Source organism: Malus sylvestris, chromosome 11 (assembly GCF_916048215.2).
Source record: "Malus sylvestris chromosome 11, drMalSylv7.2, whole genome shotgun sequence".
Lineage (NCBI taxonomy): Eukaryota > Viridiplantae > Streptophyta > Magnoliopsida > Rosales > Rosaceae > Malus > Malus sylvestris.
The window spans coordinates 12,159,701-12,231,484 of record NC_062270.1 but is presented as its reverse complement, the minus strand read 5'-3'; the positions used below and the strand labels follow the sequence as shown (position 1 = coordinate 12,231,484).

The 71,784-nt window shown below is 36.9% G+C and overlaps 4 protein-coding genes across 17 annotated transcripts; all 4 read left to right on the top strand.

Moving 5' to 3' along the window:
- The first annotated feature begins 6,716 nt into the window (after window positions 1-6,716).
- Window positions 6,717-8,676, top strand: LOC126588676 (uncharacterized). The gene is made up of 3 exons (XM_050253786.1): window positions 6,717-7,652; window positions 8,135-8,236; window positions 8,407-8,676. Exons 1-3 carry the CDS (start codon window positions 7,561-7,563, stop codon window positions 8,546-8,548), a joined length of 336 nt encoding a protein of 111 aa, XP_050109743.1. The 5' UTR covers window positions 6,717-7,560; the 3' UTR covers window positions 8,549-8,676.
- A 14,576-nt stretch (window positions 8,677-23,252) lies between these two features.
- On the top strand, window positions 23,253-31,124 carry LOC126590641 (protein ENHANCED DISEASE RESISTANCE 2-like). Of its 2 annotated transcripts, XM_050256119.1 has the most exons (21): window positions 23,253-23,700; window positions 24,831-24,905; window positions 25,010-25,063; window positions 25,139-25,204; window positions 25,290-25,351; window positions 25,548-25,693; window positions 25,816-25,862; window positions 25,937-26,034; window positions 26,602-26,697; window positions 26,797-26,861; window positions 26,978-27,049; window positions 27,506-27,652; window positions 27,762-28,069; window positions 28,656-28,719; window positions 28,813-28,985; window positions 29,426-29,527; window positions 29,677-29,727; window positions 29,833-29,976; window positions 30,218-30,313; window positions 30,481-30,582; window positions 30,747-31,124. In XM_050256119.1, exons 1-21 carry the CDS (start codon window positions 23,548-23,550, stop codon window positions 30,837-30,839), a joined length of 2,214 nt encoding a protein of 737 aa, XP_050112076.1. In that variant the 5' UTR covers window positions 23,253-23,547; the 3' UTR covers window positions 30,840-31,124. The 2 variants fall into 2 exon arrangements, with proteins under 2 accessions (XP_050112076.1, XP_050112077.1); XM_050256120.1 differs by lacking the exon at window positions 26,978-27,049.
- Window positions 31,125-34,099: 2,975 nt separating this feature from the next.
- Window positions 34,100-39,969, top strand: LOC126589285 (protein-tyrosine sulfotransferase-like). Of its 13 annotated transcripts, none has more exons than XM_050254546.1 (14): window positions 34,103-34,409; window positions 34,591-34,652; window positions 34,758-34,831; window positions 35,172-35,349; window positions 35,448-35,519; window positions 36,040-36,328; window positions 36,434-36,574; window positions 37,184-37,288; window positions 37,381-37,528; window positions 37,779-37,828; window positions 37,920-37,988; window positions 38,071-38,190; window positions 38,627-38,752; window positions 39,673-39,969. In XM_050254546.1, exons 3-14 carry the CDS (start codon window positions 34,783-34,785, stop codon window positions 39,811-39,813), a joined length of 1,488 nt encoding a protein of 495 aa, XP_050110503.1. In that variant the 5' UTR covers window positions 34,103-34,409; window positions 34,591-34,652; window positions 34,758-34,782; the 3' UTR covers window positions 39,814-39,969. The 13 variants fall into 13 exon arrangements, with proteins under 13 accessions (XP_050110512.1, XP_050110503.1, XP_050110499.1 ...); XM_050254542.1 differs by having other exon boundaries at window positions 35,136-35,349; XM_050254548.1 differs by having other exon boundaries at window positions 34,755-34,831.
- Window positions 39,970-56,440: 16,471 nt separating this feature from the next.
- On the top strand, window positions 56,441-60,351 carry LOC126589290 (GATA transcription factor 11-like). The gene is made up of 4 exons (XM_050254560.1): window positions 56,441-56,741; window positions 57,113-57,160; window positions 58,015-58,257; window positions 59,577-60,351. Exons 1-4 carry the CDS (start codon window positions 56,697-56,699, stop codon window positions 60,189-60,191), a joined length of 951 nt encoding a protein of 316 aa, XP_050110517.1. The 5' UTR covers window positions 56,441-56,696; the 3' UTR covers window positions 60,192-60,351.
- The last annotated feature ends 11,433 nt before the right edge of the window (window positions 60,352-71,784 follow it).

Here is a 71,784-nt window from a genome sequence, read left to right as displayed (position 1 = left end):
ACCATGCCGAGGACCACCCAACATGATCATCATCTCTGTTGGCTCTTCCTCAGACCACCTAAACCAACAATCTCGCGGAAGACCACCTCCTTCGTACCCAATTATTCAGGACACCCAAATGGAACTACACAGTGACTTTCATCACTGTTCATTCATCTATCTGACCATAGAGAGCTTCGAGACTCCTCAAACTTTTCTTTGTTATAGCTTGATCTAGTCATATTTAACCTTAAGTGTCGCCTTGGTGAAGCTGAGAACACAGGAACATCAGAGATCATTTTCGAGATTTTTTGGAAGGAACCAACCGTGGTCATTAAGACCACTTTCAAACCCCTTTTCCGACCGTCTACGAGCTCCATTGCCACACGCTCACCTTGGATCTAAGGCAAGTGTCAGCCTGTCGTACAGACCACATTAGGTGGTTCCAACTTGTAAGTGACTTGCGATACTTCGCACAACCTTCACGTGATAGTAGAACTTGAGCGTATCTATTTACACCCAGCCTATCGTACAGACCACATTAGGTGGTTCCAACACGTGTGCAGGAATTGGTAGATAAGCTATAGGCTTAGCCGTACAGGTCATGTTAGGTGACTTCGGTTGACATATCATTTTACATTGATTTATTCCTCATGGCTTACTTATTTCATTGCTGAGATGCTTGACATGGCATACACTTGATTTTCACTACTCTCAAGCATGATTTCTATATACGTATGTATTATTATTTTTTGGGAAACTATACGGGTTTAATGGTGAGGGTTTATTATTTTTGGAAGGAGAAATGGTTCTGAAAGCTTTGTTTTTGCCCACTCACGTTTTTTGTTTTACGACCCTCCAGGTTTTAGCTGCTGAACATTTGTATCGAAAAGGATTCTTAGCGAATCTCAGTATAGGTGGCTACCTCTGAGGGTATGATCCTTACCCACACTACTATACTTTACTTATGTAATGACGTCTCATGTGAAATGGGTTCATTCCCGCTCACTAGCGCACTCTTGTATTTAGGCATTTTTAGGTTTAAATTTATTCACTTTTTCCACATTACTACACTTCATGGCTTCGTCACCTTCCAGGTGTCAGCCAGCACAGCTCAATTCAGAGTCCTAATAGACATTCTGGGTCGGGATGTGTCAAAGCGCGTGCATGAAGGCTAGTCACTCTGTAATTGGGCTAAAAACTCAAAATAAATGAGAAGCCTTGTTAACTCAACTAGACTGCCCATGCTAGAACCTGCACAGGGGACTAATTTGTGAGTCCAAAATATAGATCCCCGTTAGTGCAAACACTTGTTATATATAGTATGCGAAGAGTTGTTACAAAATGAAACTTTACAACAAACACTAGTACAAAAACATGTTTGCGCGACGGAAACTTGCGCGACGCAGAAAATTTCGTCGCGCAAAGTATGTTTGCGCAACGCTAAACACAAAACGTCGCGCAAACATAATTTGCGCGACGACACTTTGCACGACGAAGACTTGCGTCGTGCAAAGCTGTTTTGCGCGACGAAGGTGCACCTGCGTCGCGCAAAATATCTTTGCACGACGCAAGTCTTCGTCGTGCAAAGTGTCGTCGCGCTAAGTCGACAACTTTTTTTTCTAAAATAAGCACACACAAGAGCCTTTTTTCTTCACACTCAACCTCTCTCTAACTCTTTCCCTTTCACTCTCTTTCAGACTCTCCATCTCTCTCAACCCTCACCATTTTCACCTTCTCCTTTAAAACCCACTCACTTTGTTCTGCTCACGTTATGAGTTAGCAGGTTCTTGCGTCAGGTCGTTCAAACGGGGCCTTCAAGTAATGTATTTATTTGATTAATTAATTAACTATTTATTGATTACATTTATGTTTGGTTTTTTTTTTTTTTTGGTATATTTATGTTTTTCTTTAATTATTTTCTGGGCAATCTGAACATAAGTTTTTTGGTTACATGTGAGACTAGCAAAGGAAAAATGGATGTAATATATGTAAACGACTCAAACCATAGGAAGCCTTTGTCCAATTCCATGGGAAACTCGTATGTTACTTTTATAATTGCTTAGTTACACTAATATACGTGTGTGTGTGTGTGTAAGTGGTTATGATTTGGAGACACAAATTTTGACACTCATACTATAAGGTCCATTTCATAACATATTTGTTTACTATGAATTGTAATAAATGAGTGTTTTATTTGTTTATTCCAAATATGGCAGTTTGTCTTTTAGGACACGGATAAGTACTATACCTACGTCGCGCAAAGTTTTTTTTTTCTTTTCCCCTTTTGCTTTTCTTTTGGGGTTCTTGCATTGCCTTTTTTTTGTAGTATCCACTTGTGTAAATATTTTAAATTGACGATCGAATTAGTTCATTGTATTCATATAAAGTTAAAGAGTGTAGATATAAAAAATCATCAAAATCGGAGTTAAAATAACCGTTAAATCGTGATTTTTTGTTTATAGCCGTCGAAAAGGTTTGTCCCGTTATTTGATATCTGAATGTTTGTTTTTTGTGATTTTTGGCGTATGCAATCTCGAAGCATATGCAAACAAGTTTGACGGTTGGATCGTTGAAACTAGTTTCGTACAATACGTTTCCCATCAAAATGATACATTTACTAACACTTCGAGTTTTATTTATACTTTCATTAAGTATAACATAAGATTTTGTGGTATCCACTAGTGTAAATATTTTAAATTGATGATCGAATTAGTTTATTATGGTATATATATATTTACTAAGTAGATTTTAATTTATTTATTTTGTACTTATAAGCAAAAGGGAAGAAGGAAAAGGGGCAAAAAAAAAAAAAACACTTTGCGCAACGTAGGTACACCTGCGTCGCGCAAAACAGATTTGCGCGACGAAGACCTACGTCGCGCATAATGTTTTTTTTTTTTTTTTTGCCCTTTTCCTTTTCTTTTGAGGTTCTTGCATTGCCTTTTCTTTTCTGGTATTCACTTGTGTAAATATTTTAAATTGACGATTGAATTAGTTCATTGTATTCATATAGGGTTAAAGAGTGTATCTATAAAAAATCATCAAAATCGGAGTTAAAATAACAGTTAAATCGTGATTTTTCGTTTATAGCCGTCGAAAAGGTTTGTCCCGTTACTTGATATCTGAGTGTTTGTTTTTTGCAATTTTTGGCGTATGCAATCTCGAAGCATATGCAAACAAGTTTGACGGTTTGATTGTTGAAACTAGTTTCGTACAATACGTTTCCCATTAAAACGATACATTCACTAAGACTTCGAGTTTTATTTATACTTTCATTAAGTATAACATAAGATTTTGTGGTATCCACTAGTATAAATATTTTAAATTGACGATTGAATTAGTTTATTATGGTATATATATATATATATATATATATATATATATATATATATATATATATTTACTAAGTAGATTTTAATTTATTTATTTTGTACTCATAAGCAAAAGGGAAGAAGAAGGAAAAGGGGCAAAAAAAAAAAAACACTTTGCGCAACGTAGGTACACCTGCGTCGCGCAAAACAGCTTTGCGCGACGAAGACCTACGTCACGCAAGGTTTTTTTTTTTTTGGCCCTTTTCCTTTTCTTTTGGGGTTCTTGCATTGCCTTTTCTTTTCTGGTATCCACTTGTGTAAATATTTTAAATTGACAATCGAATTAGTTCATTGAAAAGGTTTGTCCCGTTAAATCGTGATTTTTCGTTTATAGCCATCGAAAAGGTTTGTCCCGTTACTTGATATCTGAATGTTTGTTTTTTTTTTTTGGCGTATGCAATCTCGAAGAATATACAAACAAGTTTGACGGTTGGATCGTTGAAACTAGTTTCGTACAATGTGTTTCTCATCAAAACGATAGATTCACTAACACTTGGAGTTTGTTTATACTTTTATTAAGTATAACATATGATTTTGTGATATCAACTTGTGTGAACGTTTTAAATTGACGATCGAATTAGTTCATTATATTCATATAGGGTCAAGGAGTGTAGCTATTAAAAATCATCAAAATCGGAGTTAAAACTACCGTTAAATCGTGATTTTTCGTTGATAACCGTCAAAAATGTTTGTCCTGTTACTTGATATCTGAATGTTTGTTTTTTGCGATTTTTGGCGTATGTGATCTCGAAACATATACAAACAAGTTTGACGGTTGGATCGTTGAAACTAGTTTCGTACAATGCGTTTCCCATCAAAACAATAGATTCACTAATACTTGGAGTTTATTTATACTTTCATTAAGTATAACATAAGATTTTGTGGTATCAACTTGTGTGAACGTTTTAAATTGACGATCGAATTAGTTCATTATATTCATATAGGGTCAAGGAGTGTAGCTATTAAAAATCATCAAAATCGGAGTTAAAACTACCGTTAAATCGTGATTTTTCGTTGATAACCGTCAACAATGTTTGTCCTGTTACTTGATATCTGAATGTTTGTTTTTTGCGATTTTTGGCGTATGTGATCTCGAAACATATACAAACAAGTTTGACGGTTGGATCGTTGAAACTAGTTTCGTACAATGCGTTTCCCATCAAAACAATAGATTCACTAATACTTGGAGTTTATTTATACTTTCATTAAGTATAACATAAGATTTTGTGGTATCAACTTGTGTGAACGTTTTAAATTGACGATCGAATTAGTTCATTATATTCATATAGGGTCAAGGAGTGTAGCTATTAAAAATCATCAAAATCGGAGTTAAAACTACCGTTAAATCGTGATTTTTCGTTGATAACCGTCAACAATGTTTGTCCTGTTACTTGATATCTGAATGTTTGTTTTTTGCAATTTTTGGCGTATGTGATCTCGAAACATATACAAACAAGTTTGACGGTTGGATCGTTGAAACTAGTTTCGTACAATGCGTTTCCCATCAAAACAATAGATTCACTAATACTTGGAGTTTATTTATACTTTCATTAAGTATAACATAAGATTTTGTGGTATCAACTTGTGTGAACGTTTTAAATTGACGATCGAATTAGTTCATTATATTCATATAGGGTCAAGGAGTGTAGCTATTAAAAATCATCAAAATCGGAGTTAAAACTACCGTTAAATCGTGATTTTTCGTTGATAACCGTCAACAATGTTTGTCCTGTTACTTGATATCTGAATGTTTGTTTTTTGCGATTTTTGGCGTATGTGATCTCGAAACATATACAAACAAGTTTGACGGTTGGATCGTTGAAACTAGTTTCGTACAATGCGTTTCCCATCAAAACAATAGATTCACTAATACTTGGAGTTTATTTATACTTTCATTAAGTATAACATAAGATTTTGTGGTATCAACTTGTGTGAACGTTTTAAATTGACGATCGAATTAGTTCATTATATTCATATAGGGTCAAGGATTGTAGCTATTAAAAATCATCAAAATCGGAGTTAAAACTACCGTTAAATCGTGATTTTTCGTTGATAACCGTCAACAATGTTTGTTCTGTTACTTGATATCTGAATGTTTGTTTTTTGCGATTTTTGGCGTATGTGATCTCGAAACATATACAAACAAGTTTGACGGTTGGATCGTTGAAACTAGTTTCGTACAATGCGTTTCCCATCAAAACAATAGATTCACTAATACTTGGAGTTTATTTATACTTTCATTAAGTATAACATAAGATTTTGTGGTATCAACTTGTGTGAACGTTTTAAATTGACAATCGAATTAGTTCATTATATTCATATAGGGTCAATGAGTGTAGCTGTGAAAAAATCATCAAAATCGGAGTTAAAATAGTCGTTAAATCGAGATTTTTTATGTATAATCATTGAAAGGGTTTGTCCCGTTATTTTGTACGTATAACACTTAAGAAATTGAATGGTAAATATATTTGTTAAGTAGCTTTAAATTTATTATTGTAATTCGGATCGGGTTTTTGTTAGAAAAATATATTATTGTGGGCTTTATGTTAAAAAAATTGAATTTAAAAGGAATAAAGTCACATTTTCAGTATTTAAAAAAAAAATATATATAACTTGCGCGATGCCACAATTAGATCGTCGGGCAAAAACACTTTGCGCGACGTCATGATGTATACCTACGTCGCGCAATCTATCAAAATTTTGGCGGCATTATTTTCGTTAATAGGCGCTTTTTTTTTAAAATTATTCCAATTTTTCCGGTCTCTCTTCCCTCTCTTACTCGATCTCTCTCGTGCCTCTCTCTCACTCTGTCTCTCTCTTCCTTCCTCCGACTGCACCCAGCCTCCTCCTCATCCTTCCTTCCTCCCGTCTGCACCCACCCAGCCAGCATCCTCATCATCCTTCCTTCCTTCCGACTGCACCCAGCCAGTACTTATCTTTGCTTAATTCTGTATTTTGCCTGTCTCTCTTCCCTCTCTTACTCGGTCTCACTCGTCTCTCTCTCTCTCACTCCGTCTCTCTCTCTTCCTTCCTCCGACTGCACCCACCCACCCAGCCTCCTCCTCATCCTTCCTTCCTCCCGTCTGCACCCACCCAGCCAACATCCTCCTCATCCTTCCTTCCTTTCGACTGCACCGAGCCAATACCTATCTTTGCTTAATTCTGTATTTTTCTTCTTTCTAATGCCTTAATTTGAAGATTTTGGTATTATAATTAGATTCAATTAGGAAAATTAAAATAGAAATTGTGGGTTTTAGTGTTAAATCGAATTTTAGGATTAAATTGGGGGTTTTAGTGTTGAATCGAATTTGAGTTATTTTTGTATGTTTTTGTTGGAATTATTTTAGTTTAGCTCACATGTACTGCTTTCTTTCGTTCTTGCAGCTGATTAGTATTGTGTTAAAGCTTGTATAATTACTAGCTCTGGGAAATTAATGGTTATTAGGTGATGGATTTTTCTCATATGATCACAACTAACTAGTTGCATTGCATAGAACAACTTTCCATGAAATTAATGATTATTAGGTGTGGACTATACTATAGTCCACAGGCATCCTTCTGTTTCAATCCACAGTTGCTTCTGTTTGTAGCTAGGACCCTGTCCTGAAACCAAAATAGAAATTGTTCAGAATTTACATGTTCTTTAAGTTGTTTAGATGACTTTATTTGCAGATAATTTGATGCAAACAAGGTTTTTGTATTCTTTGCAGAACATATCATTCAGTGATCAGAACATATAATTCAAAATTTGAAACCCCTGATTTTGCACTTAATGGCAATGCTATCATTATCACAAGCTAACTTCATATCAGTTACATGTCATATATAATTTTGGCTACATTCTTAGGTTTTCCTTTTGTCTTCCCTTGTATTAGATTACGTGCATGCAGATTTTGATACCTATGTTCTAGGTTCTGATACGCTATTGTCTTTTCTGAACGAGTAACTGCCAAATGAAAGTATATTGAACTATTCATGAAGAACCATGTAGTTTAGTTCAATCTTTCGAGTTGATCTAGCTGATAGGGAGGGGTCTTACGCTGCTAATGTTGAATATTTGATTTTAATTACGAATTACGATTGAAGTTTGTGTTCTGAACAGCTAACCAAAGTTCTTCCAATTTTGACCTTCCCAATTTACCAGGCTGCTGCATATTACTATCATGGTTTGATCCTTGATGAGGGTAACACTGAAAAATTTCATGGGATGGCTGTAGCTGCTTTGCAAGCAGCAGATGAGTATTTCAAAGAAAGTAAGAAGGCATGCGAAGCATTTAACGCTGCTCCCCCTTTGTCAAGGTAGGTAGAGGCTGTATTTGCGTATTCATTTTGCTGATTTTATTGGCTGACATCTAGCAGATTATCTGCCTGTTTTTTCTAGGGGCAATAAAGTATATGTTGTAGCCGTAATATCTTTATCCTCTCTCCCTATCTCCAAGAACGTCAAACACAAACACGTACAAGGAACGAACATAAAATTGTCTTTAGTATGAGATTTGCAACCTTAGGCCATTAAGATGGAGTTCAGTTTCTACGAGAACTCTTCCTAAGAAAACTGTCTCCTAAATTATCTACTCTAGAGTCTAGTCCAATCTCTAGATATTAGCAAAGATTATTCTACAGGCCCTTCTTGAAATTTGTGTCGTGTTGTGAAGATCTACCGTCTCGTATGTAGCATTGGATGTTTCATGATTGAAATGTCCATTAGCTGATCAGTTTTCTTCTTCTTGTCAATCTTTCTTCTTTTAATGGTTAAGTGCTTTTTTATACACATTATGCAGAAATCCACCGCTCTGGGGAACCATGAAGTATCTATCTGAGAAAATTCCAAAAGATGCTTCAAGCAAAGTGCGGATAAAACGTGATCTGTACTCACACGAAAAGTATGTCCTACCTGAGAGAACTATTACCAATAGTATTTTGTTTATGCCTAAATGCAATCTCCTTTTCACTCTTGGCACCCCTAATTGCAATCTCAATGTTCTTGGTTGATGATACATAGAACAAATCCTCGGGAATAATTAACGTGTGTTTTTGGATATTTCAACTGCAGAATCATGGAGATAGCACCAACATTGCCCAATTTCGCATTGGCCTTGAAACCAGAGAAATTCCAACGTCCTCCAGTAGACCCCTCTTGGAACATGGAGCACATGAATAAGGGCTCCAACCAGCTTAGGAATGACAAAATATAAGCAATACATGAGTGTAGTTTTCTGCATTCGATTAGGCCCCATGTTGTAGTTTTTTCTTTTTTGTTTGGACATCTTGTATGTACATTTTCATATATTTCATAATTAAATACTTTTTCTTGGTTTATTAATTATTGTTTAGAATTTAATTACAATATTTATTAAAAAAAAACAAATATTTTTACAAAAAAAAAAAAAGGGTTTGCGCGACGCATAAGTTACCTGCGTTGCGCAAACCCACTTTGCGCGACGCAGGTCTTTCGTCGTGCAAAATGGGTTTGCGCGACGCAGGTAACTTCTTCGTCGCGCAAACCCTTCTGTCACTGCCTTGGCGCGACGGTTGGTGCGCGACGAAGGTTCGTTGCGCTAATTTTTGCGCGACGTTTTTTTGACTTTGCGCGACGAAGCACCTGCGTCGCGCAAAGTGTTTTTTTTACTAGTGAAAAAAGGTACAAAATGAAAATCCCACACATGCTTGCTTAAACCCAATTTTAGTTCTCTCGTAAATCTCAAATATAATTCGCATTGTCTAAATCAGTGTTAAAGTTTCAGAGACAGTCAAATAGATCACTACTAATCCCATTCATATTGATGTGTGCTATCTAATATGTGTGAGGTTATATACAAAAACTTTCGATTCAGTTAGTAGTAGAAGCATTCAAAATGAAATATATGTTTAATTCAGTCAAGTGTTTGCTGTGATACTACATTCTTTAACAAAGAAAAAAAAGTTTAATTTATTGATGATAAAACTAATATTGAATTAAGCCCTGTAAATGCTGAACATTTTCGAATGAATAAACACGTTCAAACATTAAACTCTAGTTCCGCTACACTAATTGTTTTTTCTTTGGAGTAGTAGTCTTGACTCTTGACTAGAGTCTTTGCAAAAATTCATTATGCTTTAGATTATCTTATATTCCATAATTTGTAAACCATTAAATCTTAATCATGATGCTTTATCTTAAAAACTAACCAATAAAAACTCTACAATATGTCACTTTAAACATACAAAAAAATCCTCAATCTTGGCTTAAGTTCCAGTTTAAGCAGTTATTTTAGTTGACCTAATTTGGGAAGTCATGTCGTGCACAAAACTAAGACGTTTTAGAGTTGGCTTTCTTTGTCATATGAGTCTTGTCTTGCATGCCAGACAAGACGTGTAGCACTAAAAGGTATGCTAGACTAAACCCCGAACGCATCCGCTTACACATTTTTCAAACATTAATGTTGTTTGTCAACATGCAATATACTAGCATGCCAATTGCCAGCCAAGATAAAACACAATGGATGTATGATTATGGAGGAAGGTATGGAACATGAAGGCCAAAGAAACTCCATTAAGTTGGTTGGCAATTGCTCCGAGATGGGCTCGATAGCCTTTGAGCTTGCTAGCTAGCCAGCCTAATCATGTCAATTCGGAAGAGTCGAGAAGATTGCATGTCATTGAATTTGATGTCAAGTTGTCAACTATCAAGAAAAATCCATAATTACTTATGCAAAGTTGCCCACAAAGCTCTAAAACCTCTAACTATATACTTGCACAACAGCAACATATGTCTTAATATATAGCTGTGCACAGCTACTACAGTCTACAGCATCTACCACAGGCAAAACAAGGGAGAAATTTCAGAGTGAAACCTCGCAACATCACTTGTTATTCATTCACGTAAGAAAATAAATAGTATTATTGCATTTATAAAGAGCTAAATAATGTTCTTTTTGTTAATTAAAGTTTTGGGGGAGGGGGGGGAGCTATCCCATCTGAAGGTCAAGGCATATCACAAGTCTTTTTGAGGACTTAATTACATATGGGTTTTATCTTTTTTTTTTTTTTTTTTTTTTTTTTTTTACCGATCGCCCACCAAGAAGGATTACTGGTAACAAAACTTGAACCTAGGCCTTGATCTAGCAAAGAGAACGATCATTGCCAACTCAACCAACCTTCATTGGCATCAAATAGTGTTCTTGAAATTATTAAGAAATGGTGGTGCTATCCACACACATCTTTTTACTTTTCACACACTCCCATCAATTTTCAATGGTCGATCGAATGATTGAAGAATATCAAATGACAAATTAACAAAAGGTGTGTGAAAGGTAAAACAGAATGTTTTAATAGCATCACCCTTAAAAATTGTGTAACAAATACATTGTTTCTCATTATAGCAATATTACTTATAGCGAGTTATATTAGGTAATGCTTTTCCTTAATTTCCTCAAGTCATTTATTAGATAAAACGTCGCACTTGCAGGTCCTTCGTGTCTACTGGGTTTCAACCAAAGAGGAGCTCAACAACGGAGGAATATTTTGCATTGACGTAGATTATATTCGCAATTTCACGCAGAAATGTGAGGCTGTGAGCACAAGTAGTTTCACCTTTTATTACTTAAACGACTTTGATGAACTTGAGAGAGGTAAATGAGAGAGAGCTCATAGGTTGTGTAGCTTTAATACGTGATTTATAGTGGATGTATAAAGACGAAGTGGTCCTAGATGTATCTCTTAAAGGGGAATACGTACTTTGAATTCGAAATAATTGATGCATGCAATTTTAGTGCTTTTTTGGTCGGCTGCAGTTGTTCCTTTTGCATGTCACCTAAAGAAGTGCATGGTGGATGACGATTTTGATTGTACATGCATGCGTACACAACAATTTTATAGCTTTTCAAATGCAGATATAGAGGATGAGAAAGTAAACAACAATCTTTATTTGGTCTTTTCTTAATTTCAACCTACGTATATGTAAATAAAATCGTTAGTTAAGCTATCAACAATTATTATATATATTTTTATGTAAATACTTGGTATATGTTTCATGTAAATAATGTTAGAGAGACCAAAATTTTAAACTAAAATGATGTGTTACCAATAGGAAATAAACATGTTAATTAACATTTAGGGTAAATCTCAATTTACTACCCTCAAGTTTCATGGTTTTCAACATTTGGTACGTGAAGTTTTTTTCGTCCGAGAGTCATACCTAAAGTGTTAATTTTAGAACAGTCTCATACATCCGTTAGTCTAGCTGTTAAGTCTCGCGTTAACTAATGACGTGACGTCCATGTGAACAATAACTGGATGCCACATATCATTAAGGATCCAAGTGAAAATAAAAAATGGAGTAATTAGGTTTTCATCCTTATTTTTACTACTCTATTGATTAAAACCTTATTACTTTTCAATTTTTGATCAAGGTCCTTTGTATTAATAATATCATTAATTATTTCAATAATAAAATATTTTTTATTTCTAAATATATTCATTTAATATTAAAAATGTTACAATTAGTATATTTATATTTATGGCTAAATTTTTTATCATATATTTTTATTTTTAGTTTGTACCCATTTTTAATTTGCAACCCTTTTTTAATTTGTATCAATTTTCCTTTCAGTTTTAATTTGTACCCATATATTAATTTCTTTTTGTGCCCATATTTTTTAAAGTTTTATTTGTATTGTACCCATATTTTTTTATTTATTTGTACCCATTTTTATTTTTGCTAAATGTACCTATTTTGAAGAATGTACCCATGTTTTGATACAATAATTTTTTGGTTATTTTTTATGAATGTACCCATGTTTACACACACACACACACAATAGTATATTTATATTTTAATATTTTTAATCCCACAAATTATGATTTTTTATTTAAAATCTCATTACTATAAACAACTATAAATTTTAATTTTTAATTTAAAAAATATAGTAACGTACATAGAAATAAATTATCAATTAATTTCAAGGACTTGGATCAAAAATTGAAAACCAACAAGATTTCAGTCAAAGACTGTTCATAACTAGGGACCGCATCCAAAGTCTCCCATAGAAAATTTGATCGTCTTCTACCTCCCGACCTTCCATTCCTCCCTTATCCCTCCATTCTCCATTCTCTCCTCTACATCAACCCACCAAACCCTCCTCAAAAGCCCCAATTGTTATTAGATTGAAATTTAAGCATAATTAAAATAATTAACAAAAAATAAGCTGAAAAAAAAAAAAAAAAAGATATGGGTTCAGTTTTGGCGGCTACCCACCAAAACGCGGTGACGGAAGGGAAGTCAAGGGTGGTGGCCATGACGACGAGCACGGTGGTGGAGAAGAAAAACTAGGCGACGCGCAAGACTAGGCCGCACGGGGTGCCGAGCATGCCCGGCAGATCCTTCATTCGGACCTGGAGCGAGTTCAAGCGGGCCCCTTCTGTGGTGGGTACATCTTCAACTGGGTGAACCGACCGACCCATGGCTCACGTTCATCTCCTCTTAGTTCTTCAATTGGTCCGAACCATGGTCGTTAATCAGTCAACGATGGCGGATCGAAACTGAGAGTTGAATCAAACGAGTTCAGCGATTACGGGATCTGGGTTCCGGGGGGGTTTGGTGGGTTGGTGCATATCTGGGTTCTCAACTCCGAACTTGTTGCGGGATCTGGGACTCATTTTGAGGAGATAATTGAGGGATAAGGGAGGTAGAAGACGAAAATTTTTTTTTTTTTTGAATTTTTAATTTTCAAGCAGACCCTTAATGACACGTGGCATCCAATTATTATCCAGATAGGCTCTACATCATCAGTTAATATGAGACTTAACAGCTAGACTAACGAATATATGAGACTGTCCCAAAATTAACACTTTAGGTATGACTCTGAGAAGAAAAAAACTTCATATACCAAATGTTGAAAAACAACAAAACTTAGAGCAGTTCCAGTGTAGTGAAGGCCCCTTAAGGCTATCCACTCAGTGAATAGTAACCGCCATTAATGAACAGTAATCGCCTTTTGCATCTCCACTCCTACACTTAAATAACCCTGGCAATAGACAATAAAATAATAGTATTTTTTTATTTATAAAATAATACAAAATATTTTACTTTCTTCATTTTTCCGGAAAATATTTTACTTTCTTTCAATCCTTGCATCCCCACAAAAATCCCACTTCTGGGTTTTCTTTCCCATTCACTTAATTCCCCCACCTAGCTCTCAGAGCTTTCAATCTTCAGTTTCCCGTAAAAAAAAACCCATATCTCTTAACCCAAGCTTCATCTCTAGTCAAACCCTCTCCTTCTCGCCGTCAAGATCCCTCTCCAAGCTATATTCCCCCACCTCCTTGCCCTTCAAGCCCCTCTCCTCCCCTCCTTCTCCCTAACCGCCGTCGTCGCAACTCGCCGGGTCAAATCAGTCCCTGACTCGACAACCCAATCTCAAACCCTCTACGAGATGATGTTCAACGACCAGAACCGAGACTCCAGGCTCCTCCCAGACCTGAAAATCCATGAGAAAATCCTTGCATCTTCACCCTGACATCAGCATGCACAACCTCCACCTCGGGCTCTCGGGCTGGCAACTCCTGCCGAGCCTCTCCCTAGGGGCCGTTCGGGCTCCATTGCCAGCACACGCTGGACCTCCCGACTCGGGCTCTCTGGCCCTGTTTCGCAGCCTGTCCCTCGAGCACGAGCTGCCACTGGAGCTACTCTTAAGGGTAGTAAACTAAGATTTACCCTAACATTTAAGTAATAATTCAATCATCAATATTCATATCATTTGGTTTAGAATTTTGGTTTTCCTAGCATTACCCATAATTTCTACATATCTACATGCAATGCTTATAACACATTTAGTTTCTTAATTTAACACTTATGTATAATACTTGTGATTTATTTGACATTTCCGCGGCAACACATGAACTAAAATTTTAATATATACAGAGGTTGAAAATGAGACAGAAAATAAAAATGGTCATAATTTCTGTTGACTTTGCTTCTCTCTCTCAATCTCTCTCAAATGATGACGTGAGAGCTGGGTATTCATTTTCTTCAATCTTGGTGACATGCTTAAATCATATAAAAGCCACCCTAAAACCACCAATTAGTTTTCTTCAGAGATGAACAATGATTGATCAACCAAATAACATAGCGTGCCTTCTAATGTAAATGATTTTAACAGAATGGTAAAGCACAATTCTCATTTTTTTTTTCTTTGCAATAAAAAGATACTCTTGTTTCCTGATGGACTACAAAACTAAAGAGATTTCAAAGTACGAAACAGTAATAAAACCAACTAATTCTTAACTCAACTGTTTTTCTTTTTTCAATGCTTGAATATGTAAAGGCAGTATGAAGAAAAACATGAACTTGCAATCATCGGCAAATAAACACCATTACAAGTCATCACCAACAAACATCAATTCTTAAAATCAACAACAAAATCATATATGAACGAACAATAGTTAGCGCTCTAGATTTGAGGCTAAGCCAAAGAGCGACCACAACCACGAAGATTGTATTGACAGATGGACTAAGTTGACTACACCAAGGAGATAGATATAGTTAAAAGATATGAGACCTATGGAGGAGAAGAAAGGAAAAAGATCAGGAGGATTGCCACCAACTCCAAAGCCTATAACGGCGACGCCGTTGATGGCTAACCTAACATCTAATTTAACAAAAATTATTGTTTAAAAACTAAAAAATAAATTAAAAAAAAAGCCAAGGGCAGCATTTGGCGGGGGAGGTTTTTTTAAACTACTTTTCTTCTCTAGGGGCTACATTTATTTTATTTTATTTTTAATTATTTTCTTGTGGTTTTTCTAGTTGAACTTGGAATCGATCTAGCTACCATGTTTACTTGTTTTGCCCCATCTTTATTTATCATTGTGTCAATTTTTTTTTTCTTCCATATTTTATATTATTCTTCAAATGGGCTTCATTTGTTTTCAGTTAGTCATAAGCATGGTATAAAATATCGATGATATTCGAAATATCGGTAGTCCAAAAACATGGAAATTTCGATAAAAATATCGGGATATTATGGATATCGATAAAAATTGAATAAAAACCACGGAAATTGTAAGAAAAACTTGGAATTTTTTATTGAAACTTTGAAGAATGTTTATTTAGTCAATTAGCTATTAGTTTATAAAAAAAATTAGAAAGAAATGCATTACATGATGGATTTAACTGATTTAAGTTGATTATACAGCAAGCTGGCAAACACTGTGAGTGTAGAAAATATGTAGTAATTAATGAAAAAAAATTAAACACACCATAATCATTTATATATAATGATTTATTACAATATTTTACACTTTATACATTGCTTGGTAAGATATATGAGTGATTTAGTACCACATAAAGTTCCTATGAGGTTCAAATTTTTCACTATCTTCATCATCTCTATGTGTAGAGTAAGTTTATTGTGAAGATTATTCATCAAATGATAAATCCCCAAAATAGTTTTGCATGTAATTGTTAACATGTCACTCATATAAATATAAATATTTTAGCATACTAAAACATAAGTGATATATTGTGGTTAAGGTGTTGGAGGAGGAAAATGGGAAGGGTTCAAATCCCCTTTGTGTTTTTTTTTTCCTCCCTTTTTTCCCTTTTTTTCTTCTTTTTCCTTTTTTTTTTCCTTCCTTTACATCGATATTTTAGCGATATTACACCAATATTTTGACAAAATATTGCTGAAGTGTGAGCGAAATTATCGACATCGATATTTTCCGATATTGTCGATATTTGTACGATATGTACATGGATATGTTCCGAAATATCCGTGATTCGAAAAAACCGAAATATCCTCGATATTTCGTTTATATTATTGATATTTCAGACTATGGTCATGAGATTAAGCCAAGATTGAGCGTTCTAAGAATTTCTACCACCCCACATGGAAAATAGATCACTACCCTTAATTAACACTAATCATTACCGCTTTATTATAATTTGTTGTGAACTCGTCCTTTTTAAACGTCTTACTATTTTAAACTAAATTAAATTAAAATAACATTTTTAAGTCGAGATTCAATAGGTCGAAGGAGATCCACTCTCCAGACGACAATCCACAATACCACTTATTGTTAAGTTCGTTAAATAGTCCTGCATTCCACGAGGACAATCCATGGATATCCAAACAAGAAAAAGTAAAAGAAAAGTAATATATATAACAGTAAAAAGATATTCGTTTCTGTCTTCTTGGCCTGCAAAAAAAATTAACATGTTTTGATTGCCGACTTGGATTGTCTGCCCTCTAATTTCTATGCTCTCCTCGTGCCTTCCTGTTTTTGTGGTTACGGTTAAGCCACGTCAACATTTTATATTACTATTTCTTTTTGTTTTATTATTTTTATAAAAAATAATACAAAATATTGACGTAGTTTAACCGCGACCACACAAAACAGAAGGGCACCTAAATGGGAGCACAGACAATCCAAGTCCTTTGATTGCAGATGCTTCCAGACTCCCAACGGTACTCTTGGTGACGCAATAGCGACCTCGTTCTAATCTTACGAGGAAACAGCAAAATAAGAAACTTTTGCTTTCATCTTTTTTATTTATGAAGAAAATGAAACTTGCCTAAAATTTCACCCACCATTTCTCATTCCAACAATTCATGAAGAACACAATTATGGTAAAATTGTATTGAAATAACCAAATTGACCTAAGAGATTCGTTTCATAGGGTAACTTTATGTTTATTTATCATCAAAACTATTATTTTCTTACTTTTCAGAAGTCAATAATTTAAAAGGACAAAAGTACTGCAACATGGGTATTGGGAAAGGATTTGGATTGTCTACTCTCCTATTTCGGTGCCCTCCTGTTTGTGTGGTCACGGTTAAGCCACGTCAACATTATATTATTTTTTTATAAAAATAATAAAACAAAAAGAAATAGTAATATAAAATGTTGACGTGGCTTAACCGTGACCACACAAAACAGGAGGGCACGAGGAGGGCACCGAAATGGGAGGGTAGACAATCCAAGTCCATTGGGAAAGGAGGCAGACTGTCTGCCCTCCCTTTTGGGTGTCTTTTCTATACTCTTTTATTTTATGCAGTCACGATTAAGTCATGTCAATATTTTATATTAATTTTTTTATAGAAATAATAAGACAAAAAGTAATAAGAATATAAAATGTTGACGTGACTTAACTGTGACCGTACAAATAAGAGAAGATGATATGGGTACCCAAAAAGGAGGGCAAACAATCTACTCCATTGGGAAATATGCATATATGTACTCTTATCAATGATGGTCTGAAAAATTGGGACCTCTTCAAGTGAAAAATCGAACAGGTCATTTTAGAAATTAACTAGTGCACATCAATATCGTCTTAAGTTTGAATTCCGTTTAACCCCTGTTAATTGGTAATTTTTTTTTATCACAAATAGTTATGAACTCATATAAGTTTTCATCTTGATCTTTGAAATTTAAGATCAATCAATGTTATTCATGAAATTGACTATCACACATTACAATCATTCTTCCGTTTAAATATTGTCAAAGTTGCATAAATTGCTAGCTCTATCTCTATTGTACATCAATCAATTCATTCAATAAATTCAGGTTATCTCCAAGATGGGGGTGGAAAATCCCAAAATTTAGCCTTGTATTTTGAACTATTCATCTATACGTAGTCAACTTTTTCCTCCAACGATAAGGGACATAATTCCCACCCCCAACTTTAAGTGTTGGTAATGTTCATCATCCTACTTATTATCATTAGATGAGTTCAAATTTGAGATATGTGCCTATGTACTATACATATTTCGAAATTTAAACTCATATAACGATAATAAGTAGAGTGTGAGCATCACCATCTATTGAGGGTGGTGGGCAAAAATTCCCCAATGTAGTATTAGAGTGCTCACGCTACAAAGATAATATGTGAAAAAAAAATTCCCAACAGAAAGGGAAAATGCATCATGTATGTACAAATGTGAGAAAAATTAGGCGTCCCAAAGGGCATCATAAATTCCCTCTCACAAGTGATTATATATGACGAAATTGTTCAGGCGTCACGTATAGTTGATTTGAGAACCTGTCTATTTGTCACATTATAAAATATGCGAGGCTTATGTAGTTGTCATTTTTATTTAACTATGACGCTAAGTTTGTCATCACTTATAACATGCGATGCTTATCATTCGTGACAGAGAATAATTGTTGACATGTTTTTCTTCCCACATTTGGTTTTTGTGGGTTAAAAGACCAAACTTTTCAATGGTTTTTTTTTTTTTTGCCACGTTAACACATCGGACAGACAATTAGACGTGCTTAACGGTGGGGGTAAAGTGAAAAATGAAAACTTTTAAGGCAAATTTGCCAAAATGACTTCCTGTAGGATAAAGTGGACTTCACAAACACATAGACACGTTGGTGGAGCCAAGTACAAGGCTCGGTTGGTTACAGCATAGGGAAAGTTTTAGTTCTTTGAAACTTAAAAATATTAATTAGTTGGGTGGTTTTATGATTTTTAATTGTTACAACCCGCCTAACAAATTAAAAGTCTAAACCTTAAGGTTGCTTTTCGGGAAAATAAAAGTTAATAATGTTAAATAAACTCATCACTTTAACCAATATTAGAATTTAGTAGTAATAAATTAAAACTTCTATACCACACACACTTCCTTATTTTATTCACTTGAATATTTTGATGGCTTGAAACTTAGAAAACAGACTACAAATTTCTTACTTCAAATTATTACTTTTAGATTCACTATTATATAACTTTATGTAGGCAACAAAAAAATTGAGCATTTGATTTCATAGTAATAATTTTAGCTTATCTCACACACCAAATAATTCTTGACACCGCCATTGCATAGCCAATAACGTAAATTTAAGCCTAAAACTTTTTTTTTTTTGGATGATTTAATTAGCCTTATACTTCTTTTTATGAGGTTAGGCCTAAGAAAGATTTTAATAAGCCTAAAACCCTTGATAGTTTGTGTAACATCCCACATCGTCCAGGAGAGTGGATCATGTAAGCCCTATATGTATATTCTCATCTCTATCTAGCATGAGGCTTTTTGGAAACTCACTGGTTTCGGGTTCCATCAGAACTCCGAAGTTAAGCGAGTTCGCGCAAGAGAATTCCCAGGATGGGTGACCCACTAGGAAGTTCTCGTGTGAGTTTCTAGAAACAAAACCGTGAGGGCGTGGTCGGGGCCCAAAGCGGATAATATCGTGCTACGGTGGAGTTGAACCCGGGATGTGGTGGGGGCCCGGGCCAGGATGTGACAATTTGGTATCAGAGCCAATCCCTGGCCGGAAGTGTGCCGATGAAGACGTCGAGACCCTAAGGGGGTGGATTGTAACATCTCACATCGCACAGGATAGTGGATCCTGTAAGCCTTATATGTATATTCTCATCTCTACCTAGCACGAGGCCTTTTGGGAACTCACTGGTTTCGGGTTCCATCGGAACTCCGAAGTTAAGTTAGTTCGCGCGAGAGCATTCCCAGGATGGGTGACCTACTGGGAAGTTCTCGTGTGAGTTACCAGAAATAAAACCGTGAGGGCGTGGTCGGGGCTCAAAACGAACAATATCGTGCTACGGCGGAGTTGAGCCCTGGATGTGGTGGAGCCCGGGTCAGGATGTGACAGTTTGGATTTGTATTCATCTTGTTTTTGTTGGAAGATTTGTAATCTTTCAAACATATCTTTTCATGTAAAATTGCCAATAGCTTAGTTTCAAAACATTTTTTTGAGGGAAATAAAATTTTTTAAAATTGTAAAAATATACATACGACAGACATGTTAAACGCGTTTCTTAAGACAACTTAAGAGCTTACACATCAAAAGAACATCACAACTAGACCTGGTAATTTCTTACACGATCCGTTAACATGACATGCAAAACGACACGAAAATAACAGATAAGAACTGGTTAATAACAGGTCCTTAACAAGTTTACATGAGGGTGACATGCAAATAACACGTTTCGACACGTTAAGAAAAATGTTAATTTGATGATTTCAAATATTTAGACTACTACAAAAAACTAACTAGTAGATACAATTGTCATAGTGTATATGATACATTGAATATTAAATATGTATTATTATATTATTATTCTATATAAATTTTAAAAAATTAAGTTTTATTTATTTTTATTGTATATTATAGCAAAGAGTAAGTGTAACATCTCACATCGCCCAGGGGAGTGGATCCTCTAAACCTTATATGTATATTCTTATCTCTACCTAGCATGAGGCCTTTTGGGAGCTCACCGGCTTTAGATTCCGTCAGAACTCCGAAGTTAAGCGAGTTCGCGCAAGAGTAATCCCAAGATGGGTTCCATTAGGAAGTTCTCGTGTGAGTTTCCAGAAACAAAACCGTAAGGGCGTGGTCGGGGCCCAAAGCGGACAATATCGTGCTACGATGGAGTTGAGCCCGGGATGTGGTGGGGGCCAGGGCAAGATGTGACAATTTGGTATCAGAGCCAATCCATGGTCGAAAGTGTGCCGACGAGGACGTCGGGGCCCTAAGGGAGTGGATTGTAACATCTCACATCGCCCATGGGAGTGGATCCTCTAAGCCTTATATGTATATTCTCATCTCTACCCAGCATGAGGCTTTTTGGGAGCTCATTGGCTTCGGGTTCCGTCGAAACTCCGAAGTTAAACGAGTTTGCGCGAGAGCAATCCCATGATGGGTGACTCACTGAGAAGTTCTCGTGTGATTTCCCAGAAACAAAATCGTGAGGGCGTGGTCAATGCCCAAAGCTGACAATATCGTGTTATGACGGAGTTGAGCCCGGGATGTGGTGGGGACCCTGGCGGGATGTGTCAGTAAGATTAAAAAATTATAAAAAACATTAAAAATAAAAAATAAAAATATCAAGTAATTTAAAAATAACAAACACATTTAAAAATTATAATAATTAATTTACAAATGTGAAAAAATAGGCAAATGCTCGTGTTCGCATCTTCAACGCTTTGAGGATGGGTAATACAAACCCTCATGAATAGTATTTTTAAGGGAGTTCAAAATAAATAAAATTCATAATCATTAATATACAAGTCTGAAAAATGTGAAAACATGTATAAAAGCTCGTGATTGCATCCTCAACCTTGAAACGCAACTCCTTTCATTTTGCCTATCCTTGAACATTTGGTATTTTGTAGTAATGTACTAATGTTTTTTTCATTAGACCCTTATTTTGGGGTATGTAATACTTGAAAAACAAATGTATTTTTTATTTTCTACGGACAGTTTTATGTTTTGAAAGTAGTATTTATGTGACAATGTAATATGCATGTACTAATTTAGTATTATATTTTCCTTTTTTTTTGTCAAATTATGTTTTTCATTTTCATTATTTATTGATTTAAAATATATTTTATTTAACGGGTAACGGGTCAGGTCATATTACCTGATAATATTAACAGATCAATTTTGGGTCAGGTCATATTACCCGTTTACTTTAACTATTGTTACACGACACGACCTATTAAGATATTGGGTATGTCACGAAAACGACATGAACACGGAAAACACACACACGAATGACAGGTCTAATCACAACCCTACAATTACAATCACATCAAACAAACAATACGATTCTTGAATCATGGAGAACTATAAGTCTTAAACCCTAAATCCTAGTCACGAGGACTAAAACATTGCACTCCCGAGAAATAAGGCAGAGGCTCCACAAGGAAAAAAACCGCATCAATTTATGATGATTTTTCAATTCCTAGCAAAGACGCCCTGCTATGAGTCCTCTCCAACAAACGTCAAGTTTCCTTCCTTTGCCGAGCGCACACCACCACCTCAATCTGAACAACAATCATAGCTCTAGAATGTGAGATTGAACAAATCATGACCATGATCACAACCACAAAACCGCTACTCTACTGACTACAACTACAAACAAAGAGGGAAAAAAATAAGAGATTAAGCAGGATTGCCTTCGACCCCAACGCCAAAGGCAGGGGTTAAAGACTATGATTTTTTCTCTTATTTTTTTAGCTGCATGGAGGGTTTTTTTATTTTTTTTTATGACTGCTAAGATTAGTTTAAGAACAATTTTATTTATAACCATTTATTCTCCTTCTACACCTAACTTATCATATTTTATCTTGAAATTTCAAATGTATCCCAACAGTCTCTTTCTACCCCTAAAAAGAAAAATAATAAAACCCAGCAATAGATAACTTCGGCCACCCCATCTCTAAACCTCAACCAGTTTCTACCCCTCTCCAACCCTTGATCGCCACCTCCCCTACCACCTACAAAGTGGAAATTAGGAGAACCACCTCCGACCACCCCATCTCGACCCACTATTCATACACACCCTTATCCCCATAACATTCCACCATTAAAAAGACCCCAAAGAAAAATATGATAATATTCAAATTGTGATTATAAACAATGTATCACACACTTAATGGTCCAACGTAGTTAGATTCGATTGTCTAACAATTTCGGCGAAACTCGGGCATGCTAAAAGAACTATATGGAAGGGGCAGCTGTTGTGTGGCGAGGCAAAGGCTGGGGTTAGGTAATGATGGCTAAAATCTTTGGGTTTTTTTTTTTTTTTTTTTTTGAATGTAGGAAGAGAATTGTGAGATAAATTTGAAATTTCAATATAAAACTAAGTGTAAAAATTGTATCGATTTAAATAGTATTTTCCTTAGTCTAATGTTAATTTAGCAAATTTTATAGCTTGGTGTCAAAACCTAAATTCAAAAGAAGAAAATATATTTTGACAACTAAATTTCCACCTTTGCGCGGAAAATACACAAACAACAAAAAAAAAAAATTAAGTTCATATCTCACATTTTCTTGTATAATATATAATAATAAAGTTTTCAAAGTCCATTCAAATCCAAGGGTAAATCAGTAATTCCACGTACTAGTACTATTATTTGCCTGGCAGTGTTTGTCTTATATATGATATGTGCACTCATTCAGTTGCTTTAACAGAGAGAAAGAGGGAGAAAGAGAGAATCCCACCTACGATTCCAAAGACGAACGCCACGATTCTCTGTGTTCAATGGCTTGATTGAGTTCAGAACTTCAGAGGATCACCATTCTGCTATCTCATCCGCACTCAAATCTCTCTTTCCACTGCTATTAAACGAGCCGAACCGGGTCTGACTCCGACCCACACACAAACGGAGCCCAAGATTTTGCATGGATGTTGAGATACTGAAAAGTGATCGAATTTGAGTGGTGGGTTTATCGGGGATCGAGGTTCTGCGAAATGGGTATCTCGCAAACCGATCAAAGAATGGAGGGATGGCTTTATCTCGTTCGTTCGAATCGGATTGGGCTACAGTACTCCCGCAAACGCTACTTTGTTCTTGAAGGCCACTCTCTCAAAAGCTTCAAATCAGTTCCCGTTTCGAACAATGAGGTTCTTGCTCCTCCCTTTCTTTGCCTTTCTAGAAAAATAAATGACTAGGAAGAGTTAAAGTTAATGAAATTTATCTGCAAGTTTTCAAGTAATTGGTGACTTTTTGGGTTTTTAGTTAGCATTGTATTAACAGAGTGGTTTCCGAGTTTTGGTCGTTATTGGCTGGAATGTGTTGTTTGAAAGCCGTTGATGGAGCAATCAAAATTATGCATCGATCATACTGACTTTTATTGTAGAATGATCTGTTTTTTTCCCTTTAATTTTCATCGGATCACTATGCGGTTGATTATGTGAAAACTTCATATCTAGTTGTCATTGTTCATATATTACATTTAAAAATGTATATATGCTTGTGAATATATCTATGCGTTTAAAGTCTGTAACATATTGATAACTACTTTGGATAAGCATATGAGATACTTGAAGAGTGTTAGAATGCAACTACATCTATGGAGGGCTTCAAACAGTAAGTGTGATAGGGATTATTAGAGTTTCCATTTAGCTCCACTTCCAAAGAACATATAAATCTCCCCTTGAAAATGTTAATACATTTGGAAAAACTAGACAAGTTTTATTGTGAGTTACAAGGAAATAATCTTCCTGTGAAAACTTGACTGAAAATCAAGAAGTGAGAAGGAAAAAATTGATAGAATTTTGCAAGAGCTCATTACGTAATTTGATACTTTTGTGGGCTCAGTTACCTTTTCTTTTGTCTTTCCTTGTACACGCTTTTTCGTACACCCATGGCTTGCAGAAGTTGGTAATGCCTTTGTTGGAATTTGGCCGTTTGAATCCTACTTTTAGAAGTTTGTGCGGAGAATTATGTATTATGTTTTTCTACTGTCCTTTTCATTTAAAGAGCTTTTTGAATTTTTCAATTGGTATATATCATTTGTTGTTTTTAGGATTATGTCCATCATTAACTCAAGAAAAAATGAATTATTTGTGCTTCTGCTTATTTTTATATTAACACAAACTGAATGAGGAGCGCTTGAGTAATAATTTGGCCTACAGACAGTTTGAGTGAGAACCGTGTTTCTGTCCCTTTGTGATATAGATTTTACAACATTATTAGGTAGGCATAAGTAAAAAAAGAGCCTTGATATTTTCCCACCTGTTGTGTGTATCAGGATCCTGTAAGAAGCGCTATCATAGACTCTTGCATTCGAGTGACAGACAATGGACGTGAGAGCATTCAAAGAAAAGTACGAGTCTTACAGACTCTCCTACTTTAGCATTGTGTTCATATTTCTTGATTATTTTAGCTACAGTGATATATGCATATAACACCTGTTTGTACAACTTATAGGTATTCTTCATTTTCACACTGTATAATATGTCAAATCACAATGATCAACTTAAGGTATGGTAACTATCCTCAACCAATTGTTTCTCTTACAAATTAATGTCAAAATATTGAAAAACTTTAATTTCGTAGTTGGGAGCAAGCAGTCCAGAAGAAGCAGCAAGGTGGATTCATTCCTTTCAAGAGATCGCTTTACAGGTCTTAACTTTCAAATCCTCAGTATTTGTAATTTACTGTAGATGATTATGCTAAATATGAGTCTAATGTCTATGCACGTATGCAGGGTGGTCCAGATCTAAACGATAATATTTTGCACGGTTCCAATAGCATATGGCAGTCCTTTAGGTGTGATATTTTGTTATCTACTGCTCTTTTTTAGTTTTCTTGTTCACCTCATCATGAACATTGGTGTGAGTTTTTTCATTTGGAAGTAACTTTGTTTAACTATGCTTGGCGGCTTTGGTAAACCGGTTGTGGGCTATGGTTAATCTTTGTGGCTCTGATATGATTCTTCATTTTTTTTTTCTGGGTACTTTTAAAGTATTCATGCACGCAGACTAGGTGGATCTAGTAGTAGAAGTCGCATTAATTCTATAGACTGGAGCCTTTGTTCTTCGGCACAAACCGATGCTGTGACATCCGATGTAATTGCTCCTTCACCTTGGACAATTTTCGGGTGTCAGAATGGTAAGAGTTATTCTCCTCTGTACATTTTGAAGTAGTGAAACTGTGTGCTGAACTTTGTTTATTCTCCTCTCTGCATTTTGAAGTAGTGAATCTGCATGCTGAACTTTGTTACTGTAATACAGGTCTACGACTATTTAAAGAAGCAAAAGATAGGGATTCTCATGGGAAGGTTGGTAGGTTTAATATTCACTACTTGGTTGTATGAAAGATTCGTTCTATTGATTATGTTCCTACCATGAGCAGTGGGACGATCATCCTGCCATAATGGCTGTGGGTGTTGTTGATGGAACATCAGAAGGCATTTTCCAGACACTTATGTCCCTTGGTCCCTCAAGATCAGAGTAAGTTTGTTGAGAACTTTATGTAGACAGTGGAAACAAAAGATGGGAAAAACTAATCTAAAACTGAAACTATAATTGTTTGAAATTTTCATGCTCAAAAAAGTGTACAATGGCAATGATGCTGCACAAATCCGAAAATGGAAGCTCCAAAACAAATCCAATATGGAAGCTCAAAATACTTTAATAAAGTCAAACATTATGTTAAAACACTTTAGACCACCCACCCCCCTATACATTGTTAGAAACGCTGAGGCATAAACTACACCTTGTGCCTTTGTGTACAAATTGTCTAGGCTTACATCATGATCTCCATCATAACTCCTTAGCCTTTATATTACCAGTGGTTTCATTTGAACGTTGAAGTGGTAACCTATATGATGTAGTGAGTGGTCTGCCTTTTGTCTTTGTATTTGCTCCTCTTGACCATATCTGTATTATACATGTATCCATTAATTTCTTATCCAAATTGCCTTAATTTCTTATCCAAATTGCCTTAATTTCTTATCCAAATTGCCTTATATGAAGCATTTTTGTAATTGAAATTAACAATGATAAACGATGTTGTAGATGGGACTTCTGTTTCTACAAGGGAAATGTGGTTGAACACCTTGATGGTCATACGGATATCATTCACAAGCAGTTATACAGCGATTGGTTACCATGGTCAGGCCCCTGGCCTACAATGATTTTGAATTATGTTCTGAAGCAGTTGTGTAAGTGTTTCTTTTCATAGTTATGAAATCAACATTTCATATATTGCAGGGGAATGAAGCGAAGAGATCTATTGTTGCGGCGTTATTGGAGAAGGGAAGATGATGGGACATATGGTAGTATTGAAATGGTGGTTTTTTTTTGTTTTTTGTTTTTTTGTTTTCTCTTTTGCATTTACATTTAAAAGTATATTGATACCGAAATTAGCTTCCTTTGGTGTCTTCTTTCACAGTTATTCTCTACCATTCTGTGTTTCATAAGAGGTGTCCACCGCAGAAAGGCTACGTCCGTGCCTGCCTTAAAAGTAATGTATGCTTAGATTTTACATATTTATAAATCTCCTAGACTTTACAAGTGTTTAATATAGGATAGTTGTCCGGAGCTTGGACATTTAATAATATGAGTGAGAAGCATTGGGGTATTCATTCCTTCAACGAATTTGCATGTGTTTGTGTGCACTCGCGTACAAGAGTATGTGCATGTGTTGAACTTGATACAGCGTCAACATGGTAGTATTATAACGTTGGTGCATGTTAGTGTGGATAGGTACAACTTTTATGGTTGTGATACCTCCAGAGTTGATAAAACTATATTCTCCTTCTACTTCCTGTTTTAAGTTTAAATTTAATTTGTACAACTGCCTGTTCAAGATTTTATTGTGAGTTCTAGTGGTTATTGCTTAGTGGATCTTTTTGGCTGGAGGTGCATAATTTGAAAGTTAATAATGGAAAGATTTTGAGACATTTACCACTCTCTCCAGGTGGAGGATATGTTATAACCCCTGTGAACCAAGGGAAACAATCAGTTGTGAAGCACATGCTTGCTATTGATTGGAAATTCTGGAAATCTTATCTACAAAGCTCTTCAGCCCGATCTATGACCATCAAAATGCTAGGGAGAGTTGCTGGTATTTCTGTACTCTTGATTGATAGAGCTTTATATATATACAAACCTCTTCATTGTTTACATTATTTTGAGGTCTACTTATTGAATCGAAAGAATAAATTTATTTGTAGCCCTCCGGGAGTTTTTCAGAACACAAGGAAACTATTCTTCCTCAGAATTTTCATTGGGAGAGCTAAGGAGAAACTTTAGTTTGCAACAGAATGAAGGGGATGGTGAGGCTGATGCTCCAACAGTGACTGGGGATGGGAGGACGAAGGAAAAATTAGCTGAAGAAGTAGAAAAAGCACCTTCCGAACATGCTAGTCTTGTTAGCTTGAATGATGCTTCTGATGAATTCTTTGATGTGCCAGAACCACCATCCAGTGATCAATCAGAAACTGAATGGATTCCTGATTTTGGCTCAGAAATGCACTCACAGGTAAACGATGTGGGCATAAATTTGTGACATTTAGACAGTCATTCCACTTTTATGCTCCTTTACTTTTACGCGGTTACTGGGTGGTTCTTGTGTGTTGCCACCAATGTTCTCTCTCCCTCTCGTGTATGCAATTTTCATAAAATTTTAGCTTCGCTGGACTTATTTTGGGTCCAAAACATCATCATGTTGACCTCTGTACATAGTCTTCCATAGTTCAGTCCACTATGTCTTGTACTGCTCATAACTTGTTATAGAAATCTTGACCTGCTTAGTTACATGTATTTGTAGCTTATTCTCATGTCTTTTTACCTTCTAAAGTTCCACACTAGTGCTTGTATCTATATTGTTGGTTATTTCGTATTCTACTATGCTCTTCACATGTGGGTCTTCAACCTTTAGAGCCCAAAATGTGGAATATAAGTTATACAACTTATATTAGGAGGTTGCGGTAGCAGGGATTTTGGCTCAGGATCTTCTGCATTCGTACCTTGATAAGCTTGGTAGTTTGCTTAAGCGGTTAGGATGTGGACCAACAATTATTTCGTATTCTAGGAGTTTCTAACTTGGCTCTGATTGCACCTTGCAGAATATACATCATCCCAAGTTGTCAACTGCTGCTGGTTTTGTGAAAAGATTGCATGATCTTGCAGGTTATTATGGTGTTTAATATTTTTGTCTTAACATTTTATGCCTTTGTATATCGCCCTTCTTGATTTAGTTTTCTGTGTGATTGTGTGCTGCAGTTCAGAAGAGGGGTTATGTGGACCTACAAGAGATGGATAGGGAAGACATTACCTGCCACTATGGGTCTACTCTTCCAAAAGATTCAGCTTGTAATTTGGCTTCCAGTTGGACTTCAGCAGATCCTTCTACTTTTCTAATTCGTGGCAAAAGTTATCTGGAAGACCATAAGAAGGTTTGGACAGAAATGTCTTAGATATAGTTGTCTAGCATGATTTTTTGGAAAAAATTGCTCACGTTTTACAATATGGTCATCATACCAATTGCCAAATGGTTTGCAGTTGAGCTTTGAGGTTGTATATCCTTTGAATGCTGATTTGGGTTGCATGTTCTTGGTCTGCTGATTTATGTGTTGCTTTATGATCAATGAATTTTAGGTGTTGGTTGTGAAATTTCTTTCAATATCAGTTTCATTTAGTAAACATGGTGTTAATAAGCGTAAAGTTTTCATAATAATAGTTTCCAACTGTAGTTTATAGGAATTTCTAATCCAGGGCTCTTTAAATGTTCTTTTTCTTTCACCTCTTGAATGTTGCTGATACGTCCGTTGGCAGTTGGAGTTTTAACCCGCGTTTCTAGTCCTTATCTTATCTTTCATTGCTTTCTCTTGTTCAGGTCAAGGCTAAGGGCACGTTGATGCAAATGGTAGCTGCAGACTGGCTAAAATCTGACAAGCGTGAAGATGATCTTGGAGGTCGCCCAGGGAGCATTGTTCAGGTCATTATTTAACCGAGGATTTGTGGTTTTTTCTTTTATTGCTAAGATTTTTCCTAGCCAGTTATCACATATAGGGTTGACTGAAAACATAGAATTAAGAAATGGACGAATGTAATTTACACACTTTTTACAATCTTGTGTTTCTGCAGAAATATGCGGCACAGGGTAGGGGAGAATTCTTCTTCATTGTGAACATTCAGGTAAATTCCGTCTTATTTGATTTTATTTTATTTTCCTATTATTACTATTTGCATGTTATTGCCTGTCACCTATCAATATTTACGAAATTATCTGTTTTGACTCAGGTCCCAGGTTCAACTACATATAGCCTGGCACTATACTATATGATGAATTCTCCAGTTGAAGATACACCCTTACTAGAGAGTTTTATCAAGGGGGATGACGCATATAGAAATTCAAGGTTTAAGCTGATACCATACATATCTAAGGTTGGTACATGCAATGATTGCTGTAATCCAGTTGGCATGGCATACTCGGTCTTCTCCCATCATCTTGTTGAAGATGTACACAAAATACAAAATATGTGACACCATTTACCTGAAAAGAAAATGCATCTTTTACTGGTGTTGTTCAAGTATTTCGATCTCTAACTAAGTTTAATTCTATTTAACCTTTCTCTCTCCGTCTAACTAAGATCAATTAAATTTTAACTGTTACTTCTTTCCTCAGGGTTCATGGATTGTTAAGCAGAGTGTGGGAAAGAAAGCGTGCCTCATTGGTCAGGCACTTGAAATCAATTATTTCCACGGGAAAAACTACGTAGAGGTAAACTTGAAGAAACAATTATTGAAGTAGATTAAAAATTGTTACTTGCATTCTTGATATTATTGTTGCCTGCATGCGGCCAAATCAATTTTGTAGTAACAAAATGATGTCGTTTGTTCAAATTTGTCTAATACATGCTAGTTCTGAAATCATTGGCTATCATTCAGCTTGGTATCGACATTGGATCATCCACCGTTGCAAGGGGCGTGGTTAGTCTTGTCCTTGGGTACCTAAACAATCTGGTCATTGAGATGGCATTTTTAATACAGGTAAACATCCATGTTATCAGTTTGTTTCTTATCTAAAGAAGTAAAGATATTCATGTGCACGTTAATAATGTTGCGTAAAATGCACTCTTAACTATTTAGAAAAATCGACTTCCCTTGACAACTTATTCCATTTTCATGCTTGACTTCCAATGCTTGTTGCTCAGGCAAACACGCCAGAGGAGCTTCCGGAGTTTCTTCTTGGAACCTGCCGCCTTAATCACCTTGATGCCTCGAAGGCTGTTTTAGTTAAACAGTGATAAAACAGGGCCGGCTGTTCTCTGCAAACTTACCGGCAGAGGTCATTCTTTTATTCAATCAATTCAATTCGATGTTGGGAACACGGCGTAGCAAGCACTGTAGATATCATTAGGATTTGATATTTCACCTTTGTAAAGATGTCATTTCTCATTGGTGCTCGTTCATCGATTCATTTTTCGTTTGGTTTCATCATATTATCAAATGTTTCTTGTCTACCGTTTGAGATGATTTGCATAGAATTCACAAAGCAATTGATGTTATCATGAAACTTTTAAAATACCAAATCAGTAGGGTAAAAGAGCTTCTACGCAAAGTAGTGCTAATTATAACGGAGGTGGATTGTCTGCCCTCCCATTTCCATACTTTTCTCATCTTGTGTGGTCACGGTTAAGCCACGTCAACATTTTATATTTCTATTACTTTTTGTTTTATTATTTTTATAAAAAAAACTCAATATAAAATGTTGACGTGGCTTAACCGTAACCACATAAACAAGAGGGGATATGAAGAGTATGGAAATGGGACGGTAGACAATCCACCTCCAATTATTACACCTCGCCTTTCACAACTCCTTTTCTGCCCATAAATGAGTACATAAAGGGCATCTATGGTGGTAATATTTTTTAATTTGTGTTGTAAGAATTGTTTTGGTAAACGAAAATGACAACCACAATTTTGCATTTTAAAAGTTTGAGAATACTGTCTGGTAGTTTTTGAAAAGTGAGTTGAAAATGAAAAAAACAGGAAATATGCGTTTTGTGAGTGGGGTAGTGGTGACAACGATTGCAATGGGAGTCGGGTGTGAGTCGTGGAAAAGGTTATTCGGGTGGTGGTGGTGGCAATGATAGTGGATGGCGGCGGCGGCGGCAGTCCTGCCGGTGGCAGTGGTGGAGGAAACGAAGATGTTCAACAATGATGATATGATGACAATGTGTGGTAAATATGATGACTTTTGTAAGATGGTGATGGTCATAGCAATGATACTAGTCGGTGTGGTGGTTGTGATGATCTTGGTAAGGTTATTGACTTGTGATGATGTTACATGATTTGTTTGTTTTTCCGAAAACTCTTAACTTTGTTTTGTACATTTTTTGAAACTTAACTTTATTTTGTACATGGTGTACATGAAATTCTCATATTCTGTGTGTACATGTTCTAGTGGCTCATTCACAATATCACTAAGGTTATAAATACTTTTATTTTTCGTACACTTATCTTCAATGCCTTCAATTAAGGTTGTGATGATCTTGGTAAGGTTATTAACTTGTGATGATGTTACATGATTTGTTTGTTTTTCCAAAAACTCTTAACTTTGTTTTGTACATTTTTTGAAACTTAACTTTATTTTGTACATGGTGTACATGAAATTCTCATATTCCGCATGTACATATTCTAGTGGCTCATTCACATTATCATTACGGTGATAAATACTTTTATTTTTTGTGCACTTATCTTCAATACCTTCAATTAAGACTAACTTTGATAACTGTCATTCATAATTTTTGAACTTAGAAATGTTTTCTTACCAAATAAAAGTTAAGTTTCTAACCAAATAAAAATTTAAGTGCCAATAAATTAAGGAAACTGTTATTAGCACTCCAAAAAATCTCATTCTACACTCCTTACAAGTGTTAATTATAGAAAATTTAGAGTGCAAAATAAGATTTTATGAGTGTCAATAACAATTTTTTAAATTAATTGTCATCTATGAAATTTAAATTCAAAATTTGTTTTGACAACATGAAGATTAAATTTCAGTAGACCAAGATCATCCAATTAATTATAGGGAACTTTAACGAAAAGTTTCCGGTACTATTTCCTTTAACAAAAAATCATATTTTTACACTAAAAAGTCAATTCTAATACTATTCACTTTACCATTTATTTTGTCTTTATCGTTAAAACTCAAAATTTTCAAAAATTTTCATTAGTTTTCCTTTAATTATAACAATATAAGTGGTGGAGTAGTTGTAAAGTTGATGGGTCAGACCCATCGGATGTATCATGTATGTAGCACTAGGAAAATGCAAGAAACAATGGCACAAGGAGCATAGCATTAGCATTAGCATGTGACAAAACATTGGATAGGCAGAGGGCTCCACTCTTCTTTGGGCCCCCACCCCCATACAAACACATATAATATTTCCACACACACCAACCAGACCAAAGTACACCGAATAGAATTCTCTTTCCTCTTTTTTTTTATTTTTTTTTTTTTATTTGAATGATCATGGTTCATAAGCAGTAGGTCTTAGGTTCGAGACTTGGGAGCAGCCTCTCCATAAATGGGGGTAAGGCTAGCCGACATTCATCTCTCCCAGACCATGCGTAAAGTGGGAACCTTGTGCACTGGGTACGACCTTTTTTTTTATTTGAATGATCATGGTTAATTTACGTCAACATCTTAGATTAATTTTTTTTATAGAAAGAGAAAAATAAAATAGAAAATATAAAGAAAAAAAAAATGAAAGAAGAATGGTAGAGAATCCTAGCCGGTGTCCCCATTGTCGAACCATGAGAGGTACTCCCTGTGTCGCACTACCAACACCTCTGCCCCACTCTTCCAACTTAAAAACCATAATCTTTTTTCTTAACCTGCCTTTTGTCCTGGGGATATTATAGTCATTTTGGGCGTCAGATGTTTAATTAAGCCCACAATTTTGATCTGCCTAATTAGTTAGATGAAACGTCTTCAGTTTAAATTTCATGGATGTCAATTTGTAAATAAAACAACATAATATCCCTTAACGTCTTGAGATTAAATTTTAAATTTCATGGACGTCAGTTTGTAAATAAAACAACATAATATCCCTTAACGTCTTGAGATTAAATTTTATGAACGTTGATCTGTTACTATAACAAATATAATACTATCTCTTACTAGTCTTGAGTTTAAAAGTTTTCGTATTTATTTCTACTGTAAACAAGTTACAATATCATCAATGTTAATCAATGAATTCTTGAACAATAATGTCACGGTTACCCTGATCAATATAATGATGGTTATGTCCTATGGCTATGGCTACCGTAACTAGTGTCATAGCCATGGTGCTTATTGTTTACAAGACCAATTATAGTTGTATCTCAACGTAGCGAATCACGAATATTATGTTTGTTTCTTAAAATAATCGATCTTAATTAGATTAAAATATCGCTTTGTAATAAAAAGAACGGTGTTCTAAATTTTCATATGACGAGTTTGCCCCCGGAGAACAGATTGCGCCAGGACAAAATATTTCAATTCATTCCATAGAGCGAAACTTTCCATTTGGAGTCGCGCGCGCGCGCACAATTATGCAGACACACGCGCAGATGGATACATCATACACTGTATCTTTTGCATGACCATCCTCACACAACCGCAGAGAGTTTGAGAGAAACAAAATCCTGAGAAAATCCGGGTGTTTGGCTGCTGAGAAAATTTGAATCCGGGTGGGACGGACCGGCCTCTTCAGGATCTCTGGAAGGTTCTGAAAGGTGGGGCCCTCATCCCTCATTCATCGTCTTCCGTTTGTCTGCTACACTCCCAACACCGTTTATGAACACAAACACCCCCGGTTTCGATACAGGTATCGAATTTTGTTCCATTGCCCCTTTTTTTCGCTCTCCTTTCTTGTCGTTAGGGTTTCAATTTTTGTGGGTTCTTATATAAGTTTGCGTATTTCCATATCTCAGCTTTGTAATTCCGGAAATGTCTGGTCTTTGTTTTGAATTTTGGGGGTTTGGGTTCTAATCCTGTTTGGTTGGTAGGAAAAGAAGAGATTTTTCTGGGAAAATTTTGCACAAGCAAAGCAAATAGAATTAGTTTAAAGGTGTGCTGATAGATGCTCATTTTTCATTTGATATATATGTTTTTTGTTGAACTCTTTTGGAAGATGCCAACTTTGAATATTGTTAAATTTGTTACGTTGTAGCAGTGGTTGGAGAATAGGAATAAGGCGTATGGATCTTACTCTGAAATTCTCTATCCTGCTGTTGCTTCTCGGATTTGGTATGTATCGAACACAATTTATGTCTCTTATGCTTGCTCTTACGTTATTCTTTATCATTTCTTAGTTTTTAGTCTTCAAGTTAGCTCTTTTGGTCTTGGTAATACTGTACAATGTAGTTTTTAAATATATGTTCGGGCGGTTTAGGTGGGATTGTTTGGAGATTAACATTACGCAATGTGAACCAATTTGAGTAACCAACGAAATGGCAGACGTGTTGTTTTGAGTAAATCATTTTTTGGTTACTTTCTTTCTGTTTTCTTTTGGTTCGTTTCGTAGCATTACTTGGGTAATTATATTGGTCAGGATGCCGTTCTTTGGGTTCTCATAACTCATCCACAGCTTCTGTATCAGCGAATGCTTCGCCTTTTAGGAATGATTTTGGTCATTGTGAAAGAGTTGTCAAAAAATGGGCTTCTTCTTCGCTTGAACAAGAAGTTAGAGAAGACAAACACACACTGAGGGATTTGCTGTTTTTCCTTCATGTCCCCAGAACAGGAGGACGTACGTATTTCCACTGGTAATTCCACATAAGTCCAACTTTCTAACCTATAGATTGACACCCATAATTTTGACAACCGTATTAATGCATGGTTCTGGCTATATATACACTTGCAGTTTCTTGAGAAAGTTGTACTATAGCTCTCTGGAATGTCCTCGATCTTATGATAAGCTTCGATTTGATCCTAGGTAAGATACTGTGTTCTCTTTTCTAACTTCTGTTTTTGACATTTCCAGTTCAGTGAGTTCAAGAATTCAAATAATTTTGTTAACAAAGAACCACTAAAGTCAAGGTTTATACCATTTTTATAATTGAGCATTGAACCGTTACAAAGGTGTGATAGACTTATAGCTCAGATGTCCATATGTTAGAGCGCCTAGAATTGTGTTGAGTTAGTTTTACAGGAAGGCTGTTCTTATATGGAAAATAAACTTGGAAAGGGGAAGGGTTTATTATTTATTGTTACAGCATCATTATTTTTTTATTTTGACTGATAGGCGTAATTTTCATAGAAATTTACTTCACAAGGGTATCATATTTGCTTTCACTAGGTTTGCATTTTAAAAAGTAAAGCCAAGCCTGAAGTCAGCAACTAAGTTGGAGGCCTACAGATCTATAATAGTCTGTTGCCCTTTCATTTGCCTATTCCTTTCTTAATTTTTCATATATTTGCATTTCTAATAGGTGTTAATTATGCACCCTATGCAGAAAGCGACATTGCAGGTTGTTGGTTACTCATGATGACTATAGCATGATGTCCAAACTTCGCAGGGAGAGAACATCAGTAGTGACAATACTTCGGGATCCGGTTGACCGTGTTTTTAGTACGTACGAATTTTCGGTAGAGGTAGCTGCTAGGTTTTTGATACATCCCAACTTAACTTCTGCAACACAAATGGCAAGACATATACGTTCAAAGACTAAGGGAGTAAGCACGCTGGATATTTGGCCATGGAAATATTTGGTTCCATGGATGAGGGAAGACCTTTTTGCCCGGGTATGTTATTTTGGTTCCGCAGCTCTCATGCTTGGTATATTTCTGTTAAAGTGCTGTATTTCTCCTTTGCACATTATTTGTAATTGTATTGACTTTTCTGGACAGAGAGATGGTCAAGAGCAAAGAGGCTCAGATGATGTTCAGAGCAATGACCCGTACAACATGGAGGAAGTTGTGATGCCATTACATGAGTACATCAATGACCCTATAGCTCAAGAAATTGTTCACAACGGAGAAACATTCCAGGTTGTTTATTCTCCTATAGTTTTAGAACATCGTGGAAATTGTTAGTGCTTATTTTTAGTTTTGCTCTATGCATGAGTTGTGAAAATGCTAGAAAGCTTTGCTTAGAGTCTTAGATACTAAATAGTTGCTTATTTTTCTTAATAATGAGATTCTGCCGATAAAACCTTTTTGTTGATTTTTCTTCTACTTGGACTGATTTAATGTTTTTATATTATGATCCAATGTCAATATATTGGCTGCGGTACTGAGATATCAACCAATATTTTGACCTTGGTGGTACCAACACAGAATCTAGTGTGGAAGGGATATCCTTCCACTTTGTTGTCGAAACTTCAGCAATCTTTGGGGGTGTTAAAACTTTTTGAATCTCAAATAATTTGAAATGCTTTAGTAGTTTCCTGAAGCAACTACAAGCAGCTGCTTTTTGTAGGTTTTGTCTCACTTTTCCATAATAGGCTCCTTCTTTGGGGTAGAAACCTATCACATGTGCACCCCTCTGTGGCTAGAAAATGATGAATTTATGAGATCTCTTTATGTTGAAGCATCATTACGCACACATATGTATATAATACTTTAATTTATTTTATGGTTGACTCTCTAGTTCAAAAGGTTGCAGGATTGACAAACAACTCCTATCTATCAGAATCACATGAAGTACGCCATTGCGTACAGAGGTATAAACATCTTGGTGAACATGTACTGGAAGTTGCAAAAGTAAGTTTTCCATAGTATTTTGTATAAATGTTTTATCACATAATCCATTTTTCCCTATGGTTGTAATCTGTAGCAATTTGTAAATTTTTCAGAAGAGGTTGGATGATATGTTATATGTTGGTCTCACGGAGGAGCACAGAGAATCTGCAACCATGTTTGCAAATGTAGTTGGCGCCCAGGTGATTTCACAGCTAGGAAGATCAAATTCTAGTGAGGAGAGTGCTACTGACAGCAAACCCGGTCAGTGTGGTATCTACTTAAAATTTCTGTTATTTAACCTTGTTCAGGTGCAGTACTCTAAAAAAAATGGAGTTGTAGCACAAAGTTGAGAATATTTAGTTTGAGTTTGAACTGTATTATGCCTCAAGCTGAGTTTGGGTATTACCAAATTATATGTTGCATATTGCTTTGGGTAACATGTTGATATCTATATAGGGTTGATTTACACTATAAACCTGGCATTCATCTTATTCCTCTGCTTGTGCTACAGAACAGAGCTACTCAGTTTCAGATTCCAAGTCAGATAATAATGAACTTCGGGTAATTAGAAAAGGCCATCATCAGTATGTGGATTGCTCATATTGGAAAATGATTTAGCAATTTTCTTACTGCTGTTTTTTTAATATGACAGAACAGAACCCTAGATGGAAAGGAAAGTGAGATTGCTTCACCTGAAACTGTTGAAGCAGTGAAAGGAAATGTAAGCCATTTTTCATATTGGCACAATGATAGTTGATCTGGCTTCCACTTTGTTGACTTTAATCCTCTCTACACCTTATTAGATGACTGTGGGAGAGCTTATGGAAGCTTATGAAGACTGCATTTCCAGTTTACGAAAGACCCAAGCAAACCGGCGCACCTCTTCTTTGAAGAGAATCTCCCCCGCAAACTTTACTAAGCAGGTAGCATTAAGTTTCTAGTTTCTTCAAAGTAGATGGTACAATAGATGATGTTTTACATCATTCATTAATGTCTGTGCACAGCATCCATTCATCCTTGTACTCAATTCTCTTCTTGGTTAGACGCACCTGTAATCTATAACATATAGAACCTCTGATTTATCGGATATAAATATTGCAAACCGCATGTTGCCTTTTCAGGTGGAACTATCAAAATAAAAATTAAAAAAACCCTTTAGTTTAAAAAACTGCTAAAGTGGAGAGGAAAAAAAAGAAAACTTATATCATAAGGATAAATTAGTAAACTGAATAATTAAACACAAACCAAGGAGACTACATTGGATGGCCAATTGGCATGCCCTACGTGCCAAGAGGCAAAATACTCAATGGGCTCTCTCTTCTCCTTTTAGATGTCATTCTGACCGTTAAAAATTTACAGGCACGCCTCCAGGTTCCTGAAATGGTCCTCCAGCAGATAAGGGAACTTAACCACCTTGATGTGGAGCTTTATAAATATGCACAAAATATCTTTGCAAATCAACATAAGCGTAGTTTTGGCATCACAGTAAGTTTATTTTTTTCAAGGCTAATAATTCCCTATGTTAAATAAATACATATGCACGTGGCAAGATGTGTTAGACTATTTTATAGTGTCTGCTTTTCTCTTAATTTGATAAATTTACAGTCAACCATGACTTTTTTAGTTTTGTCAGTTGGAAGAGAAAATGTAGTTGTGGTTGAAGAAAATACTTTGCGATGTTATAGGAAATTGAAACCTTTTATAGGCGTTCATGTTTAGATGTTTTACAGGTGGTATCCAACATCAACTTTTAAACTCTTATTATAATGGGGGTTTGGAACTGAAGTAGTAATTGTTGCTGGAAATTGTTAATGGTGGTTTGGATTTAGAATATAGAAAATCTTTCCTGAGGCTGCTTGACCTCAAATATGTCTTGTGAATTGTATTCAACCAAGCATCATGGTTATTTTCATTATCCAAATCATATCCTGACTGTTTGTTTATCATGAGAGAGTAGCTTGGGTTTATCCCACAATTACATTAACCATTAGACATTCACTAGGAACCTCTGTCTAGTGTCCTTATTGGGACGTATGTGGTTATTTTCTTTTATGCATATGCGGAGTTCCAGCTTTTATATATCGCTTTGAAGTGCGGTGATGGCCTTGTTCTTGAACATGTTGCCTACTTGTTTTACATATTCTGTACATAATCATCGAACTGGTCCCGTGCTCTTGCCTTTTTACAAAAACAGGATGTCATTATGATTGGAATGCTTTGGCCACATGGAATGTTCCTGAACAAATCTGCTTCATTATTTTGTTTAGCTGTTTACAGAAAACTGAAATTTGTATTTCTCTGATGTCTGTTGAGGGGAGATGCAGGAAGAAATTTAGCCGTTTTAGCACCCCAAATAATTTGATTGAACAAACTTAGTTCCATTAACTAATGCATCTAAATTGCAGGGAATTTGGGAGAGGATGCAGAACAGCACATATGGCACGAGCATAAAGGTCCTCTCGTTAGGCGGAACTCTTGTTTTACTCCTTTTGGCCTTCTATGTATTTGTTAACGCCCGAAGAAGAACGTCAAAAGTTAAAATATGAATGTATCTTGATAGACTGGAAGGATCACACCGGTTTAAAATTATTGATAAACCTGATGGAAAGAAGGTGTCGCATTTGCTTAAGTTTTCTTCCTTTGTGTTTGTTTTATGGGGTTTTGTTAATGTAGGTTCAATATATTACGGTGGAGGGTTTTCATTCTTTGGTCATTTACCTTTCTCACCGTTGTTAATATTCGTCCATTGATATTTTTCAATTCATTTGATCCGACGGTTAAAGAAAAGATCACAAAATGTTGTACAGGGGGGATTAGAAAATGCATCATACAAACACTATAAGGCATGTGAGAGGGATTAAATTGAAAGAAGTCATTTGCAAATCCCTTTTATACATATGCCTTTGTAATGTTCTATAGTGCATTTCTTACTCCCTTACATTCGACGTTTTGTGGTCATTTTTTTAAAGGAAAACTAACAAAACGAAAGTCTAAAAAAACTTTTCTTTTAACGAAAAGTTCTTTTTAAAGGTATAGTGAATAGTGCCAGTTAAAAGCAAAATTGTGGTCTTGCGTTAAAAGTGAACAGTACCATGAATGTTTTGTTAAAACTTTTTTTTTTTTAATAATTTGGCTTTAAAGTCCACGACTTGAAAATTTCTCACTCAAACATAGCCCTATGTTAGAAAATGAGCAGTGTAGCACAAATTAAAACGCTCCACACATGCTTACCAAATGAACATTTATCTAAACTAATCGTTTAGCTTAAACATCAACCAACAATTGCATACGGGATTTACATTCTCTACAACATCAACCATAAGTTTGATTACATGGCGTTCCACTTGAGCGCGAAGCTATGTTCTTTCGAAGCTTTCATTCATGAGTCCTCCTGCTTAATGTTGCATTAACAAGCATGAAAAGGCTTCTTTAATTAACAATCCCGCGCGTAAGTTATATTATATGTGAACGTCTCTTGACAAATCCAAACAAAAATTATTAAGTCACGCGTAATATGTGTTTAGAGAGACCAGTGTTGTATATATAAGGGAGAACCGAAACTAAAACTTGGAGACTGGTTTTGATGGTTTGAAAATACAGAAATCAGACTTTTAAGGCATTCAGGTTTGTGAGTGTTGAGATGGTTGCTTGACCTCAAAGGGAGTTGGCTTGGGGATGAGGATGCTCTTCGGATCCTCTTTGTGAGGATCCTAACTGTTCATCGTACATCATGCAGTCAGTTTTCATTAAGTATTATTTGTGTTTAATTTTATATTTAAAATTCAAAATAATTTCTGACCATACAGGCTATTTTCATTCTCCAAATATTGTCCTGCCTGTTTGTCCATCACGATAGCAGTTTGGGTTCGTTGTACAGTTACTTTTTGGATGTTCATTTTGTACCAATCTTATATGTCCACATGCACTTGTGCAAACATTGTCGGAAAGTTATTTATTTTATTGTTTGTGTTTGAATCTTGTTTATCTGATTAGGGTTTTTTAGGTTTTACTCTTTATAAATATACTTTGTAGTTTAGTATGAGAATTAAGTTAGTCATAATATATTTTGGGGTGTGCTATTCACTCATCCCTTTTTACTTCTTCCACACCCCTTGTTAATTTCTGTCATTTGATCTTCTTCGATTCATCCGATTTGACTGCCGAAAATTAAAAAGATATGAGAGAAGTAAAAAGGGGTGTGTGAATATCACATCCCTATATTTTTGCGGTTTGTGTAGCTATCTTGACAAATTAGTAGGGTAAATTACATAAAACTATCTCAATTATTGGGCTAATCATAGTTTCATACCCCATCCTTAAAACATTTCAATGTCATACCAGTTTGTCTGTCAATTTTTCCATTAAATGCTGACGTAGCTTAAGGCGGGGCCCACTCTTTATTAAAAATTAAAAAAATATTAAAAACTAAATATTTAGTTAATTTTTTAATTTTTTACACCCCTTCTTCCCCATCCACCCGTGTCCCCCCAACCTTCCTTCGCCGCCAGAACCAGAACCCCACCGCCCTCTCTTCCTCCATCTCCACCTCCCTCCCATGGCGCTCCTCCCCCTTTCCCTTCCCCTCCTCCTACACACCCATCACCCTCACCAAATTAATCCATGTAACCAATTTCAAACAAAATACCCCAATTCCACCCAAATCCTAGCCCTAAATTTCAAATTCTTAGCACTAATCATCCCCATAGCCTGTTTCGGAGAAAGCTTCAGCCTTTGCTCAAGAGTTTGTGGGTTTTGGCTTAGGGGAGGAGAGGCAACTGTGCTTGGGTTCTGGGGTCGAAGGAGAGCGGGTTTGATTGGGTTTTTCTGGGTTTTGGTTTAGGGTTCGAGAGAGGAGGCGGGGAGCGATGTTGACGTGCCACGAGGGCGCTGGGGTGGGGGGTGAATCGGCAAAATCGATCACCTGCAAAAAAAAAAAAGGATTTTTTTGTTTCAAAATTTGTTTGTTTCTGGGGAGAGAAGGGAAGAGTGGGGGAGTGAGATGAGTGGCCGAGAAGGCTGGGGGGGATGTTGGTGCAGGTGGGATTTGAGTTTAGGGTTGAGGGAAGACGGGAGCAAGGAAGAAGTGTGATGAGGATAAAGGGTGGGTCCCATATTTGTTGTATAAAATATTAAAAAGATTTATTTTTAATATTTTAATCTAGTTGGAATATGAAGTGGGCCCCGTCTCAAGCCACGTCAGAGAGATTGACAGAAAACCTAACAGATGTCTGATATTGTAACAAATTCGTAAGATGAGTTATGACATTGAAATGTTTTAAAGATGAGGTATGCAACTGTGATTGGCCCAATAGTTGAGGTAGTTTTGTGTAATTTACCCTATTCTCTTTCATTTCCATTAACAATGTATTATTCGTGATTTTATATTCCGTTTATTTGTCGTCACACACTTTGATGTTCAACTGACAATTTCTTTCTAGGGTTGGTCTCGCTTGCCCCGTTGATTATTGCCCTTGTTTTGAGATATAAATACACTTATTTGTTTATACATAATTGAAAGGCCAAATCGGATAAATGATCCCTGTGGTCATAAGGTATTTGAAAGATAGCCCATGTGCTAAAAAAACTCGGATTTAAACCCCTGTGGTGTACTCCGTTAGCAAATTTAGTCAAAAAGTGATTTTTCCGTTAACTATTTGTTAATACATGGTAAAATTGTACTTTGACGTCTAAACCCTATTATTTACCCTATTAATAATTGTGTTTTGAAGTCTAAACCCTATTATTTACCCACAAACCCAGAACCTCACCCCGCGACCCACTTCTCCATCTCCTCCCTCTTCACCTCCCCCCCAGGGATCGTGAGGTTATGGCAACCGGACGAGCTGGTGAACCGGGGAAAAATGACCTGCCACTGCCTTGGTGTGGCTTCGGTATTGGCCCACCCCTCCGGCCGCATCGCCACCTCGGCTTTGCTGGATAGCTTCGTCAGGGTATTTGATGTTAATACCAACAATATCGTGGCCAGTCTCAAAGCCCCGCCGTCTGAAGTGTGGCAATTACGATTCAATCCCCAAGTACATTGTTGCAAATGTTGGAAATTTTAGATTTTTATTTTCTGAGTAAAGTTTGTATTTAATTACTTGTTTTGTATCTATGCGTTATGTTGATGCACAAAATCAGCGAGGACTTTGGTACAACAGAAAGTGTTAAGTTTGTGACCTTCGCTAGATTGCCCCGGTCACTAGTGTGGATAAGTATGTAAATGGATAGAGACAGGAAAGCAAACACAAGATGTACGTGGTTCACCCAGATTGGCTACGTCCACGGAGTAGAGGAGTTCTCATTAATTGTAAAGGGTTTACACAAGTACATAGGTTCAAACTCTCCTTTAGTGAGTATTAGTGAATGATTTAGTACAAATGACATTAGGAAATATTGTGAGAGAATGATCTCTATTTATAGAAGAGAGTTTCTAGTTTCATTCTGACATTGACACGTGTCGTGTTGTGATTGGCTTCTGATGTTGACACGTGTCGCACTATGATTAGCTTCTAATGTCGACACGTGTCGGGCTATGATTGGCCTCCTAGTTGGAGGGAAACTCTTCTGGGTCATTGACGGTATAACGTTGACCGGTGCTCAGTAGTTTCGGGATTGGTCAAGTATGGTACAAACGTATTAAATTCTATTTAGTTTATTTTTATTTAGTTTGAAAATTATGCTAAAATTAGAATTGGGGTTTAGAATATGTTGTATTCTACTTGGAGAAGTGATGAGGAAGTAGTGGGTTTGGGGAGAGAGAAGGGATGGGAGGTGAAGAGGGAGGAGATGGAGAAGTGGGTCGCGGAGAGAGGTTCTAGGTTTGTTTTGTTTGGCTGGTTTTTTTTATTTTTAAATAGGGTAAATAATAGGGTTTACATGTTAAGTACAATTTTACCCATGTATTAACAGATAGTTAACGGAAAAATCACTTTTGGACTAAATTTGCTAACGGAGTACACCACAGGGGTTTAAATCCGAGTTTTTTTTAGTACATGAGCTATCTTCCGAATACCTTGTGACCACAAGGATCATTTATCCGATTTGGCCTAATTGAAATGGAATGATGATTAAGTTATTGGCACGATTTCCTTATCATTTTCACACAAATAGTGTTTGAATATGATTGGTAAGCTATTACGATGTTACAATGAAGAAAGTGGATCGCCAAACCAATCAGTCATTTGAAATTTGAGGTTCCATCTTCCTATTAGGATGTTACATTTGAATGTAATTTTCAAAAGGACTATGACTTGTAAAAGCAAGTTCACCATTTGTGATGCAAGCCACACTTTGTACTAGTCGAAGGTTTGGATGAACCATATAAATTGAATTTGCTTCGAACAGTTTTGAATTTGCTTCGAAGGTTTGAGAATTGTAGTTGCCCTCCATTGATGAAGCTTTTGTTGGCACCATAAATTGGTTTTGCTTCACACTGTCTTGATCAAGAGTGTGTGAAGCTTTTGAGAATTGTGGTTGAACTCCTTTGATAAAGCTTTTGTTGGCACCATAAATTGGTTTTGCTTCACACTGTCTTGATCAATAGTGTGTGAAGCTTTTGAGAATTGTGGTTGCCCTCCATTGATGAAGCTCTTGTTGGCACCATAAATTGATTTTGCTTCACACTGTCTTGATCAAGAGTGTGTGAAGCTTTTAAGAATTGTGGTTGAACTCCTTTGATGAAGCTCTTGTTGGCACCATAAATTGGTTTTGCTTCACACTGTCTTGATCAAGAGTGTGTGAAGCTTTTTGAGAATTGTGGTTGCCATCCATTGATGAAGCTCTTGTTGGCATCATAAATTGGTTTTGCTTCACACTGTCTTGATCAAAAGTGTGTGAAGCTTTTGAGAATTGTGGTTGCCCTCCATTGATGAAGCTCTTGTTGGCACCATAAATTGATTTTGCTTCACACTGTCTTGATCAAGAGTGTGTGAAGCTTTTAAGAATTGTGGTTGAACTCCTTTGATGAAGCTCTTGTTGGCACCATAAATTGGTTTTGCTTCACACTGTCTTGATCAAGAGTGTGTGAAGCTTTTTGAGAATTGTGGTTGCCCTCCATTGATGAAGCTCTTGTTGGCACCATAAATTGGTTTTGCTTCACACTGTCTTGATCAAGAATGTGTGAAGCTTTTGAAAATTGTAGTGTTTGCATTGTTACGGAGGGGAAATGTTTGAAGCATATGCAAGAGGGCTGAATAGCTTGATCTTCGTATGCCATGCACTAAAGTTGTTGTTGGCTTGCAATAAGACTTTGTTGGTGACTATAACTCTTGTTGGGCATAAGTGCTCCCCTAGTTGAGTTGTCAAGCTTGAGGGTTTTTTATTATTTGTGAATGCTAGGAGTTCATATGTACAAGTTGTACCACTCTTCTTCTGGTAGGTGGAATGAATGGTGAGTTGCTTTCATCACTTGGTTGGTGGTACGAATGTGAGTTCCTTCATCACCTTTCATCACATTTCATCACCTAGTTGGTGGCACGAGGATGAGTTCCTTCTTCCTCTGGCTGGTGGCATGAATGGCAAGTTGCCAAACGATATTAGAGTACGGGTTGTACATTTCATCACTTGGTTGGTGGCATGAAGGAGAGTACAGGTTGTACATTTCATCACATGGTTGGTGGCATGAAGATGAGTTCCTTCTTCACCTGGTTGGTGGCATGAGTGGCAAGTTGCCAAATGATATTAGAGTACAGGTTGTACATTTCATCACCTGGTTGGTGGCAAGAATGGCAAGTTGCCAAATGATATTAGAGTAGAGGTTGTACATTTCATCAACTGGTTAGTGGCATGAAGAAGAGTACGTGTTGTAAATTTCATCACCTGGTTGGTGGCATGAAGATGAGTTCCTTCTTCACCTGGTTGGTGGCATGAGTGGCAAGTTACCAAATGATATTAGAGTACGGGTTGTACATTTCATCACCTAGTTGGTGGCATGAAGGAGAGTACTGGTTGTACATTTCATCACCTGGTTGGTCACATAAAGATGAGTTCCTTCTTCACCTGGTTGGTGGCATGAGTGGCAAGTTGCCAAATGATATTAGAGTACAAGTTGTACATTTTATCACCTGGTTGGTAGCATGAAGATGAGTTCCTTCTTCACATTTCATCACCTGGTTGGTAAGAATAAGGGCAAGGTGTCTAGGCACATTGTAGCAAGTGTCGAATGACACAAAGTATGTTGAACCCTTTCAAAGCACAGTTGGCTTATGTATGAATGTGTTGGAATGTGTGATTGAATGAATATACTATGAAGTTGTTTGTTTATTTGTATAGTTTTGTTGACATATACTTAGACTTTGTTTCATGTTGGAAGCATTCATGTTGAAGCTTTGAACCCGAGTGCTTCATTGTTAGGAATGTAAGAGGATTAGGACCAAGTTGTCTAAATCACCTCTTTATTGAATTCATGTCAAATAGTCTTCGTTGCATAGGATGCCGAACGGCTGAAGCTTAACTCTTGTACAATGTGAGTTTACTTGTAATAGTACTTCAAGTGATCAGCGTTCCATGGATGGCCAAGGGTCTTGCCATCGGAGCTTCTAAGCTTGTAAGAGCCAGGGCGACTGATGCCAACAACTTCAAACGGTTCATCCCAGTTTGGACTAAGTCTTCCTTCACTCGGGACTCTGTTGCAGAGTAATCTTTTCTTCAATACCCAGTCCCCCACTTTGAAAGAACGAGGTTTGACCCTTGAGTCATAGTAGTTGGAGATGTACTGCTTGTAGGCGACATTCTTCAAGTCAGCCTAGTTTCTGTGTTCCTCGACTAGATCTAAGTTGAGGGTAAGTTGTTTGTCATTTTCGCTTTGCACGTAATTCTGGACTCGAAACGTTGCTTGCTCAAGCTTAACTAGGACAACTGCCTCTGTACCAAAGGTAAGTGAGAATGAGGTTTCTCCTGTTGATGTCCGATACGAAGTGCGGTATGACCAACAACTTGGGGTACAAATTCTGGAACAACCTTTAGCCTTGTCCAAGCTGATTTTCAAAGTTCGCTTGATTATTTTGTTAATAGCTTCAACTTGTCCATTAGACTGGGGATGAGCTGGGGAGGCAAAACATAAATTGATGTTGAACTTAGATCCTGAACTTATTGTTGTTGAACTGTCGCCCGTTGTCAGTGACTATCGCATTGGGAATGCCGAATCTACAAAGGATGTTCTTCCATATGTAGTCTTCTATTTTTACCTCAGTAATGGTTGCCAAGGGTTCTACTTCGGCCCACTTTGTGAAGTAGTCAACTACAACGATTGCATAGCGAACTTTGCCCTTTCCTGCAGGCATTGGGCCTATCAAATCAAGTCCCCATTAGGCGAAGGGCCAAAGGGCTGATCATAGGAGTGAGCGGCTCGGGAGGGGAGTAAGGAATAGTTGCGTAACGTTGACACTTATCACATGAGCAGGATATTCTGATGGCATCTTGGTGGAGTGTTGGCCAGTAATATCCTTGGCGAAAAGCCTTGTGTGCTAGGGATCGAGATCCAGCATGATCTCCGCAGACTCCTTCACGTATTTCCCAAATGACAGTTTCCGCCTCTGCGGGCGTAAGGCATCTTAGGTATGGTAGGTTAAAACCCCGCTTGTAGAGTTGGTCATTAATGATCAAGTAACAGGTAACCTTGTATCGAATTTGCTTATCTTAGACTTTGTCATTTGGAAGGGTGCCATGAGTAAGGAATCTATAAATTGGGGTAATCCAACTATCCTCCTGTTGTAAGTTGCATACTTCCGCAACTATGGTGCTTGGTGTTGCCAACAATTTGACCTGAATTTTTCTCCAAATCTTGTCTTCCACCGCTGAGGCGAGGCAAGCCAAAGCATCTGCATGACTGTTTGCTACTTGAGGAATTTGGGTGATCTGGTAGTGGAAGTGCTTGAGCAACAATTGTGTTTGTGCCAGATATGCTGCCATGGAGCTATCCTTAGCGTCAAAGTTGTTGGTGACCTGGTTAACCACCAATTGGGAGTCACTGAAGATATCAATTCGTTTAACCCCAAGATGTTTGGCCAAACGTAAGCCTGCTAGGAGGGCTTCATATTCGGCCTCATTGTTCGACGCCTTGAATTTGAAACGAAGAGCATACTCCATTGCCAATTTGTCAGGGGTCGTAAGGACTAGTCCTGCTCGACAACCATGTTGGTTAGACGAGCCATCAACATATAGGCTCCATGCTGGGGCTATTGGTTCTATTTTCTGAGCTTCCGAGGGTAATGAAACCACTTTTTTAGGTAGAAACAATGTTAACAGGATATGTGAAGTCGGCGATGAAGTTTGCCACTGCTTGGCCCTTCTCAGCTGGCTTTGGTTGGTATGAGATGTCAAACTCACCCAATGCTATCGCCCATTTGATCATTCGCCCGGAAGTGTCAGGACATTGGAGTATCTGTCGAAGAGGATGATTGGTAAGCACGATGATGAAGTATGCTTGGAAGTAATGGCGAAGTTTTCGAGTAGACATGACCAATGCTAAAGCCATTTTCTCAATGTTGGAGTATCGTGTCTCCGCATCTTGTAAGGCCTTACTAGCGTAGTAGACAGACCGTTCGACATTACCATCTTTTCGAATGAGAATAGAACTTAAATGGGCTTTACTCATGTAGTCTTTGAGGTTCTTGAATGCCTCAGCACATTCATCAGTCCATGTAATGTACTTCTTACTTCCCTTAAGTGCTTTGAAAAAATGAGCACATCTATCTGTGGCCTTAGAGATGAACCTAGTTAAGGCTGTCACATTGCCAGTAAGGCTCTGGATGTCTTTTAAAGTTACGGTTCCTTCATGTTGAAGATTGCTTTGATCTTCTCGGGATTAGCCTCAATGCCTCGTTGGCTTATCATGAAGCCTAAGAATTTGCCAGAGCCTTCGCCGAAGGCACATTTGTTGGGGTTCAACCTCATTCGATACCTCTTCAGAATGGTGAAAGTTTCAGATAGGTTGGTGATGTGTTGGTCAACATGTTTGCTCTTGACTAGCATATCATCAACGTAAACTTCCATGCTCTTCCCAATATATTCGGCGAGCATTGAATTGACCAGTCTCTGATAAGTCACTCCTGCATTCTTTAGGCCGAAGGGCATGACTTTATAGCAATATAGTCCCCTGTCAGTAGTGAAGGCTGTGTGTTCTTGGTTCGGAAGGATCATGAAGATTTAGTTGTATCCTGAGTAAGCATCCATGAAGCTCAAGAGTTCACACCATGTCGTAGATTCTATAAGTCTGTCTATGAGAGGAAGAGGAAAGCTATCATTCTGGCATCCTTTGTTTAGGTCGGTGTAATCGACACACATTCTCCACAAGACCTTTTGGAGTAGGAGACTTTCCTTGGTCGGACTCTTCTTAACAAGGACAACATTTGCTACCCACGTTGGATAATTGACTTCGCGGACGAAGCATATGCCTTTGAGTTTTTCAACTTTTACCTTTATTGCCTCGTACCGTTCAGCGTCATAAGATCTTCGCTTTTGTCTCACTGGCTTGGTCTTGGGGTCAATACTTAAGCGATGACAGATGATATTGAGAGAGATGTCTGGCATGTCCTCGTATGACCAGGCGAAGACCTCAGTGTTCTCTTGCAAAAAAGAGATCAATGGTAACCGAATGTGTGGTGACAAGGTGGTGCCAATCTTCACCATGCGATCTAGATAATCTTTTGAGATAAAGACCTTCTCCAACTCTTCAGCGGGTTGTGCTTGATAGGTGAATAAGTCATCTCGAGGATCGTCGGGTTGACTGTTGCCACCTTGAAGATCTAAGTTGGCTTCGTCTGGGCTGGTCTTTATAACTTGGTCATGTATAGAAAGGGTTTCCTTAGGCACAGGCATGTGTTGTTGCTTGACCGAAGTGTTGTAACATGATCGTGCACTAAGTTGATCTCCTCTGATGTAACCATTGCCATAGGGGGTTGGAAATTTCATCAACAACATATGTATGGATACCATGGCCTTGAGATCATTGATGCATGTGCGTCCCAAGATGACATTGTATGCTGTTGGGCAATCAACCACCAGGAAGTTAGTGGTAATGGTAGCTGTGTAAGGGCCTGTACCAATGGTGAAAGGTAAGTGTATGCTCCCCAAATGTTGCACGATATCACCGGAGAAGCTTATCAAAGGGGAAATCGAGCGATCAAGCAAGTGTTCAGCTACATTAAGTGCCTTGAAAGTTTCAGCAAACATGATATCGACCGAAGCCCCCGTGTCTACCAGGATTCGTCGTACTTCAAAGTTGGCTATTTGAGCTTCCACAATCAGTGGGTCGTTGTGAGGGTAGATGATACATTTTTCTTCCTCAGGGTAGAAACATATTGGATCCCAGTTAAGCTTTTGATATTTACCTCTCCTGATGTCTTCCACGTGAAACACTTGGTGGCCAGACCTTAAAGCTTGTTCACTATTTTTCATGGCCTTATTGGAAGATTTAGATATGGGTGTGCCACCATTTATGGAATATATCACATTCACCTGGCGTTGGTTACGGTTACCCCTTAGAGGGTGAAGGAGGAATTGATCAATTTTTCCTTCACGTGCCAAAGCTTCAATATGATCACGAAGGGTGATACACTTCTCGCCGTCATGGCCGTTATGCTCGTGGTAGCAGCAAAACGTCCCCGTGTTCTTCGTAGGCTTGTAATCCAGGTGCCTCAGCTTTGGCTTCGGTATCAGGTGTGCTATACTCACACATGTGGCGTTTAAATGTGTGTATACCTCATACCTCGGGGTAGGGGCTGTCCTGACACGTGCTTAACCCACTGTGTTGATTGTCTGGGGTCGAGGATTATCATGGCGATACCCTTGGTTATTGCGGTAGTGTCCCTTACTCCTTTTACTAAAATGAGACTGGTGAGGATGGAAATCTTTCCTTTTGCCCTGAGATTGATATGTCTGTTGACTTGGCAAAGTATTAAGTAAGGCAGGGTGAGGCACCGCTGCTGTTTGGAATGTCGAGGTCCTCTCATTTGGTTGGATCTGGCTTCCACTCCCTACTTGCTGATAAGGGGTGGTTGTGGGGGGTTTCCCTTGATATGTCATTGCCTCGGCGGAGGTTATGCCATCACCTCAGAGTAAGTATTCCAAGTGTTGGCATTGATCATGTACTTAAAGAAACAATCATGTAGGCTTGCAGTGAAGGCCTTGAGGGCGGTCTTGTCATCTGCCTCAGCGCAGCGAGAATACTCATGGCTGAAACGACCGGCATACTCTCGTAGTGACTCGTCCGGCTTCTGGTGAATAGTGTACAAGTCATCTGCATAATGCAAACGATCGGTCTAGAAGATGTGTTGAGAGACAAACAGTTTCCTCAGTTCCTCAAATTAGTCTACTATCTCAGGTGGAAGACGGAAATACCAGTTTAGAGCTCCGCCAAAGAGGGTGGATGGGAAGAAAAGACATCGCTCTTCGTCGGTGTGCATCCGATATGTCATGGTGGACTCAAAATGGTTAAGGTGTTCAATTGGGTTCTCCCTTCCAGTATAGAGTTGTAAACCATGCTTTTGTTTTGTCTTTGCTTGAAGATGGGTGTCGAGGATCCTCTTTATGAGAGGGCCAGGCCTGGGTTGGTTCCAGTCAGGTATCTCGGCCTGATGTTCGGCCTTCAACTTGTTTACTTCCTCAATGAGCTATAGGACATGGGGGTTCTGAGTGGAGTCATATACCACTGTGATTTTCTTTCGTAAGTCTCCATCGCCTCTTGGAAGTAGGAAAGTTTTAGCAAAGGTGTGTGATTTTTCCTTGGACTCGCTATACTGACTTCTAGGGCGAGTATGTCGGAATACCTCAGAGTCCCTTGTACCTTCATGTTCCTCTAGGACCTGTCGTTCCTTTCCTAGATTGGCAGATGGCCTGGGTCGTAGGAGGGGACCGAGTCTTTCAGAAACCCTTGGGTCATTGATCTTCGAGCATATGTGAAAGGGATTCTCTCGACGTTGCTTTAGGAAGTCTTGGCAGTCACGATAAACGGCTTTCGATCCTTCCAACCCTTCTGCAATGAGGTGTCTTCCTCCACTTCTCCTGCTTCGGGTCGAAGTAGCTGGGTTGAGAGATGTCTTATGTTGATCAATGTTTTGATGATTAGCTCGCTCTTCATCAGGGATACCCATGTCGAAGAAGGGTGACCCTCCGTGTTGGAAGGCACCCAGATGATGGTTGATGTCCACAGAGGCAACGAGCTCGCCTTTTTTAGTATGCCTAGTTTCGTGGAGTGTCTCAAATAGCTTCTCATATTGCTCCTAGAGAACCTTATTCTTCATTGCTATCTTGTTGTTCTGAGCTTCTAACTCATCGACTTTAGCTTGAAGAGCAACCCTCTTTCCTTCCTTCTTTCGTTGCTTCGCACTAGGTGCAAGAGGGGTGTCATTCTGTGTGTTGTGGCTTCCTTCGCTCCCAATGTTGGAGAGGGATGCCTGGTCAAAAGAGAGTGTACGAATGGTGGAAACCAACTTGACAAAGCTGAAGAGAGTGGGAATAAGTGTCGTTCCCACAGACGGCGCCAAATGTTGATGCACAAAATCAGCGAGGACTTTGCTACAACAGAAAGTGTTAAGTTTGTGACCTTCGCTGGATTGCTCCGGTCACTAGTGTGGATAAGTATGTAAATGGATAGAGACAAGGAAGCAAACACAAGATGTACGTGGTTCACCCAGATTGGCTACGTCTACGAAGTAGATGAGTTCTCATTATTTGTGAAGGGTTTACACAAGTACATAGGTTCAAGCTCTCCTTTAGTGAGTACTAGTGAATGATTTAGTACAAATGACATTAGGAAATATTATGAGAGAATGATCTCTATTTATATAATAGAGTTTCTAGTTTCATTCTGACATTGACACGTGTCGTGTTGTGATTGGCTGATTGGCTGATTGGCTTCTGGTGTCGACACGTGTCGCGCTGTGATTGGCCTCCTGGTTTGAGGGAAACTCTTCTGGGTCATTGACGATATAACGTTGACCGGTGCTCAGTAGTTTTGAGATTGGTTAAGTATGGTACAAACACATTAAATTCTGTTTAGTTTATTTTTATTTACTTTGAAAATTATGCTAAAATTAGAATTGGGGTTTAGAATATGTTGTATTCTACTTGGAGAAGTGATGAGGAAGGACTGGGTTTGGGGAGAGATAAGGGATGGGAGGTAAAGAGGAAGAAGATGGAGAAGTGGGTCGCGGGGGGAGGTTCTGGGTTTGTTTTGTTTGGCTGGTTTTTTTTTTTTTTTTTAATAGGGTAAATAGTAGGGTTTACACGTTAAAGTACAATTTTACCCATGTATTAACAGATAGTTAACGGAAAAATCACTTTTGGACTAAATTTGCTAACGGAGTACACCACAGGGGTTTAAATCCGAGTTTTTTTAGTACATAGGCTATCTTCCGAATACCTTATAACCACAAGGATCATTTATCCGATTTGGCCTAATTGAAATGGAATGATGATTAAGTTCTTGGCACGATTTCCTTATCATTTTCACACAAATAGTGTTTGAATATGATTGGTAAGCTATTACAATGTTACAATGAAGAAAGTGGATCGCCAAACCAATCAGTCATTTGAAATTTGAGGTTCCATCTTCCTATTAGGATGTTACATTTGAATGTAATTTTCAAAAGGATTATGACTTGTAAAAGCAAGTTCACCATTTGGATCTAAGAAAACAGCGATGAAGAATGAGTTATTAGTACTTTTTCAATATACGATATATTTTACTGTTCATTAATTAGGGATGAATTATTTTCGTTATACAGTTCCGTTACTATATGAAGCGATATCATACTTTTAACCCTTTTGTCAAGCCGTACATCAAGGCAGGGATGATGGACCCCAAAAAATACACCCACGAGAGTTAACTTCAATTAGGATAATTTAAAGGAAAAAGGATTAGAATTTTGGTGGCCAAACATTGACCAAAATAATAAATAAAATAAGACCCCAATCGTCGGTGATGAACTATCAAGCAGTGTGAGTGGAGAACTGATGGTACCGGTAATGCTCTGTTGGTATTTAAAAATGAAGGCCCACACGTGACTTTTGCCACCACCCTCATTTGAATCCCTATCACACAATTCACAACCACCGACGCTTATCCAGGTTAAATATATATATATATATATATATATATATATATATTTTTTTTTTTTCTTTATTTATTTATTTATTTATTAAACAGATATATTTTATTAGATTAGTATAAATGGAATTCGAATTTATGCCGTCATGCAATGACTTAACATCTTTCTACAACCATTGTAGTAAAATGTCATTTGCCATGTTAAATATATTAGGGTTAATATAATCTTAACGATGACCCAAAAAAATGTCATTTTAGTTAAAAGTGAACAGTACCGGAAGTGTTTCGTTAAAACTTCAAAAAAAAAAAAAAAATCAATGAAAAATGTTTGAAAACTTTGTTTAATCAAAATGATAAAAAAAAATATTGTAAGTGAATAGTAATATGAATGACTTTTTAGAGTAAAAATATATTTTTTTGTTAAAAGTAAATATTACCATGAGTGTTTCTTTAAAACTTATTTAGTCTTAAAAATGAATTGTTCTATTTTCTAAGAATAAATGATAATCTTTTCCAATTTTTTTATTTTGAAATTAAAATGTTTTATGATTGGTATTTAGTAATTTTAATTTTTTAAGTCGCATCAAAATTTTGATAAAAAGAAAAATTTGTTGCCGAAGTCCGTAACCTGGTTACGTAGCATGAAGGTGTTATAGTCGGACAAAGCAGAGAGAAGATTCATGCCGGATCCTCTTTGTGAGGATTGCAAGGATTTTTTAATCACATTCGTTTATTGTACATCATGCGATCATTTTTTGTCATGTACTGTTTATATTCAATTTAAAATTAAAAAAAATTATAATAATTTATGATCGTACAACGTACAATAAACGGATGTGTTTGAAGGTCCCTAGAATCCGACGAGGATCCTCACTAGACAAAGCATAACAAACCTCTAGCAATAGTGTTATAAACGATAGAAACACAGAAGAAAATGATCATTTACTAGTCACGTGAGAAAATGTAGTGACAGAAATAATAATATATCTGATATGGCTGATGCATGAAAATTTACTATCACTTATGATTGAATTAAAGTCTAATTAAAGAACAAAGAAATTCTTAAAATTGAACCAAATTTGAATGCTAAGTCGCTAACCATTAAAATTTGATCCAACATCATGAGCCGATTGCTTAGGTTTGAGTTCATAAACACTAATAATTGCCTTATGAACACCAATCCTTGTCGCGGCTCCAATGTGCTTTCCCTTCTACCTACGTCATTGTCTCTTAGTTGCTGACTCATTCTTCAAATTAATCACTAAAACCTAAATATTATTTTCTAAATTAGAAAACAAAATAGAATGCAAAGTGAAGACTGTCAATTTTCTCCAGGGTGCTTTTTTTTCTTTTTAGTACATCGATATAATTTTACACTAAAAGGAGGTAGAGTCACTAAACCCTAAATATTATTTTCTAAATTAGAAAACAAAATAGAATGCAAAGTGAAGACTGTCAATTTTCTCCATGGTGCTTTTTTTTTTTAGTACATCGATATAATTTTACATTAAGAGGAGGGAGAGTTTGGCTAAGCCGCACAATGGACAACCTAATTTGATATCAAATTCGCCATCTACAAGATTTGAACCTAAGACCTCTCACTTCCAAGTGAAGAGGAATACCACCAGATCGTAGTACTGAGTGACCTCAAGGGTGTAACTTTTGCATATGCAGGGTTTAATAAAAATATTAAAAATTGATAATCTCTACTAAAGACAAATTAATCTTGTATCATACAAAAAAATGATGGGCAATAATGTAATTTCACAGGTTCAAATTTTACTGTTTTTTATTGAAGCATCACCTACAGGTAATGTTAAAATACCTTCAATATAAAAAAATAAAAATAAAAAAACCAAAAACAAAAACCTCGCACTCCCCCCACGTTCTCTCTCTCCCTCCCTCCCTCCTTCTCATTTTCTAAATAAAATGTGTTCATATATACAAAGTAGGTAGGCAAATGCTAATAATAATAATAATAACAGTCTGATAAAAATAAAAAAGATAAAGTGGAAATAGTGAGAAACAAAATGCTAAATAAAATGGTTTGAAACTGGAAAACTTAAAAGTAGGCACGTTGTGGGACGTTGACTGAGAAACAAAATCTGAATCTGGCTGGGAAGTGAGACCTCACCGTAAAAAACGCGTGGGGCAGCGCTACACGTGAACCTTCCTCCCCTTCTGAGAGAGAGAAAGAAAACCTAAATTCCAATCTCAGACAAACGCAAAGAGGCTCAGAGCCATCTCCTCCTCCTCCTCTCCTCCTTCTTCTTCTCCTCTGCAACTCTCTCTCTCTCTCCTCTCTCCTCTCTCCTCTCAAGCAACATAGACAGCCACCAGCTCTCTCTTTCTCTCTCTGTGGAAGTTTTGACAGGGACAATGACGGCGGTCTCCGCTGACGTCACCAAGCTAACGAAGCGTGAGGTGCCAACACTCGCCTCCCTCTCCATCTCTCTCTCTCTCTCTCTCTCTCTCTATCTTCTTTACCATTTCATCTTCTTCTTCGTGAATGAATGAATGTCATGCTTTCATTCGCCGCCTTTAGGTTTTTCAGATGTTTACATTTTCTCTATTTTCTGCTAGCATTTTGCTTTTTATCCTGTTTGGTTCGCCAGAAAATGGAATTCGAATAATACCCAAAATTCCCCTTTCAATTTTCTTTTTTTTTTAATTTTTTTTAAATTTAAGTATTCATGGCAAATGTTGTACTGGTGCTGCAACTGTACAATTGGCATGCAATGCGAATTAGCGTTTGGGTTTCTTAAGCATTTCTGATTTTCCCGGCATTTTCTCAGAGGCCAAACAGGGTGCTTCGGGAATTGGGAATTCGAGCGTGTGCGGTTGTAAGATTTTAATTTTAATTTTTTGTTTTTATTCTTGTTTAGCATGGTAAAAGTAAGTTACCCTTTTTTTATGTTATTGTTTCTGATTCAACATTGATGGGGAAATTAATTGTAATGAAATGAGACTATTTCAAAATGAGAATCTCGTTGCACTCTCTGTCACCTTACTGTTTAACTTCACGTGACAACATGGAGCATTTTTACTCACCGTCGTTACTATAGTGTATACTCAACACCATAATTATGGTGAGTTAATCATCTGTTATCTGTCTTTTTACTTAACTTAGGTTAATTTTCATATTAAATATTGTTTTTTCAATTTTGAACAAAATTAACTAAGATTAAGTGAAAGAACACGTGCTAGATGATTAAGTGTATGATAAACATACATCATAGTTTGCAGCGGTGAGCAAAAATGTTTTGCGTGCCAATATTATAAAACATTGTGTCAAAAGTACGAGGTGTCAATAGTCTCATGCGGAGAAATGTCCCTTGGCATTTCTCGAAATGAGAAATTCAGTCCTATTTTGGGTAACCTTCAATTAATGACGATTTTCTACCCAATTAAAAACGCTTTCCCTCTCTGAATTTATGACCAAAAACCACAACTATCCAATCCCATACATCCAATCCAATCCAATCCAATCCAATCCCCTTGAGATAACTTTTCCGTTTTGACTTCTTACTGTGATATCTCTTGTTTTTTTTGGCATATTTTTTCGATTTTTTAGCACTGTATATATAACAAGCAATGCCATGCTTCTCTTGTTTGTCTGTACATCTTAATTAATTAAAGAGTTTTCGTAGTTAAATTCTTGCTTCCTCTGCTGTTGGTCTTTTGCCACTGTCAACAGAATATTAGTGACATGGATGGTTCTTTGCCCACCGATGGGGCTTTCAACTACGAGAGCTTCCTCGGCAACGACATCCTCAGCGCTCTTGATTTTCCCATGGAAGACATTGATGACAGTGTCGAAGATAACGATTGGGATTCAAAGTTCCAAGACATAGAGCCGCCACCTAACATTGATCAGTTGCTTGGTCCAGGGATTTTCAGCTATGATGACAAAAAGAAACATACGAACCTCTCCACTCCGGTGAGTTTATTGTCTTATGTTAGGGACATAAGGGTTATTATTCTGTTTGTGTTTTTGCTGTGGAACTGTCTTTGTGTTACAGTATATATGCATGACTCTGTGAAGTTGCTTCGCTTAGCACTATTGTGTTTAATACTTTCTACGTGGCCTGGAAATTGGTTTCAAGAATTTTTCTTCCATGCATAACTATTTAGTCCGTCTCTTGTACTGTAGCAATATTTTTGAACAAGAATGTGATTTAGTGATGCGTCATGGGCAATTTTATTCTTGTTGGATGCACAAAGTAAGCATAACTAGTTACGGTCGAGTGCTTGATGAATGCACCTAACCCTTTTGTTGTATTGCGAACTTTATGGTTAAGCAAAGTGTAGTGATGATAGATGTGTACTTTGAAAGAGGATGGAGGTATGTATATTCCTCAGGGAATCAGAGCTTCCATGATATGTGATTTCCTGTTAGGTAGTTGAATTTCTATGCCTACTCTTGTTTTTCCTTAAGTGAAACTACGTCCCTGCAAATGTGACATGTTCCTGAAGGTTGTAAATCATATTTTGTTTTTGTAGCCGTAAAAATCTTGTTAAACATATATTTTCGTTTAGGTTATGAATTCTTGGACTCGCTAAGTCATGGTGAAAAAGACCAAAGATTCATGGTAACATATGTTCTAAAAAGTAGAGTCGGCATTCCAATTCTCTCAGTAGCGTTTTCTTATATAGCCTATGGATAACATTTTTGGTGCTGAAGAAAGGTTTCCATCAAACCTAGCAGCAATAGAGCATATTGTTTCTTGACAACATGATATATGAGTATTAGAGTTTAAATTGTAAAAGAATCTGAACGATATATGAAGTTGGTATGGATTTGTCAGAGAACAAATAGAATTTAACAACCAGGCTTGTTCTTGTTGACAAGATTTATAGAAGATAAACTTATTTCACTTTGGAGAAAACTGCTTATATGCATCTGCATTTTGTCTCAAATTAATTTCAGGCTTCCCTTCGAAGCGTTCATTTTGAACATCCATCTGAGTGGTGTTGAATTTTGGATTATCCTATGAATACTCTACGTCCGGATAATGGCTTTGTGGTCCTTCATATAAATTACTGACAATGTTCATGTAGTTGATGGTGAAACAGATGATAATTAACTGACTCTAGGAATTATAGGATACCTAGTTTGTACTTTGTATTTTAAAGATGTGTGTATTTTTCTTGCCACGTTTCTTGTAAAGGAATTTGCGGTTTTATGCTGTTTTAGCCAACAATTGCCAACGTAGGTCCTTCGCTCATCTCGCTCTTTTGTTTTTTATTTGCTTTCAGTATGAACAAATGTATCAACCGCAATTCCCAAGTGTTACATGTGAAACCATCCGCAGCAAAGGTAGCCTTCGCAATGATGACCATGAAAGCATTGGCTCTTGTGCTGCCCAATTTGAGCCCAAATTTGAAAAGCGCACCCGAAGCAAGCTTTCACGAAGCAGGCGTGCAAACCCTGTTACTTTCAGTACACAGTTCATCCCCAGTACCTCATCCAATTCCTCTGCCACCGAAAATTTGTACCATTGGGATGCTTGTAAATTTGACATAGAATCCTCTCGCACAGAGGATATGTTGAACACTACCAAAAGAAAACAGAAGAAGAAAACGGGAAAGCTCACCACGGATGAACCAGGTGAGAGTCGTGAGGCCAAAAGATGCACGCATTGTCAAGTGACGAAGACCCCTCAGTGGAGAGAAGGGCCACTAGGGCCGAAGACTCTCTGCAATGCGTGTGGAGTTAGGTACAGGTCTGGGCGTCTCTTCCCAGAGTACCGCCCTGCAGCAAGCCCTACATTCGTCGCAGCAGTGCATTCAAACTCGCACAAGAAGGTCATCGAGCTGAGAAGCAAGGGTTGCCAGGAGGCGGTTATGGGGATTTTATCGTCGGCCCGGTAGGAAATTCAGGTAGCAGTAGTAGTAATAGTAGTAGTTGTAGGGGTAGCAATTATTTCATTATATCTTGAAAATGAGAACAGTCTTCTTATTTGAGAGACCTTTCTTTTTGTCTCTGTTTTATTGCTTTCTGTTCTAATTTATTTGATATGTTCTTCATGTACATATGATATGATGGGATAAGAGGTCGTTAACCCTATCCTCGAAATTGCTCGTTACCTCAATGGAGGGAAAAACTTTAAGAAAATAGGAACTAAAATAGATTTCCGAGTTCAAATCTCTCTTCCTCCGACGATAAAAAAAAGTTACAAAAATAAAAAAACAAAAAAACCGGGGAAGAGTTTGTTGAGGGTTATAATCAATTTATCTTCCACAAGACATTTGACATTCATAATGAGGCTTGTTCCTCTCATTAGATAGATAAAACTTTGAAGAAAAAGGTCGTGCTATTCACACATCTCTTAATTTTCGGTTGTCAGATGAATGAATTGACGGACATAAATTAACAATAGGTATTTTGGGAGATAAAAAAAAAAAGAGTGGATAGCGCCGCTATAAAAGATTAGATGAATGTTTCCACCTGTTCGAACTCTTATAAACATTAAAAACTAGTGTGTGAAAGTTGAAGTCAATTGCATTTTAAAATTTGAAAGGAAAAGGAAAATCAAAAGTCCCGCCTATAAATAAAGATTTTATAAATTATTTTGGTGGATTGAATTTACCAAAATTATTCAAATTCAGAACCCCACCTAACTGTATTGTTTTGGGGTGAAATACTGGGGATATTGACCAAGTTTCACATGGAGTGTTGATGGATGATGATGAGCTGAGTTGCCCAAACCATCAGCTGCATGTGCGCATTATTGTGTTGAGGTGATCCACTTATCAATCTGTGTGCTCAAAATTTCTAATCCAATTTGATTCGAAGCCAATAAGATTGACAACAATAAACTAAATTACTTTCAATTTAGTAATGTTTTTCAAACGATAAACTAATTTTATTCATGATGAAATGTGAATCGAAACATTTACATCAGCGGCAAGAGATTAAATTACCAAATTGATTTAGTAAAAATTTCACAAACGCTACTTTGATTAAAGGGGTGTGCACTTACTGTTCAAATAATGACTCTTGTCAATTTACCATTCCAACTCATGTTTCAGTGTTGCCACTTAGTAGTACATTTTAATGGTAATCTTCTTCACTTATAAGCTTTGTTTTAAAAATCTCTGCCTAGTGCGGCCTAGGCCCCGCCTAGGCGCTAGGTGGTTGGCCACTGCCCCGATTAATGCCTAGGCGTTTGAAAATTAAGAAATAACGCTTAGACCTGCTGAGGCGCCCGCCTAGCCCACCCAAACCTGCCTAGGTTGCAACTCACTTAGATAGAAAATAGATAACTTTCATTTTGCATTTTATTTTTTTTCAATAAATTGTAAGAGATTTGTTGAATATTTAAATGAACAAACATTATATGCTTGTTCCCCATGTTTTCATTATGTTTCAATACTTCATAATATATATGTCATTCTATTTTGTGGTTTATAATGTAATTATATATATTTTAAGTATAAAGAGACACTTATTTACACGAAATACAATACATTTACTTAAATCCGCCTAGTTCGCCTCGGCACCCGCCTAGCCCCCAGCCCACCGCCCAACTAGTGCCTAGCGTTTTTTTTGTAAATGAGAGGTCTTAGGTCTAATTCTAGCTAAAGACGAATTTGAACCACATTATTGTTAATACATTGTGAGGCTTAGTCCACATCCCTCCCAGTAGATAATATTGTTTTGTTCAAAAAAAAAAATTATTCATGTTTCAATGTTAATCTACCACCTCCTTTAATGTATTAAGTGTTTTCCACTAAGCACTCACATATCTTCTGCTTTCTCGAAGACAAGTTATAATGGACGAAATTCTTACACCAAGTCATGAAGGAGTACATATGAAAAGTGCCCAAAGCTAATGCGCAACACATGATGTGTTTTGATGAAATATCTAATAGAGGTTGATAGAGGTGGTACACCCACACGAAAAGTAGAGTCTGGTTAGTAAATTGGCAAGACTTTTGTTTGGTGGTAGTCCATGTGGTGTTTGTGAAAAATATGCAAACATAACATAAATTGCGTTTTAAAGAGTACATATAACAAATGATTCTTGGGATCGATTTGCAAATGACTACTAGAAAAAGTTATTTACAAATTCTTTGTATCTCTTTTTTTTTTTATGGAAACTGGATTTCATAACCAGGGCTAAGAAGTCAAAGAGTACAAAGAAAGCCCACAACGAGGCAAACAACCAAAAAACAAAACAGGAAGTGCAAGGGTTAGAACCCGACACTACCAGAAAGCAACTAGTGTCACCCCTTGCACAACCAAAGAAAATTAATGTGGGCAAGGAAGTCCGTCCTTATTAAGTACATGAACAAGTGAAAATAGGGGTCGATCGACCCAAGTAAAGTCACACATCTCCACACAACTACGCGACGCCAACCGGTCCGCCGCCATATTGGCTGATCTTGGAGTCCAAGACCAGCGACAATCATGGAAGGAATTGCCAACTTGCTTGCACTTGGTTAAGATTGGAAACGCCTCCCACCTGCCATTATAAATGCTACCCTGTAAAGAGGAAATGGAGTTCGAGGAATCAGATTCAACTATCGCATAACGTAGACCCAAAGTGTGTCCCAACTCACAGCCGCGAAGAATTGCCAAAGCCTCCGCAATCGGAACACAAGGGGCCTGAAAATGGAATCTCCTGGCAGCAAGAAAATGACCCCGAGAGTCGCGCACCACCACCCCGATAAAGCCATCATGCCAGGCATCGACCCAACTAGCATCAACATTGATTTTAACATATGGAGAACATGGCATTTGCCAGCGGGCCTGCAAATGCGAGTGAGGTTGATGATGCTTGTAATACTTAGATAGGGCACTTCTTGTTCCGTTTGCGAGCATTAGGCTTCTAATGGGTTGGGCCATGGGTCAAGGGCTTGGACTACGAACAAACTTCCTAATTTTGTTTCCATTTTTAGCAAAGATGGAGACAATGAAAAGGAGTCAATTTTCTCTAGTTCGTGTTAAAAGTGCACATTTGAGTTACAAATCTGAACGAGATTCGTTAACTTAACAAGATCTAATGGCTTATTGTTTGAATGTGTAACTAAAATGTTTATTTTTAATGTGCATTAGAAAAAGCCATAGAGTGAATGATCCATAGCATCTTTGTTTATATTGTGCTCATCAGCCTTCAGCGTCCACAACAACAAAATATACATCTGAACAAGAGCCGTTAGATCATTTGACCTAACGAGATCGATGACTTTTATTCAAATGTGTAACTTAAATGTGCATTAGAGAAAGCCTAAGAAAAAGAGAGTGAACGACCCATATCATCTTCCCTTCTATTGGGCTCATCAGCCTTCAGGGTCCACAACAAATTATCTTCACAAGTAAACTCAACGTGAACTAGTATGTGTATGAAATGGCTAATAACACTTCCAAGTAACCAAAAACGCTTTTACAATGTTTCGCAAAATATGAAAATATGTGTAGATTCTAACAGAACTTGTCGGTGCTCTTTGGAAAAGTATTTGGACAAAGTGTACTTCCAAATACTTTTCGAAAAAACACTCAAATTTTCATTAAAAAATTTACTTTTAATAAATAAAAGCAGTTCTAACAAAAACGCTAATGACTATAAGCGTTTTCTACGTGAACACTCAAGAGAGTTCCAAAGGGTTAGAACCAAGTGGATGCAAACAAATGGATAAGATGGTGAATAGGAGAGCATTGAACATCAAGCACAGTGATATATTGAAATCACACACAAAGCATAATAAATTAAAAAACATAAATTGCGTGAATTATGAATAGAGAGAGTTTCGACTTTCAACCAAAGTGTGTAAAAAAAGTCCAACGCACAAGACAAAGCGTGGGCAGCGGCCACACGGCCATTTGGCTGGTCGTGTGTTGACATACTTGCATGTGTTTCTTTGTAACACACATATCACTAAAAATAAAATGGGTGAGATTGTTCATCGTTAATCATCTTAGTTGTTATGTGAAAAAATCTTTGTTGAATTAAAGAAATCACTAGTTCAATTAGAGGATTTAATTTGACAAAAAAGCTCTCAATTTAACAGAGACTTTTCAAAATGATTGACAATGAATAATATCAGGGACCACAACTAGACCAAAGTAAGGAGCTATACCAATCTCAATAACTATTTAGATTTAAAAGCCAAGTTGTATACAATTATTATCGGTTATTACGTACGTTTTACTCCAAATAAGAATCTACATATTATTCAATTGAATAATTGTAGGACTAATTGGATTTAAAAAATTATTAATAGATAAAATTGGAGTATGGGATCAAAGGTTGTTCACGTGTACTCATCAACTCTTGAGATTTTCAGTGAATCCGAAAATCAAAGCAGCACATCAAGTGTCATAAAATCAGTGTAAAAATATAAAAAATATTGAAGATCTTATTTACGTTTATATTGTATTCTGAATGCATGGAAATATCTCTGTCTGATATGCTGTAGCATATACCAATTAATCTCTGGTACAAATATTGGCCCCTCCTCCATGGTCCATCACCACTTGCTAAAATGGTCACAACCCTCAAGCAACCGCTCTGTCTGACTTGTGCGAGGGTAAAAGGCTTTTTGTCCAAGGATTTTCAAATTTTCCCCACGAAATTGAACATTAATTTCTCAGTTGGACAACTTTTTCCCTTATCTTTTTAGGACCAGTATCCGTGCCCTGCGTTTACTTTTACAGAACACTCTAGTTAGTAATTGTACACAGGTTATTAGGGTAAGTCTGTAATAGTCCGGATTACCGGGTAGTCCGATTTTATATTAATTAGATTGGTAGGTAAGTAAAAATAGTTACACAGACGGAGAATAAGCCTGAGAGCCACATGGAATTAAAGCTGTCAATTTTTTTTCCTTGACCTCAATTCAATCCTGACTTTTCTTTCTTATAAAGAAAAATCTCGACCGTTCATTTTCCGTATTACTAAGCAGTCCGAACTATTAATTTGTTACTCTTAGAGCTCGTTTGGAAGTGTGCTTTTAAAATGACTGAAAACGTTTTTGGTAGAAATATTTTTGGAACCAATCCTTAATAAAAATGCAAGTAAGTCATAAAAAAAACATTTAAAGTGCTTCATGTAAGAATCATATAACAAATGCTTTTAGTCATTTTAAATTCATTTTCAAAAAATCTTTGTTCTTTAGTTATAAGACAAGCATTATATCTGCACCTTTTGGTGAGAATGCGCTTATCTCATTTTTTATGAATAATACATATTTTATTATATAAACATGAGCATGCGACTCAAACGCAGGCGTCCACGTAAACTTATGGTAAACATGATACCTACGTATTATCTACCTATTCATTAATGTCTGTCATGTGTCATTATACTGTTGAAATTAGAAGGACATATATGGTTTAGGTATACCTTTACAATAACGTTCTGAATTAATAATACATGTCGATATTGCATATATTATTATGGTATGAACCAAAGATAATTATATATACATAAATAATATTAAGTTATTAAACTGAGACGTCGCTATGACTGTGTACTGGTCTCTTATATTAGGTGAGATGGTTACATCTCTTTGGGTTTGAGTTGGGATGGGTCATGAGTGTGAGTCCGACATTCTTACAAGGACAGAGCAGGCCCACGACACGACTCCGAAACGATGTGTCTCAGACAATTGTGGGATATTCTATTCACCTCCCGATCCTCAGCGTACGCGTGTCGCCAGATCCAGCCTTCAACCCATCTCCGACCGAGTGTTTTTGTTCAGAACCCAAACTAAACGACAGAGATTCGTGGACTGTCGCATAGGAGTGGGCCCCCCCCCCCCCCCCAAAAACAAAATACCAGAGTCCATTAAAAATTCTGCAGACGTGGCGGTGCCAGGTCATCATAAATCGCTCAGGTCAAAACTCGTACGACCTGTCGCTCTCTCTGTCACCTCATCCTCATGGGTTGTCTCTAGCTGTCCAACTCCTCACTCTGCCTTGTGATGTCCGGAAGGAGGTCCAAAGAGCTAAATGCGCACCCACGGCGCATGTTAGCAAATGCTGGTAAAGGACTGCAATAACCCCACAAATTTTATTATTTTATTTGTATTTTTTGTTCTGAACAACGGCAGTCTAACCGGCAGTCGCGTCAGTTGGGTTGTCGTTTTTAAGGGCAGAAGAGAAAGACAAAGCTGTCGTTGGGTCATTTGGTTTGGACCAATGAAAGCCAGAAATTAATTTACTTGGCATTTTATTTTATTTTGAAAAATTAAGTTACCGTTTGGCGTTTGGATGGAAAAAGAACAAAATTGGAAATCGAAAGGAGGACAACGGTCTCCTTTTTTAGAGAGTTTAAAACATGATATTTGTCTTGTATTGGTGTGATTGTTTGCTACTTTACCAGCTGAATTGATATAAATGGTTCATATCCTTGGCCTTCTGCACATGGTTGGAAAACCCTACCAACAATCCATTATGAGTACGCTATTTTACTTGTTGAAATATCTCATATCAATTGTATCTCTGAAAAAAAAAAATTAAATAACCTAACTCTGTTCCAACCAATACCTAGACCTTTGGTGATAAAACCTCACACCTAGCAGATTATGCTGGTGGTAATTACTAAGTTTGAGAAAATATCGGTGTTGTTTGAAGTTGTCATTCTACTCGTCTCTTTGAAAATTTCATATTACATGTGGCAAATTTTAAGCCTAACATATAGACAACAAACACAAATGAAGTGGCATGGAGCATGTTTGATCTTTTAGGCTTCACATGTGGAACGACTTGCTCTAATACTATGAAGAAAATTGAAGTTCTACCATAAAACCAATTGGTAATATGGGAGTGACCCAACTTACTTATAAGCTCATGTAAAGTCTCTTATCTCATTAATATGAGCTTCATTCTCAACATCGCGTACATGATTGGTAAATAAATGTGTCACGTAGGTGACTCGTAACTAAATGTGTTGAAGGCGGTTTGTTTGGAGAGTTTGTTCATTTTTATACAATTTGTACATGTTACGTTGTTATGTTATTATTAGTTAATTACATTCACAATTAAAGTAAATAGGTCGATTAAACAGACGAACGATACAAGATACCGAAACAGTTTGGTAAGAAAGCACAAACTATATCTATGTACGGCTAACAAATAATTAATCGTGTGAACATATTTAGGTTCAATTACCGTCGGCAACAAAGTTGTTGGTTTTCCTCAATTCAAAACGAAAAGGGTCAATTTGGAGGACCGCAGAGGGTAATGAGCTGAAAGAGAAGCAAACAAATCCAGAGGGATGATGAGGACCCCACACTCGTACTATTAGGGGTTGGAACTTGGTTTAGCCTCCTGGCTATGGGGACGGCAATTTGTACGTTAATTGGACCAAACATAAGAAGAATTAATTGTTACAAAAACCACCTAATTTGATGTTGTCATGCTAAATCTAGTTTAATTTTTCACCAAAAGTATCTAATTTAATTTAGATCAATTTCAAAGGTCACGTCATATTCACTTGTTGTCTCGACCTTGTGTTTTGCTATCAATTGGGAGTATGCTTAACCGACCAAATTCATGTATTTCCGTCTAAATTTTAATTTCTTTGACTTTTCACATTACATTGATGTATCTAAAGTACCGAATTTGAATGGTTAGATTGAGATTGTCAAGATTCAAACATGTAAATTTAATCGTTAGATGTATTATGACTTATTTTCATACACCTGTATGTTGTTGAATTTTCGCTAAAAGAATTTGTAGCTTAAGCTAAAAAGTAAAATGGGTGTCTAAAATCAAATAAAGTCTTAGGTCCGGCATTCAAATCACGTGTTCGTGAGGACCTTAGTCTCTCCCCTTTTCACACCACCTCCAGGTTCCTCACACAAGAATCTGTTCTAAAATCATGCCTAGAGGCTAAGAGGAGAGATTCTTATGTGAAAAACCCAGAGGTGGCGGGCCATGGGGTTGTGTGAGAAAATGTGTGATCATTACTATAAGGTAGTGCTGAGTCTCAAAATAGAAGTTCGTGGAACATAAGAATAATGTGAGAGGAAGGTAGCTGGGTCTTTACATAGAGTAGTCGTGGATCTCTAAACAGGAGGTGGTGAGACATGAAAAGATTTTGTGTTTAAAATCCTCACGAACATTGATCTAGACGCCAGACTTCAGACTTTTTAAGATAAGATATATGACTTTTTCTTTCTTTTTCATAGGTGAAAATTGATGTTGGTCCTGTTACTTCACCAAAAGCTTTCAACTTTTCATAATAAGTAGATTTTTTCCATTACGAGTCTGATGTTGTCACTTAAAAGTATGTTAAAAAAGTGTATTACTCTTATTATTATTATTATTATTATTATTATTATTATATAACCTTTTTTTTGTCGAATTAATGAAAATATTTTAAATTACTTTAATCTACATCCAGAAATTCAAATTTAATGCAAATAACGAATATATTGACCTGCCAGCTTTACATAATTTCTATTGACTTCCAAAATATATGAAATCACAAAATAAAAAATATTCAACATATAAATCATTGAAAAAAATTGTTGGGGATTTACTTATACTCTTGGTAATATAAGCAAAGAAGGTGATAACGATTTATTCCTATTCGAATCTCCATAACTAAAATTCTTATGAATTCTCTGGAAAATAAATCGAATACGTTTGATTATTTAGTGCGGATGTAATTACATCTGAAATGATATGAGGGAAGAAGGATCACAAATGTGAAAATTCTTAACTAATTGAAGTACAAACCAATTGAGAGTTTAATAATTTTTAGAATCTAATAAATAAATATCTATGACGATGTAGTTTTAAAAGCAATCACGATAGCAACACCAAGTAGAGAATCTAAACTCCTTAATTTAACGTTAAATCTATTTAGTCATTCTATCTTATTGTATTTGAAAAATAAGTCAACATAGCACAAAACATTTTTGAGTAATGATACAACTTAATATTTTAATTAAATGGTTTTGTTTTTAATTGTGGAGATTCTCTAGTCCCCGTCTAAAGTTATACTTAGGTAATGTTGACAAATGTTTTTGAAATGTAGTTGATGTTTTTCCTCAATTTGCCGTTTTCGTCTTGTAGCCCATGACAATCAGGCCAGCCGTGAATATTTCAGAACTTGTACCCTAAGGGTGCGTTTGTTGTACTGGATTATTTCAGATTTGATTAGCTTCAGGGACTAAGCTGGATTGACTTAGTAAAGCGTTTGGTGCAGTGTCGGACTAAAAAATAGAATAATTAACAAATCTTCATATTATATTATTTACTCTATATATATTAATATTATATTATTTAATTTATATTATCAGTATACTCCATTCTTTTTTTTCATAACAATTCTCCATTTTTTCTATTCTCTCCCTCCCCATCTTTTTTCTCTGTCCAAGGCAACCCAGTCCCCAGATCATCCCAATAGCCATCCAAACCCAAAAATAGAATCATGGCCTTACTCTGCCACAACCCGTAGAAGCAGTCCAGGTGAAACATGGCGGTGACTGATTCTTCTCCAAGAGCAGATTGGTGGAGTTATGAGTGAAGGACCAAAATACCCACAACGAATCGAAAGAGGAGAGATCGAATACAAAAGCTGTATGGCGAAGTGTCGCATGTCTGTTAGATTTGTGTTTGAAAATGGTTTTGGGAGACCACGATTAGGAGTCGATGAAGCCGAGGAACTAAGCAGAGAAGTGTTGCCTCTCGACAACAAGCTCGGGGATGGGCAAATCTGAGGTCTCATGATTGTGGGTTCAGGGCGAGGGGGAGAGGTTGGTGGCCGTCTGGTGGTGTAAGAGGGAGAACGGGAACGATGTGGTTGACGTCTCGTGAAACAGAGAGCAGAGAGGGGTCTTAGCTAGTCCCATGGTTTTCGGGGACTCTCGCTAAGAACCTCTAGCGACGTTCTTAGTCTAGGCTAATCCTAGCTAGTCTCATTAACATTAGTCCCGTGCAACAACAAACATAGGACTAGACTAATAGTTAGTCTAATCCAGTCCACTCCCACTTAGTGAGGGCAAACAAATGCCCAAAGGATTTAAGAAATTGTACCAAAAAAAAAAAAGATTTCAAAAATTGTGCCAAAAAAAGATCTGAGAGGGGGTTACATTTAAACCATTTGAGCCACGGCAATTGTTCTGACAGACCTTTGGTACCTAAATAATGGAATGTTAAGAGAGGCTGATGAATTACACGATAGTTGTTAGAGAGACGTTGAAATGCCTTTATAAGTCTTCTCGGCGTCCTGAAAAATAGACTGTCGTAGTAAATACACCAGTTGATCTCTTTTTAGAAAAGAAAGAAAACATAATGAAACCTCACACTCTATGGGCATGGGGCACACAAACTAAGCCTGCGTTTTAATCACATTTCTAGGTAGGCCTAACAATTTTTTGTGTGATTCTTTAACCTGATACGAAACGACACGAAAATAACAAGTTTCGGGTCAACTTGTAAATGAGTTTGGTCGTTATCGGGCCATCCATTAAGAATCTAATTAGATATAATTTGTCAAATCTAGTCATTAAGTATGACAATTTCTTGCATGATTCGTTAACTTGTTAACGAATTGGGTTGTTATCGGGTCACTGTTAAGATCCTGTTAAGATAATGAGTTTAATGTGATATAATCCTTTAAAATAATGAATATGACAAGAACATGACATACACGACCGGTTTGTTAAGTCTATTTTTGGGGTTGCATAAATTGGAGTAGAAGGACTCAACAACCACGAATAAAGCACCAAAAACTCATCGACCCGTGTTTGTTTCATATTGTTTTGATCACAACTATGACACAATCATTACTATTGTAAACGAAACCATCGACTCAGATTCAAATTGTAAAATTCATAATAATTCGAAAAACTGAACTTCTTTTTCTTTGTGATTCTTAACCATTAAAATGTCTAGTTTCACATCCTTAAAACAATGAGGTCTGAACTCAAAGTCTTAATCGGAAGTCTCAAAACGTTCGACCATGAATATTGTCTTCGGTCTCCTTGGCTGAACCTTTTTCTCTCTCGCTCTTAATCCTAATTATGACGAGTTTTCTCGACTTATTTATGTCAGATACGTACTTTATACTCCTAAAAAAACCCTATCTTTTAAAGGCTTGACCTAACACCTCTAGGTGGGGTCTGTGTGTTTAGGTATGCTAGTCCAAACACTCAGAAGTAACTAAAATTGCAAACTTAAAGCAACATCCACACTTCACAGCCCCTTACCTTACCGGCATTGCCGGAAAATTTGGACGAAGAGTGGAACGATTTGTGTCGTAACAAGGGTATTCTACACACCTCATTTGACCCTCCCATTTTTCTTTTTTCGTTTTTGTTTGGTTTCTTGGTTCTCTTTGCCAGTGTTGCTGCTGGTAGTTTGGATCATGGGGGTTCGATTTGGTTGGCGCTTCTAGATTAAACTTATGGTTCGAGTGTGTTTTTGGATTGGAGCAAGCATGGCGCTGCAATGCATTTGCCCAACTCAACTTCGAGTTGTTTTCCTTTCGGCAATTGCGGGTGT

Excerpts from the sequence above, each read along its gene's own strand:
- LOC126589290 (XM_050254560.1), top strand. The coding sequence starts at position 56,697 with ATGACGGCGGTCTCCGCTGACGTCACCAAGCTAACGAAGCGTGAG. Across the intron at positions 57,161-58,014 it reads GAATTCGAGCGTGTGCGGTT|AATATTAGTGACATGGATGG; the intron begins GTAAGATTTTAA and ends CACTGTCAACAG. Across the intron at positions 58,258-59,576 it reads ATACGAACCTCTCCACTCCG|TATGAACAAATGTATCAACC; the intron begins GTGAGTTTATTG and ends ATTTGCTTTCAG.
- LOC126588676 (XM_050253786.1), top strand. The coding sequence starts at position 7,561 with ATGGCTGTAGCTGCTTTGCAAGCAGCAGATGAGTATTTCAAAGAAAGT. Across the intron at positions 7,653-8,134 it reads GCTGCTCCCCCTTTGTCAAG|AAATCCACCGCTCTGGGGAA; the intron begins GTAGGTAGAGGC and ends CACATTATGCAG. Across the intron at positions 8,237-8,406 it reads GATCTGTACTCACACGAAAA|AATCATGGAGATAGCACCAA; the intron begins GTATGTCCTACC and ends TTTCAACTGCAG.
- LOC126590641 (XM_050256119.1), top strand. The coding sequence starts at position 23,548 with ATGGGTATCTCGCAAACCGATCAAAGAATGGAGGGATGGCTTTATCTC. Across the intron at positions 25,352-25,547 it reads AGCATATGGCAGTCCTTTAG|TATTCATGCACGCAGACTAG; the intron begins GTGTGATATTTT and ends GTACTTTTAAAG. Across the intron at positions 27,050-27,505 it reads CGTCCGTGCCTGCCTTAAAA|GTGGAGGATATGTTATAACC; the intron begins GTAATGTATGCT and ends CACTCTCTCCAG.
- LOC126589285 (XM_050254543.1), top strand. The coding sequence starts at position 34,783 with ATGGATCTTACTCTGAAATTCTCTATCCTGCTGTTGCTTCTCGGATTT. Across the intron at positions 34,832-35,135 it reads GCTGTTGCTTCTCGGATTTG|GATGCCGTTCTTTGGGTTCT; the intron begins GTATGTATCGAA and ends TATATTGGTCAG. Across the intron at positions 37,289-37,380 it reads ATGTACTGGAAGTTGCAAAA|AAGAGGTTGGATGATATGTT; the intron begins GTAAGTTTTCCA and ends TAAATTTTTCAG.